This window comes from Haliotis asinina, chromosome 4 (assembly GCF_037392515.1).
Source record: "Haliotis asinina isolate JCU_RB_2024 chromosome 4, JCU_Hal_asi_v2, whole genome shotgun sequence".
Lineage (NCBI taxonomy): Eukaryota > Metazoa > Mollusca > Gastropoda > Lepetellida > Haliotidae > Haliotis > Haliotis asinina.
In genome coordinates, this window is record NC_090283.1 from 18077310 (window position 1) to 18149398 (window position 72089).

Sequence of the window (72089 nt, forward strand, 5' to 3'; positions counted from 1 at the left end):
TTATGCGATTACGACTTGAGAGCAGTTATTGAATCATCTACGTGACGTTCGTTAATATGCATTTTAACAATGATGTGAGTCACAGCCTTAATGCTAATGACTTCATTAGGAGGAAAACACCTCCGACCTGAACGCATTGTTAACGTTAGCAAGGCCATTAGTACTGTGTGGGTATTAGCACTTGCTGTTGTCTGTAAACTTTTCAACTCAGCATTGACAACTTAGTCCTTCGTAGAATTATAACCAGTCTGCCGTCTTACTAGTGTGGTTCGTTTACCCCCATAGCTGGTAACTTACTCATTTGTTTATGCTAACAGCTTAAATCCTACCTTGATTAACAAGACAATAGAAAACAAAAGGAGGCCAAAACTAATACTTTTAAATTAAAGGGAATTCCCTGTGCATCTTCACAGAGCTTACATAAGAGTAAAATAGCAACAAATACATCAATAGTTAAATAAACAATATCATGTTAAATGAAAAGAAATATTCTGCCTAATTATTTAAATACCCTATATTTCATGAAATAAAATATTTTTATGCCATAATTGATTTTAGCTTTGGAATCTGTTGACGTCGCCTTGATAAAATGTGAGTTCTCGGGATGTGGATCGCCACATCACAGCGCCGGGCCACTAGTAGCTACTTTGCCCGACATTGCTGCTATACGCAGATTGTTGTAATCTCAATAGGAATGTTACTCAGTTTCATAAGAAATAAATCAAAACAATCAGTGAAGTACGGAGAGCCGCACTGTGGCTTGATTTAAAAGAAATAAAAACAAACACTGCGTTGTCCGTGAACTGCAACATTGAATTTACAGTTACCATTGATATCAGGTTCTCTGCCGGGTTACGTTTGTCAAGCTGGGTGAAAACTTTTCTCCGCTTCTATTTTCCTTATCATTAAATGATTTAGAAAACTATCTAATGAACAAAAGTCATGAAAAAATAGGTGTTCAGATTAGAAACACACGCCGCTTTTAACAATATCCCAGCGGGGACACCAGAAACGGGCTCCACACATTGTACTTATGTAGTGAATCGAACTCGTGAGCTCGGCGTGACGAGGGAACACTTCAATCGGCTACCCCACCGCTTCAAATGCCCGGTAGCTACATGACTGGTTATAGCTCTAAAGGTAAATCCAGCCATGACTGGAGTACCACAAGGATCCGTCTCATACCCGCTGTTATTGCATTTTACTGCTGATTAGTGGATAATATTGGAATCTGAATTGTTTGACACTTGTCATCTTGACACGACTGCATAACTGTGGTATAAAAAGACAGTTCACAAATTCACTATCGTATGTGTCCACCATTGGCGTTGATGCAGGCTTGCCAACGACTACGCATAGACGAAACTAAGCGATTGAAGAAGTCAATTTAGCTACTGCCAATGACTGATCCTGGGTATGTTTACATTTTTAAAACTATCCGATAGTGAGTGAGTGTGTATAGTTTTACGTCGCTTTTAACAACATTCCAGTGGGGACATCAGAAACAGGCTCTGCTGTCTCAGGAAATCTGGCACAACATGAGCGACATGTGGACGAGCATTACCTTGCTGAAGCGTTGAGTTAAGTCTCTGTCCTTGAATGAATGGCTGGACATGAGGCCTAATAATCTCATCCCAATATCGCAGACCTGTCGGATTGCCACTGACAATGACATGCTGTGTCCGACCATGAGATGTGATTTTCCCCCATATCATAATGCTGTCACCGTCAAACTGTCGACGGTGAACAACGCATGCGTCAGTATACTGCCGGAACCGGCCTTTAGGTGTTTACCTGTTATGATGGCCGTTCCACATTGTCAGTAGTGATGCAAGCTCAAGTTACACCCTCGCTTGGGCCATCCAGGGCTGCTACGTCGAGGAGTGAGAAGTCGAACGACCGGAACTCATAACTATAACATTGCATTTAATACTGGCACACTGGCATACAATGAATAACTCATGTAGGAATGTCGAGTTTTGATTGGTCCACGTGACTCTGATACAACGCCATGTACATCCATCACGATCCGCCAGCGGGAGTATAAAAGTCGTATACTCCCGCTGCGAAAGTCATATCCTCCCGCTACGCCTCGGTGACAACGCGAGAAGTGAGAAAAGCGTGCTTCGACAAGCCTTTAGTAACGTGCGGTGCATTGAGGTCAAACGATCAGCTGGTGTCAACATGGCAGCAAGTCGATTCGATGCGTGTTGTTTTGTTTTGATTTAGTGAAAACATTCAGCTAGATAAATGCGTTACCTGATATACCCACATAGGTTTACTCGATGGCATGAAGTACGCGCACTTAAGATTGAAATTAACTTGGTTTCTTCAACATTCAGAAGCTAGAGAATAATCAACCGTTTTTAAATTTTAAATGAGATGTTTGAACTTGAGATGTGAAAAAAACAAAGCATGCAAAACGTAACGAAGTTCATTGTGCACAAAGTACACGTGCCACGTGCGACACGCCTTATACGTGTAAACCAGTGTTACTCAAGTCCATACACCAGTGAAGGTCCTTGGGTAGAATAGGCCTTCAGCAACCCATACCTGCAACAAAAGGCGACTATGCTTGTCGTGAGAGGCGACTAACGGGATCGGGTGGTCAGCCTTGCTGACTTAGTTAACACATGTCATCGGTTCCCAATTGTGCAGATCGATGTTCATGTTATTGGTCACTGGATTGTCTGGTCCAGACTCGATTATTTCCAGACCGCCGCCATATGGCTGGAATATTGCTGAGTGCGGCGTAAAACTATACTCACTCACCTGGAAATCCTGTTAATTTCAATGAAACCGACACATGAGTCTCACTTAGCAATTCAGACAATGACCTTTTGTTCAGTCGATCCACCTTCTATTGTGTGAAAATGCTTTACGCGAAAATATATATTTACGCGAAATTCCAATTCCTTGTTTCAAAGAAAATGGTTTAAGTTAAAGCGTAAAAAATCGTATTTTATGTCGAGGTTTAGGCAGCATGTCGATAACTACTAAGACGTCACAGACTGCTTCTGTTTGAAGATGTCGTGCAATGGTTTATATTTCATATAACTCACTGGTTACACCTATTATGTGCTCTTTGCGCTTATTAAGTGTAATTTTGTAACGTGCAATGTGATTGATATAACATCAAGTTCGTACAAGACCGCCAAACTTTTCTAGCGGCTGAGCCGCGTTTTGAGATTTTCGTGATTTCCGTTTGTCTGAGTACACTGCACAGCGTGTTTGCAAGGATTAGAAAAAGCGCAGAGTTCCAATGCACAAGTGATTAGATGTATCAAATAATGCTGAATAATATGTACATACCCAGTTAAAGGAATTGGTTTTAAATTTCTGGGCCCGCTTGCACAGAGCAATCTTAGTTACAATCAATCTTAGGCCCCTACAATCAACTTTACAATCACAGTACAATTGCTCTAATCCACTTGCACAAACACAATCTTAAGACAGCATGGATTTAAGATCGCAATCTTAACTAAGATCGAACTCTTCGACGTTGGAGGAAGAAATTTCTTAAACTCGACTCCTGTCTACAGTTGTCTTCAAGTGCGCATAGCATGCAGCGCAAATAAAACGTGGAACTGGTTACTACACGCAACTGACATTTCTTCCTTAATCGCACCTTGCAGATTTTTCATGAAAACAAAACAAAACAGGGCAAAAAACAAAAAACAAAAAAAGAAAACAAGCAAGAAAACCCCACAAGTCTTTGTAATGGTAACGTGGAAGATAACATATGTGGTAACTCGTACCTCGTGGGCTATTCTCTGATTTTTCTACATTCTAATATTGTTTATGAACTAAGAATGTCATACTGCAACCACAGAAATATATCGTTTTATGATGAAATATTGAAATACAAACAGGTACATTAACAAATCTGGGTTTTGCGTTACTAACCTAGTACTCATGAAAATTGAAAGATAACATAAATTATAAACAAAATGTCCTTATGATAGAACACCTAAATGTAACATGATTTGTCAATGGCTGTCAATGAATCTGTGTTTGGCATCTGGTTGGTGTTATTTGGAGTAAAATCCCAAATATATGCCACAAGCCTTAGATGTGTAAAGATATGAAAGTGTGACATGATTGTGGGAGTGTTGTGGAAAATGTATGACAGGGAAACATGAAAACGTTATTGTTCCATCTGTTTTGTATGTGTTGTTAAATACTTATCTACAGTATGTTAATTGCTTTACGCTATTTCGTTGATAATTATTTTTTCTTTTTGTTCAAAAACCCTTTTACGCAAATTTCACATGCCTCAGCAAGTGTATTTCCCTGTTTGAAGAATACATGTATTATATTTAAAATGCATAGATTAAAACTCAATTCTCACGTCAGAAAGAAACATAAATTTGTACGTTAACCAACTGTACATTATTGACACGTCTATGATTGAAAAGAAATATATGCATCCATTATTTTCCTCTAACAAATACTGTTAACTCTCAACATCGTTGTGTGTGGTGGTGGGATTGTCGATGAGGGTTAAAGCAAGTGCTTGTTTTTGTCATCAAAGCTGAATCGGTGAGTGAGTGAGTATGGTTTTACGCCGCTTTTAGCAACATTCAAGGGCCACCAGAAATGGGCTTCACATATAGTGTCCATTTGGGGAATCGAACCCGGTCCTGCTGAGTGAAGAGCGAACGCTTTAACCACTAGGCCACTTCCCCCGGTTATATGAGACGGCAAAGTGGAAATCTTATATATGTTTGCATGTTGTTTAATGTCGCACTCAGCAACATGCTAGCTAGAAATAATCGAGTTTAACCAAGCAATCCCGTGATCAATACCATGAGCATAGACCCACGCTGCTGGTATACGATGACATGTGTCAACCATGTCTGCGAGTCTGACCACTCGATCCCGTTAGGCGTCCGTTACACAAGCATTTACTGCGTGTGACCAGTTCAACTAATCTGCGTCCGTATTTACGCAGGTTCTGTTCGACCGCCCAGGAGCTACAAATCCAACTTAGAATCTGTGCTCATTAAGCTATCAGACAACGTATGGAGAAGGTGAGAGGAAGAGTTATGTCATTGTTAGCCTTCGATACCGAAAATAACTGACTACACCGAAGGGACAGAAAATAAGTAGATAGTTCACAACGTATTAAGCGTCCATTGCAAAACGTGTGGATCTCCATTGTTCATGCACCGACACTGATCCTGCTCAGATTAACAGTGATATCATCGTTAGACATTTAAGATGTATCGATTTTTTTTAGCATTACATTTTTGTATGATTAAGAGAGTTTGATTTCAATGGAGGATGGATTAGAAGGATATCAAAATATATACCGTTTTCATTTTCGGAATGAGTGAAAAAATGAATAGAATATGAAAAAAAAACCAAAAAACAAAACCAATCACCAAATGTCAGTCTGGTTTTGCCCGATGGTGTTCGGCAAATAGACATTTATTTATTTATTTATTTATTTATTTATTTATTTATTTATTTATTTATTTATTTATTTATTTATTTATTTATTTATTTATTTATAGTTTTCTTAATTTGTTTTCTTTTTAATCTGCATCTGGAATCCACTTCTACTGTCCTAGGCGCGAATTATAGTCTCGATTTTCCGGGCAAAGTGTCACAATGCATCACCAATCCCTGAGGTAATTTGAAGTAATTACGAGTTGTGCACTTTCATACCTTCAGCGCTACCCATGCTGTTTCTGACCTCGGCGATGCGAGCCCTATTGATTGTTTATATCGTTATATGAAATGTACATCGCACGCGCTTTGTCAGATAATCATTCCCGCGCTGTCGTCAGAGACAGCTAGTCGCCTCATCACTTCGCGTACCGCTCTGACTGTAAGTACTCAAAACCTTATTTGAACATTGATGTTTCATGGTGTCCTCCATTTTAAGGTTATAAGAGCCGAAAATCTTTGAAAAATGTTTGGATTAATGAAGTAGAGCATTTTATGATCAGGTTTTTACTAATATTCGCCATAAAACACATGAACTGCATGCGTATCGACCACAAATATTTTTGTGTTTATTGGGGTTTTTTTTTTGGTTTTTTTGTTTGTTTTTTTGTTGTTGTTGTTTTTGGTTGTTTTTTTTCTTGTTTTCTTTCAGATTTAAGCCGAAGTTTGCATTTTGTTGTGGATTTCTCGTAAAAAATGCAACTGAAAATGGTTAACTTCTTTGTATTTTCTGTGAACACAATTAAAGTACGTCGAACACACACCAGCTAATTCTGAGACGATGTTATTTTCCCGTTGTGTAGGTTAAATTTTGTTATTAGTTTTATGCTATCGACGATCGCCACCTGTTTTCCTTCACAACATGTTTCACAAACAAACAAGCAGAAGCTTATAATTTAATATCATGACATTTCACTAACAGATCCTACGTTAGAAGGTTCATGTACAGTTACGGTTCTTCCGTGATATCTCTCATGACTTTTTTTAGCAGGATGTGAAAGACTGGATGAACGAAGAAAAAGAGGAAAGCTTTACTTTATAAATTCAATATGATTTAATTCCTGCATGTTTTAAAGATAAAACTCCAGACAATTTTACGATTAAGATCTACCTATCATCTTCGGAATGTTAATGCAACCTAACATTATGGTTCCTTTTCCATCAAGTATTAAGATTATGGTATAATATTTCCCAAACTGAAAAAATAGGCCTTCATTACAAAATTTTGAATCACATTTAAATTATGAGCAGCCTGCAGCTCCATGATATTACTCGGAATACACAAAGTTGAGCTATATGATTCGTTAGGCATGTGCGCGCAGATGCACAGACACACACGCGTGCACACAAACGAGAACCACAAACATACACATGTCCTCTTCATACTCTAACCCGTGAAGGTCCCGGGGTGGAATAGGCCTTCAGCAACCCATGCTTGTCGTAAGAGGCGACTAACGGGATCGATTGGTCAGACTCGCTGACTTGGTTGCCACATGTCATCGGTTCCCAATTGCGCAGATCGATGCTCATGCTGTTGACCACTGGGTTGAATGGTCCAGACTCAATTATTTACAGACGGCCGCCATATAGCTGGAATATTGCTGAGTGCGGTGTAAAACTAAACTCACTCACTCACTCATATAGCTGGAATATTGCTTAAGATTTTTCTTTTTGGTGATTCCATAAATTCCCGTTTTTGGTTATAGCGTTCGCTCGTCATGCCGAAGATCCGGGTTCGATTCCCCACATGGGTACAATGTTTGAAGCCCATATGTCCCCCGAGGCGATATTGCTGGAATATTGCTAAAAGCGGCGTAAAACTAAACTCACATTCTCACTCCATTGTTTAAATCTGATCTAATCTTTGAAATGACAGAAATGAGTCATTTGGGCTTGCCATGATCTCACAATCTTCTATTCTACGATTGGTTTTGGTGCTGGAACCGTTCAACCACAATATCATTGTGACACCCACACTCTTTCTACGACGTGTAATTTGCAATTAAATGGATAAATCAGTTTTATAAAATCGACGTACATCTTGAATGGTTCGGCAAATATAACACTACTGAGTTTGTGGGGAAAAGGAGTGTGAGAAAAAAATCACATCTAAGACGAAACATTGTGTAAATGTAAGCTTGTCTTTCTGTCTAACCGCATTGGCATTAATCCCTAAATAAAGAGTGAGTGAGTATCATTTTACATCACCTTTAGCAATATCCAAGCTACGAGTACGTCAGGGTGGGTTTCACGTACTCTACCATTGTGGGGAATCGAACCCGGGTCTTCACGGATGCTTTAACCGTTAGGCTACCTCATCACCCCTGACCGCCGAGATCCGGGGTAGAATAGTCCCTCAGCAACTCATGCTTGCCCCCAAAGGCGGCTTTGGTTATAAGAGGCGACAAACGGGATCGGGTGGTCAGGATCGCTGACTTGGTTAACACATGTCATTGACCCAATAGTACAGATCGATGCTCATGCTTTTGATCACTGGATTGTCTGGTCTAGACTCATTATTTACAGGCCGCCGCCATATAGCTGGAATATTGCTGAGTTCGGCGTAAGACTAAACTGAGTCACTCGCTCACCGCCCCTAAAATTGTAGCTTATTTTGTTTTCCTCTTTATTTCAGATATTTCAAGAGACATACTGAACGTAAATGTACACTTGGAATGTTCCATGACAAGAATATCTGATGGCACTGTTCCTGCTCTTTTTCGCCTGGAAGACATTTTTGTGCGTTTCTTGTCATTTCTACATTCCCGATCTTCCTGCAAAGCGCTATGTGAAACCAGGAGACCTCAACATTGGGGCGATTTTCCCCATCTACAATTACGACAAGGTCAAACCTTGCGGCAACCAGTTACGCTCGACCGTCATTCTACAATTTATCGAAGCCTTCGTTTTCGCCATTGAACAAATAAACGACGATAACGCCATTCTACCTCAAGCAACCCTTGGCTTTGTTATTGTTGATGACTGTCTTAAAGAAACCACAACCATTGCCCAATCCTTGTCCTTTCTCCCTCAGCCAAACACATGCACGTGCAACGACACCTGTTCGTCAAATAACAGAACAGCGACACCTGCTTATGACGTCATCGGGGTCGTAGGGTCAATGAAGAGCTCGAATTCGATTGCCGCAGCAACCCTCCTCGGACCAGCCCACGTTCCACAGATAAGCTATGCGTCTTCCAGCGATGAGCTGAGTGACAAGACACTGTATCCATATTTCCTGAGAGTTGTGCCTCCAGACACGTTCCAGGTGGAAGGAATCGTAAGTTTGATTGAGAAATTTGGCTGGAGTTATGTCTCTGTGGTGTATGCAGAAGGCAGTTATGGAGAACTGGGCTTCAAAAACCTGAAGCAGAGACTGGAAGAGCGAGGAATGTGCATAGGAACGTCTCATAAAGTTGCCGAGGGTTCAGAGCCGTCGGAGTATGACAAGGTTGCTCTGGAACTGAAATCCCATGGTAAGGTTGTAGTCGTGTTCGCTGGTCCGACTCATGCCAGGCAACTGTTCTCGGCCGTGAAGCGAGCTTCAGACCTAAGGAGGTACATCTGGATTGGCAGTGACGGCTGGGCAAAGCGAATCAAGAACCTGGCTGAATTTTGGGAGGTAGGTCTCGGAGCCTTCACCTTCACTTTCTACTCCGAAGAGGTTCCTGGTTTTACAAAATGGTTTCAGGAGAAGGATCCTCTGTCGGAGAAGGATCCTTGGTTTAAGGAATTTTGGGAGAGACAGTTCGCATGTTCTTTTGATCCAGCTAATGGCAAACTCTGTGATGCGAGTATGAAGTTGTCACCATCCAACTTCAAGCCTGTGTCCACAGCCACCCCGGTAATGGACGCTGCATTAACATTTGCGCATGCAGCGCATGCGCTTCTACAAGAGTCATGTCCTGAGCGAAATGGAAGTGATGCACGGGATTGCATTACGGGTTCCGGGTTGCTGGACCAGATAAAGAAGCTGTCCTTTATGGGGAATAACGGGCGTGTGTCCTTCGACGAGAACGGGAACCTTCTCGGTAGATACATGGTGGAACAGCTCGTCAGAGAAGGAGACACGTTCACACAGAACCCAGTAGGAGTTTACGACAGTAGAAGGGGAATCCTTGAATTTCTGTTCAACAATAAGATCACCTGGGACTACGTTTACCGAGCGGCAGACACAGACATCCCCGAATCAGTCTGCAGCAAACCCTGTCTCCCTGGCGAATTCTTCATCCAAAAGGAACCACGATGTTGCTGGGAGTGCAAGAAATGCAGAGAGAACGAATACATTGTGCAAAACGGTACCAATTGTGCCCCTTGCCCACTCTACTGGTGGCCAGACGTTTCAACAAAATACAAATCATGCATTGAAATCAAACCTACGTTCCTTCTGTGGGAAGAACCCTTGTCCATCATGCTCCTCTTTTTCTCATCTCTGGGAGTAATAGCAACAACGATCGTCTTCGTCCTGTACATTCGTTTCAACTCGTCAAAGTGTATCAAAGCATCCAGCAGGGAGATGAGTTATCTGATGTTGGTTGGGTTGTTCCTTGGCTTTGTAACCGTGGCCATCCTGATATCCCCTCCATCTTGGACCAGCTGCCAGATCGGTTTTTTCTGTTTCTGCATCAGTTTCTCGTGGATCTACAGCCCCCTTCTGACAAGAACCAGTAGAATCTTCAGGATCTTCGAATCCAGTAAGAGGTCTACCAAACGACCAAAGTTAGTAAGCCCAAAGTCTCAGGTCATCATTGCTTCCGGGCTTATTTTGATTCAGGTAAGTATAAGTTGTTTAGTTCCATTGAGTGGCGGTGGAATAGCCTAGTGGTTAAAGCGTTCTTTCGTCACGCCATAGACACGGCTTTGATTCCCCACATGGGTGCAAATTTCAAACATGTTAGGAAACTATTATTTTGCAATTTCATTGCTTATAACACTCGAGTATTGTTTAAACCAGCATATTGTTAATACGAAAAGACACAGCCATGGATCACGGATCACCAAGTTGTTTTGTCGAATAAACTTTAATCAGACATAATCAAACTTTAACGACAGACATCTTTGTATGGCTTCAGTTTTTAGTGAGTGAGTGAGTTTAGTTTTACGACGTACTCAGCAATACTCCAGCTATATTGGCGGCGGTCTGTAAATAATGGAGTCTGGGGCAGACAATCCAGTGATCAACAGCATGAGCATGAATCTGCGCAATTGAGATCCGTTTTCATGGTTTATTTCACTGAATGAATTTCACTTGAGATGGTATTCGATACAGCACAAACAGGACGATTCCGAATCTTGAGTCACGAACATGCTCAATGGATTTTCACTCAGACCATTGCAGCAGGCTATTTTATCGCTCATTTAGTCGTTGTTGGGTGTTTGGCTATCCAAAAGTCCAAAGCCTGCAGCCGCTAGACTAAAGGTCGGAGGTATTAAAATATCAGCTGCGTGTGCGCTCACTAATGAATTAAACCAGCCACTCATATGATTGGGAACGTTACTTATAATAATTGCAAAATGTGGTTTCAAACACATACTTATTTGCTTTTGATAAACATCACAGGGTTTTTGTGTAGTATATCCGTGACTCTGATTAGTATATCTGTACACACAGCTAGCTTTATAGCACATCATCAGCTCACATAGTGAAATCTGTCTGTTTGCTGTATGCTTTGGTCGGTATGGCTATGACGAGCTATAAACTATAACTATAAACCATCTAAAATTAGTTGAATTGTTGTGCTCTGTATTCGTTAAACCGTCTCCGTGGTGTAGTGGTTGGAGCGTCCAACCGGCGATCAGGAGGTCGCGGTTTCGACGTTAACGTATGGGACTTGCTGGGACTTCCTGCCTGGCGCTCGGCATTAATGAGTACAAGGACTGGTCGGCTCGGAGTCAGTAAACTGTATCTAAGTGTGGTATTCATGCTTAACTAGCTTATGTTTTGGCTACAACAAGCATCCACACATACACACGTATGTACGTCGTCATATGAGCGAAATATTCTTAAGTACGACGTTAATTCACATTTCATAATTTATATGTTATCACGCTAAGCTAGCCTAGTGATTTAAGCGTCCGCGCGTCAAATGCCCGGTTCGATTCCCCGCATGGGCACAATGTGTCGAGCCTGGTTTTGGTGTTCCAAGCCGTGGTATTGCTGGAATATTGCATAGGAAGGCGTAACAACATCACACTCCATCGCTCACTGGCTTTAAATCACATTAATGCTTTTATAAACAAAATGACTTTTTTGCATCGCTCATTCATAACAACCCCTGTTTCAGGTCGCCATATGCATCGCCATCACTTTAATACACGCCCCATCCCCCAAACTTTCGATGCCTGTGCGGACTGAGAGGTACGTGGAGCAGAGCTGCGATTTCACCCTTCCGGGACTAGCCTCGTTCCTGTCCTACAACCTCGTGCTGGTTGTCGTCTGCTGTTTCTTTGCCGTAAAGACCCGGAAACTCCCGGACAACTTCAACGAGTCTCGTTTCATATCCATGTGCGTCTACACGACCTTGGTTCTGTGGTCGGCGTTTATTCCGTCATATTTCACAGCGGACAGGCAGTACCTGAAGACGGTCATGCTGTCGATTGTTCTAATCCTCAACAATATCGTCGCCCTTTGTTTTTTGTATCTACCAAAGATTTACGCCGCCATGTACCTGGAGACCAAGACGGTCTTGCCTGCCGGGAGTACAAGATTTGGCAGGCCCACAACAGTCACGAACATTTCGTCGAATACTGAAAGAAACGCCAACTTTATCCAAGTACAACCAGTTAGTACATAATCGTCTGTGTGTGTGTTTGTGGTTTAGCGCCGCGCCCAGGAGCGTTGCAAGCCATTTTTTGCGTAAACCCCATAGGTTGCAAAGCCTTATATTTAGATGGTATTGAGGACTTGCCCACACGTTTCGGCACCAGTCATGTGTAAAACCGGTGTTTGTTCTACAATGGTATCTAAGCCCTGGCGTCCACACCAGTTTTCCAGGCGATGTGGTGGCAGTCTGTTAATATTCGAGTTTCCAATCTAGTGAGTGACATCATGAGCATCGATCATTGGTATTGGGGTACGATTATGCATCAACCAAATCAACAAGCCTGATCACCTGATCAATCACCTTTAGTCGGTTCTCACGACAAACATGGGTTACTTGAAAATCGATCCTAATCCGCCTTTTCTCTGGCAGTTAAGTCACAATTGCCTAAACTTAAAAAAAAAAACAGACCTTGGTATTCTGAAAACTTTCAAGCACGAAAGTCACTGAAGAAAGCAGTGATTGTGGAGGAGAAACTAGATTATTTACAGACGGCTGTCATAAGGTAGTGAAAACGCATCTGTAGTTCATGGACATATTCTGATCATGAAATTACTTTACTGGTAAATAACTAGTCAAAATGGCCACTATCAACAATAAAAAAGCACGCATAAGTCGTTCTGTGTTTTGAGGCATGAGATAATATGATTAATAAACCACACTAATTTTAGTCAGTTGTTTTCGATGTGTTGGCATTTCAGCACTAAAACCCATATTGATCATATCTTGTGCTTGAAAACTGTCTGTGCGTGTTTATTGAGCATATCTATGTGTATTCTGAAAATGAACTCATACAGTTATTGTCATAGTTTGAAAATATCCTTTTGAATAATCTCTTACAGTTCATGTTATTCAAAAAGACAACAAAATAATTAATACAAACGTTTCGTGGTGACATTTTAAATGGATACGATGTTTATGAAAATAGTACACCTTACATTACCCTTTGCCTGTTATGTTTCAGTCATTCGGTGCTTTCATGCCCTTTGGGCTGGGACGGGTACAAAATTTGTACCTAGGTACCCCATTCCCTCTTACCTACCCGGATACCTGTTATGTTAATTCCTGACATCAAATTTCCAAGAAATGGCAATAGCATCTACAGTTCGGTGGCTATAATTTCGAGTTTTCAATACCTTAACCGTGAAAGGAGTTTTGATAAATAATTTTTTTTTTTATTTACAGAGTGATAAACTAATACGGGGGTTACTGGTGGAAATCTTTCCAGAATAACATAGTACATTGTTTATTCTATGTTTATTCATTGTTTATGATCACATGATCATAACGGGTATTGAGATGGGTACCCAGGTCCAACTCATTAGGCCCCCCACCCGTCCCGGATATCCGGGTTACCCACCCGAGCCCATTTGTGCTGAGCGGAACTGTATACGTTGTTAATTCGACCAGCTTACCATGCACTGTAAAGCCCAAGAAACAAAACCCACGCTCCTGGTGTTGAGCACGTGAAGTCCGGGTATGTGCTGTGATAGTCCACGCTGACTGCGCGTGGAACACGAGTTCCACGTACAGTGGTCGTTTGTGCATTAACGAATACACGAGGAACAGCGAAATCACGTGCACTGCTTCACAGTTCAACTTAAATGGAATCTTCCGCCCAAGATCCGGGTTCGAATTTGTCTCATGTTTATCGTAAGAGCCGACAGACGTGATCAAGTTCGCTGACTGTGTTGCCACACGTTGTCCAATCCCAGTTGCGTAGATCATCGTCCATGACATTGATCACTGGATTGTCCAGTCCAGACTCAGTTTGCACTCTTTTGGTAATTCGTCATTGCGACGCTGTGATTCTATTTCTAGTGGCGAATATTTTGGGGGTTTTTTTTTTGCTTTTGCTTACTTGTAGATTGCATTTCTTGTACAGATCCACACGTTATTGATTATGTACTAACAATCTGAATTTTCTCCTTGCTTTTACTTGTACTCATTGGTTGTTGAAAATCCATTGTTCAAGAAGAATGCGAGGGTTGCTTTCAGCAAGAATGAACTGGGAATATTCAAACTCGATAGTGTTCAGTTCATATTCCCTGTTTAAACAACATTTCATGTGTAAAGTATTTAAAAGAATCAAATGTAAGGCAATCAACAGAAGTGGTACAGGCAATGGGGGTATGATGACAGGTCTCCGTAGTGATATTTTCGCGAATTACAAGCCTTATCTATTTGAAAATATATCGCTTGAAGGTTATTTGTATTTTCGTGAACTTTGCATAAAAACTAGCAAAAACTAAAAAAAGAGTAGCGAGCCTCTAGTGATATTTTCATACTGCGTGTGGCTCGTAATTCACGAAAATATCGCTAATGAAGACCTGTCATTCTGTCCCTATTCCCTACACTACTAGAGTATGGTAGTTTCGATGTGGTTATTAGGATCTAAGGTATTATTAATGAAATCACGCCAAACTTCTGAGAACCAATCCTTGATTATGTCTGACAGAGCTAATTGGATGGTGAATATCACATGCTTCTCATCCGTCCATAGTGTGAAGACGTATTCCATACATCCTGTACCACAGTTCACAAATTCTGTTTACTAATGTCAACCGAAAATGTCCAGCTTCTACGGATTGTTGCTGCCTTTGAAAGTGAGGATTGTATAAACGTTAACATACTTGTACCACTGACCCATGATACATGTTGTTCGTGTACCACCCTTTGATCAACAGTTCAGAAAATAAAGAATGGACATCTTCAAACAGTTAGAAATCGCTGTTGCGTTCCTGAGTCTGCATGTCTCTGAAATGACATGCTCTGCCTCATAGATGAACCGAAATGCCCTGCTTCATAACTGAAATACTCAGACCGAGAACTGCAATGCTCTGTAGCATCTACGATAACACTTCTATTCAAACTAGAACATATTTATCAAGGACACTTCTGGGACTATCCTTGGCTCGCTTCTCTGGGACGTTGTGCACACTTGCGTCTCTTTGCTACGATGGAAACTTTGATCGTGTCCCGATCCCAGCGTCCTTGTTCTTCAAGGTGTGTCCGCACTACCCCTGGGCCTCTGGGTGTTTTACCTTTGTGTGAACTACATCACTTAGGGTTCGTCTACGTTTTCAAGCTGACACAAGGTGATCAAAGTGGAATGCTGTTAAACATTCCGTTAAATCAACCATACTCACTCACTCATTAACTCACTCACTCAAAATCATTTTACCTCATCACTGGCTAAATTTTGTTCGCGAAGGCTCATACCGCTATCACTTTCTTGGAAAGGTGACACATTAACTTACTGTCATTAAGTAACAGTTGTGATTTGACACAGCTGCAAAATATGGATCCCAGGATAGATACGTCAGAAAGACGGCCGCGAACTTTTGCCAACTTTCCGAGAGCGGCTGTCTCGATCTATGTTCACACCGTAGGATTCTGTTCCAGAGTATCCTTGAAATCTCTCGTCAGAATTCTAGACACATTTTGTGACCGCCAAATAAAATCTATATATGTGTGTGTGTGGATGGCCTTAATTGTAATTAATTGGCATTATGCCTCACGAGCTATGTTAGCTCACGAGCTATGTTAGCTCATTCCGCAGACGCCCCCATTGGTTCTTTTGGTAGGTCAGGGCACTTCCCGAGACCTCAGGACGTTAACTTCATACGTTTTCGAATGGTCGCACGGTTTTCATGTCACGGTAAGGAACCCTTGCAAGAATAGAGAATTTTCTATCTAACCACCCTTAAATTTGCCAACTAAATTTACTACGATAGCTGTGATAGCCAAGTGTACATTGTTGCACATTTGGTGCAACCATATTTGGTGGTCGCACAAAATAGAACAAAATAGAACCAGAACAGGAAATGGCCTCAATCGTGGTTCGAGATTGAAAGACAAATCTATAACCATTCCATAAATACCCTTTACAGACTGCTTAAAACTACTAGAGCTAAGTACTCAAATGAAAAAATATTGCAGAGGCTTGGCAATCCAAAGACCTTGTTCTATCACAAATGTTCTGTTACAGATTCACTCACTACTTTTGTCTCCCAGAATCTGGTACACGACAAGAGTACACGTGATTGAAAGTGCCTCATAAAATATTTGTTTTACATTTAACGCCAGGGATTCAAAATAAACATGGGATCTCTTAAAGGGAAAAAGAGACATGGAATTGAAATAGAACAATAACTGGACGTCATAAAGCAGTTGGATTATGTAACTACCTGTTTTAATCTTACATGTTTTTGTTGTTTGTTTTTTTTAAAAAAACAAAAAACAAAACAGTCTGATCAATGGAAAGAACAAAAAGGAATCGGTCATGTTTATTCGCTAGAAAACCTCGACTCAGCCGTTGATCAAGAAAGTGAGGTCATTCGCTGGTTTCACGCTGTCTGGAGCCAGATGGCGCTTCACCAACTTGCACTCCCTGGCTTCCGGGTCGTCGGCGCACAGGAGATGGACGATTGCTCTGAATTTGGAACAAGACGTAGTTGTATAATTATAACAAATAACTGGTCGACAATATGTTTATCAAGTGGCCGAGATCCACTACTCGGCGCGTGTCCAATATTCGGTGACTGTTTAGCTAGTAAGTGAATCAACATGTATGTTTTTCGACCATAGTTTAGATTTTGACCTTGACCTTTGTGTTTTTTATCCGCCTGATAATGTCCCTCATACTACACAGAATACGTATTCCTCTCTGAAACTGATCAGCCTGAGCCTCTGAACGTAAGATTTATTTATTTATTTATTTATTTATTTATTTATTTATTTTTTGCAATGTAAGATTTTAATATTATCAAACTATCAAACCCAGTCACTCTGTCATCATAAATTCCACAATTCGCTGGAAGAGTTCTGTCCCTTTTGCGCTCCAGGAGCCTATACTACCGAGACTCTTCAGGCCAGTACTGCATCTTTCGACTTGCCATGGACAATCAATGGTTGGTTAACACAACTATTCAGAAAGGGATTTTTCAAAATGGTGGAAGTTCGAATCCCCGTTCATCCCGAGTACATTTCCTGGTTTATCAGCACATACCTCTGTCTGTGCATCACTATTGTGGACAAGTAAATAATGAGTTAGTTTCAGGACGCTTTGTCAATAATCCAGTAATATCACGGCGGGAGACACAAGAAATGGGCTTCACACATTATACCCATGTGGGGACTCGAACCCATGTCTTCTTAATAACGAGCAAACGCTTTAACCACTTGGCTGCCCCATTGTCCAAATATATATAAATGTGTAAAGGAACGTTGGTCTCAATGCTAAAATAAACTGCGGGGAAAAGGAAGTATATCCTTGAATTTGGATTTCAATTATATCATTATATATCATTATGGACATTTATATCAAATCATAACGAGACTGAAAATAATGCCTGTATCAATGCCATGCACCCTGACAAACACGTACGTCACAGGTCAGATAGTTATTTCGTTCCATTTTCTGCCAAATTCGCAATGCGTTCTATCATTTTTGACATACGTTTTGTTACAAGTATTATGTATTTATTACTAATTTCACCCTCAAATCCAACACAACGTTTACTATCAACACACATGTAAACTTTAGTTATGTGTCTTCCTTTGATTTAAACATTTGTTTACATTGATTGAGTTGCGCTGGTGCGACCGCCCCGAGGAAGCAGTGAAAGAACACATTAATGTGTCATTAAGCGAACAACTCCGTTTTCGATGGTTTAGAGTAGGTTTTTTTATTATTTTTTTTTTTCCTCTTTTTGTGATCGAACTATACCTGATTCAATACATCTGTCTATTACTGTCTGAAACACGTAAATACACGCAACAAATATTGAACTCATGTTGCACTTTCAAAATATTACATGTTGTTTTGTGCCATTAATATGACAGAGTTCATTTCCACAACATATTCCACACAAATTTTGATTTCAAAATATGAAAGTATTATCTTAACCAAAATGAAAATGTTGTTTAGTTTTGCATTTTAAATTATCACCCATTGTTGTTTTTCTTCCCGGCTTAGAAATGGTTTTATATTTTGAGTGGAACCGTATGTTTAGGAAACAGTGTCTTGTTAATCATCTCAAAGTGTCGTATGTACGGAGTGTATGCTGCAGCCTCAAAGAGGAATCATTTCCCATAAATTTTTTAAAGAAATGATAGAAGTTTCAATCCCCCGAACAAGACTAAAGACCCAACCTTTTCTAAAAGGTCTTTTCGTCCTGACATCAGCGCATTGAGTACGCATCATGCATGGACATATGCGCGTTATATGATATTAGTAGTAGTGCTTGTAGTAGTGAAGCTTATAATTTCCGGTTTAATCTACGGTCGTTCCGTTCTCTGGGGCGATGACATTGATACAGACAGGTGATATATCAGGGTCGGAGATATGCAGATATTAGTGCTGTAATATATACTGTTGGTGTGGTTCCAACCCCCGGGCTACCACGATCATTATCATTACAACCTCCACCACTACCATCATCATCATCATCATCATCATCATCATCACCACCTCCACCACAATCATCACCACCTCCACATTCATCATATTCATCACCACCTCCACAATCATCATCACCATCTCCACATTCATCATATTCATCACCACCTCCACAATCATCATCATCATCATCATCATCATCATCATCATCATCATCATCTTCTTCATCATCATCATCACCACCTCCACCACAATCATCACCACCTCCACATTCATCATATTCATCACCACCTCCACAATCATCATCACCATCTCCACATTCATCATATTCATCACCACCTCCACAATCATCATCATCATCATCATCATCATCATCATCTTCTTCATCATCATCATCATCACCTCCACCTCAATCATCACCACCTCCACATTCATCATATTCATCACCACCTCCACAATCATCACCATCATCATCATCATCATCATCTTCTTCTTCATCATCATCATCATCATCATCATCATCATCATCTTCTTCTTCATCATCATCATCATCATCACCACCACCACCACAATCATCATCACCATCTCCACCATTACTACAACCAACAACACGACCATCATCATCACCAACACCAACATCACCACCAACATCATCAGCAACATTAGGAACATCACCATCATCGTCATTATGATTGTTCTTTGGCTCATCAGTAATACTCACGGGGGATCGTCGATGCATTTAAACTGCAAGTTCCGGTTTCTTATATCACCTAGAAGGTCAACTATCGATCCATTAGTGCACGTCTCTCTGTCACAGAAGAATACAGACAATCAATATTTGTGAAACATCATCTGTGATGCACTGGAAACAGCAACTATGGCGGCTGAGTGAGTGAGTGAGTGAGTGAGTGAGCCCCTTATATCAACGTTCAAAAACATCATTGCAAGGGACCAACAAATTGGCTTTTAGTATTGCACCCGTTTGAACGGTGACTTTTGTGAGAGACATCTTCTACATTAGATTCAAAGGACTTAAATGTCTCATTATGAGCATCGTGATCCTATCCCCTTTGGTGTTTAATGCATCAAGCAAACATTCGGTGTACTCCACCTTATCAAAACCAAACCCCAATCCCACCCTAAGCCCCAAAAGGCCATTTTTGCGCGTCAGATGTAGAACAAACCGAACATTGTATTGGTAGTTGATAAATGTGTAAGATTAGATTTTACTTAACTCGCTCAAGTGACAAGGTTGCTTATCCTAAAAGAGGATGAGATAAAAGTGGGTGGCAGCACCTTTGAAACATGTGCCAGTATCACGCCGCGAATCACAAAGAGGGGGCTTCACATATTGAAGGGAATCAAACGTCTTCGGCGTGACAAGCGAACACTTTAAACAGTAGGCTAGCCTGCCGCCCGTGTAACGAACGATGGGTTGCAAGCCCATTTCCTGATGTAAATATGAGTGTTGCGTTCATCAACACATTTTGGTCATTCCATAAACACTTACCATCTCTCATGAAGCCTATAATATTACAAGAAACCATCAATGCGGCAGTCAGGTCTTGAAATCAACGATCGATTGCTAGTTTTAAGATAATATGTCTTGATGTAACAAATATGACCCTAAAACTCGTCAAACAGTGACTGGTTGTGTTTTCTGTAATTAACACAAAATATATAGCTGGTTTTGTATAAATTTATATTCGACTCGTGAAGGCCCGGATAAAGACTTCAGCAACTCCTGCTTGCCGTAAGAGCCGAATAACGAGATCGGCGGTGACTTAGTTGACACAATGTCATCGATTCCAAATTGTGCAGAACGATGTTCATGCTGTTGATCAGTGGATTGTCTGGTTCAGACTCGATTACAAACAGACCGCCACCATATAGCTGGAATATTGCAGAGTGCGACGTAAAACTAAACTCACTCCATCAGTCAGGTAAATACATTTTCCCAAATTCATAAAAACAGATATTATGTTATATATTATGACCGTCCACACGTCAGCGGTAACTATCGATCAGACTAGGAAATATCTTACAAACTACAGGTGAGCATTAACACACCGAAAATGTCGCAATTACTAATCACGTTGTCATAACAACCAGATCCTTGTTCGTCATTATAGTCACAACTTAGGTGTTCGCGGTCGCATCAAAGAAACTCATAACGCGGGATCTCACACGCGGTCAACAGATAGTTATGGATAAATATGAAAAGTGACTACTGATTAAAAGAACACTTAATATCCCGTGGACGCTGCATTTGACAAATTACTGATGAAGTCACGTGGCATGGAAATCCGTCTTTAGACCGAATCTCGTTTGCCTTAAGGATGTTTTTGATCGTAAAATGAAGACGGTCTCCTCGTTAGTAAGATTCAGACACCTTCGTCATATTAGTGGAGACGAAATCTGTGACTGAAATGATGTATGCGCGTGTGTGTGAGGGGGCGAAGGGATCTGGGGGCGTGCGTTCGCGTGTGATTTGGTGAAAGAATGTAATATAATATGAAACAACCCAGGGGGTTTGGAGAGAGAGAGAAAGAGAGAGAGAGAGAGAGAGAGAGAGAGAGAGAGAGAGAGACAGACAGAGAGGCATTCGATCAGCATTTTTCTGCGACCCACGTGGCGACTTACGGGAACATTGAAATATCAGGCAACTGCAGACTGCCACTCCCCGCACAAGCACACACACGTATAACTCACCTGGCCGGACCACCGAGGGCATGTGTCACTAACACTACCACTTGGACACTGTCGTCAAGATTCGGCAACTCGTGTTTAGCGAAGAAGCTGGAAGTACGACGATTGCTTTAGCAAGCAGATACAAAACAATCACCCACCTAAAGAGTAAGGATGCTCGTTATGTTCATTTTTTTCTCTTTAATAAGTCCAGTATTATTACATTCACTGCGAAAAGGTGACTTTATCAGGTGAACAGATTAACAACTTACCTCTGTCTGCTGTATGCTGGTTTGCCGTCACGTGACCCGTCAAGCACAAGTGTGACCACGCCCTTTGCAGATTTGGCAAACTTTAAAGAGATATAATATGTTACATAGTTGCACATTGACGAGAAGATCGGCAATATTACAGCTAAATATCATGAACATCGATCTGCGCATTGGGAACCGATGAATTGTTACTGTATTCTTTGCACGTATTTAGTGATTTTTTGTAACGAACAATGTGATTTGATATAGCAAAAAAGGTTGAACAAGACCGTCAAACTTTCCTTGAGGCCGAGCCTCCTTCTGAGATTACCACGATTACCAGATTCCTGTTTGTTAGAGCAGACAGAACACGCTAGATGGCGTGTTTCCAAGGATTAGAAGGTGCGTAGTATTACGATATGCAAGTGATTAGATGTATCAAATATTTCTGATTAATATTTATATATCCATTTGGCTGGTTATTGTACCAAACTGCTCAATAGGACGGGTCCCAATAAACAGGAAACGAGACTGTTGTGTAAACATTGTCCGGTTTGTCGCCTCTTGTAGACATGACCTGTGCAGCGCATGTCTTGAAACAGTCCCGATTTCAAAGATATTCCTTATTGTAGGCACAATTAATAAGGCAGAATGCTGCCAATGTGTCTGTAAACGTAGAATCACTCATTTTCAGCTTAATATAGCAATACTCACTGTTGCGGATGCGGAGGCCCAGAATGACTCACTGGCCTCCAGAGGACAATCTGTCCACGAGGGGCACCGACTTGAGTTCATTCCACTGGGATCGGACGCTGACCCACACCACACGATGCTGTTAGCCAGGTACCCGATTAGAGTGTCCTCGAGGGTCACGTATCGGCCACTGTCCTGGGCATACTCGTGGGCAATGACGTAGGTCCCTGACCAGAACATCGCCTTAAAATGCAAACAGTGTCAATGGAGATAGACCTTATTTTTTCGGTTGGTTTGTTGTTTTAAGCCGCACTAAGCCATGTTTCAGCTATATGGCGCTGGTCTGCAAATAACCCAGTCTCGACCAGACAATCCAGTGATGACCATCCATCTACGCAACTGGGTTACGATGACATGTGTCAGCCACGTCAGCGAGTCGGACCACCCGATCGAGTTAGTCGCCTCTTACGAAGAAGACCAATTCAAACCCGGATATTCGCAAGTACCTTAACCTTTGAGGACCCGTGAAGGTCCAGGGTAGAATAGGCCTTAAGCAACCCATGCTTGTCATAAAAGGCGACTATGCATGTCGTAAGAGGCGACTAACGGGATCAGGTGGTCAGGCTCGCTGACTTGGTTGACACATGTCATCGGTTCCCAATTGCTTCAGACGTGTATCAGGTTACTTTAACAGAATTATTAATTCTTAATAGAATAAGTAAACAGGACATCAATGAGTGCACACACTGATTCTAGCGCCGCTTTTGTACAATATTTTATTTAGATTTATTATGACATGTAAGTTTCAGGTACCAGGAAGTCTTGAGGGATGCAATATACGACTTCAGTGGCATCTAACCAAGATCCATATCATGACGAGCCGAAATAAGGTGAGTGCCAGGTTGGATAACACAGGGTGCAACCTATTTACGCTTTTGGTATGACTGACTACAACTTCCCAGTGTCACCTTGATCAGGACAAATCTCTTATGTACATGTCAGTTAGGCTACATGTAATCTCACGAGAAGGGCGTTTGGATAGTTTGCCTGCAAGCCTTTTTAAACTGCAGTGTATAATAATGGGGAGAATTGTCACGCAAAGGAAACACCAATATTGTATGGAAGCCCCATATAACCGGTGAAGATGAAAGGGTTTACCTTGTTTACGGGCAAGTCTTGTCTAGCCATGTCCATGAATTCCTGGTAGTTCTGCATGGAGAGGGAGCAAGGGGCTTGGAAGGAGAAGGATTTAAAGAATGCATTCCACAGGGCTTCACAGTCCACGTCGACGTTCGTCCTGGAAATAAAAGGTGGAACTACATATTAGAGTATGAGTGAGATTAGTTTTACACCGGTTTTAGCAGTATTCCAGAAATGGGCTTCACGTATTGTAAGCTTGTGGGGAATCGAACCAGGACTGAGCGAACGATTCATCCACTAGGCTAACAACCGCGTCTCTAATATCATAAGTGAGTGAATGATCAATATCAAGGCAGTGCACACCAGAAATAGGCTTCTCACATTTCACCCATGCCCAGAACCGAACCCGGTCTTGGGCGTGACGAGCGAGCGCGTCAGCCATTAGGCTACCCCACCTCAACTCATGAGAAGCAAGGCCTCACGGAGTGTGATGTTAATGACCCACACACCAACATCCTAGCTATGTGACGGCGGTATGTGGATAAATCTGGACTAGACAAACCAGTGGTTGATATAATGAGCCTCAATCATTGTTTCCGGGGTACGTTGACACTCAATTTTAAACTTTGACCGAGCCTGCGACCATTTAGTCGCCTCGAACGACCAGTACAGGTTCTTTTTGACATATCTGAGATATCTTTGGGTCTGCATGAGCAAATACATCAGATATACCAATCCAATATTTGTTGGTAATAAATAGATGAATTTAGATAATAGCAAAGGCGCTTGTGCCTGAGAAAAACATTTTGAAATATTGTCTTAGTGATGACCCCCAACTCAAAATGCATCACAGTATAAAAACATAATGGCGTTCTTTGAATCATTTCAAGTCGGATGTTCTCTCAAATTTATATGTTTTTCTTTTAAATTTTCCCAAAGAAGCCTGTGTGATAGCCCATCGGGTAGATACCTTACCACAATAAAACACTATTAATTCCTACATTGGAATACTTTGATTGACTTGAATAACCCCGTAAGTAATTAAACATGTTTTCGTGAATTGCTACAAAGTTACAGTTACCTGTTTGGAACCGTTTATTTATGTGTGAAAGGTCCACATGTTGCATCTCCAGTGAACATACCATTTCGTAACAGACTGTACAGAAAATCTCAAAATATTATCACTTTTCAAAACGTTTAATTCATGCACCTCATGTGTTTCGATACCACGAAAGGGAAATTTATTCATTCAAGCTTAAAATGACACATTGTCCTGCATCCTGTTAGGGATTATATTAGTTCAAAGTTTTATGAGACAGGAAAACTTTTTGAAGACGGGAACAGGTACAAACAAATCCAAATCGTTGAAGAATCAGTGGAAAACACACACCTTCTATCTAAAAAATACACTCAGAAAATCTGTACATCCAAATTGACGACCGTGAGCCCTTCGGTATTAGGTTTAATATATAATAATCTCTACTTGAGCAGACATGTTTTCATCGTACATGAGACATTTTGAGTTTAAGTCTGACAAATTAAGATTAATTTGATAATAACGTTGTATGTTCTCATTGGACCTTCACGTCATTAGCGTTACAATAAAATGCATTTACGAGTGTGTGGGTATGTGTGCGTTGGTGGGGGTGGTGTGTGTGTGTCTTTGGTGTGCGCAGTTTACATTTCTGATTGTTTAGATTTTGAAATAAAGACATTTAACCCGGAAATACTAATATCAACAACAATAAAACAAAATCTGCTGTTCAGAGGTGTGAATGGGCAACGAGGCCGGGTATGGTCCTTCCTATGTATGGTATAACTAAAACACGCGCCCGAGAACACATATTTTCGGATCCTTCAATTGTCAGTCCTTAATTTCGGATCTCAGCGTGTAACCGCGGTGCGTGCGGGTTTCACAGTGACACCGCGTGGCCGGGGCGACCCTCAGTCCGATATGATATTTCGGATCAACGTTCTGACACTTGCGTACTTGATGTTCGCTATTAAGGCCGACACGAGCTCACATGGCGTAACGTGACAATGCAAGCCATCGGGTGATGCAGCCACAACTATGAAACCACCAGCTACCGTTAAACGCTCGCCAGTTGACGCGGTCCCCGTTAATCCAGTTAAGTTTCGGATCTTTAAGACTATGGGCCATCCTGACAGTACAAATTCGGATCGGCAAACCTCGGTACGCCTTGAACTGACCATACGATCTGTAAGCTTATTCATCCTTTGCCTATTTCAAAATCAGACCAAACCGGAGTTAAATGTGCATAATGTCTCGGTTCCCCATTGAATTTTATTTTATTTTATTTTATTTTATTTTATATGAGGACACGTGAATATATGCTATACATATGTATAGATACACTAATTTTCAGCACTAAATAAAATGTGTTTAGTGTGTGTTGCACTGTCTAAGGTGAGATTCGATGTTTTACTGTGCGAATGATGTTTGTATCAAAAAGTGAAAAATCACGATCTGCGATATATAACTTTATAATCGCCCCTTGCCTAGTATGATGACGTCATGCAGCATCCCACTGCACTCTAATTCACGTTGCCTCAAATAAATCACGTTTTGTAACTATGGTTCAATTAATATAGGTAGAAGAACTACGGTATAGTCTACAGTTTGGTGACTTCACTTTTATTTGCCTTATCTTTTGTCTCACTCAGCAATTTTCTAACTATATGACTACTTTCAGTAAATAATCGAGTCTGGATCAGACAATCAAGGTTTACTTCATGGGCATCCAACTGTTGTATTCTCCTTGTCAGAAAAAAAGACTCTCCATTTTTGCTTATGTGTACTGGTCTGTCTTTTACTGTCATATAAGTTTATTTAGTGTCATTTATTATCTAAATTCTTTACAATTATTTTAAGCAAACGGTGTCTCCAAAACATTGCCGCTTTGGGCAATAAAGGCTGTAGCAAAATGGACAAAACGTGGTATATCTTTAAATGTGACGAGACCACGACAGATTTTTATGTTGCTCCGTTAATTTCGTCATGACATATATATCTCTCGGATAGTTTCTTGCCATTTTGTTAATCAGATGTAATTGTAAGGAAAGACTGTTCAGCAGGCGATGATTGATTGTTTTGTTGTTTTCAGCCGCACTCAACAATTTTTAAGCTATATGACGGCGGTCAGCAAATAATCGAGTCTGGACCAGGCATTCCAGTGATCAACAGCAGGAGCATCTATCTACGCAACTAGGAACCGATGACATGTGTCAATCAAGTCAGCGAGACCTACCATTCGATCCCGTTAGTCGTCTTTTACGACAAGCGTGGGTTACTAAAGTTCCATTGTAGCGTTAACAGTGGTAATCTTGACTTTTATATACAAGTATATGTCACTATATGTATAGTTTCCATCTACAACTGAAAAATATATATAGTTTTATATAATATATGTTATCATTTGTGCAGTTTTATAATCATTATTGAGAAGCTCTTCCATCGTATCCACATTGTGATGTTCATTATGCCAATCGCTTGATTTTCTGGTTCAGACTCGATTATTTAAAAATGCAATCGTGTTGGTGGGATATACAACAATAAACAAACAACAAACAAACAAATTTAAACAATATACACTGGAAATATTCACTTCTGCTTCCTTGGAAACGAAAATATAGGAAATTATTATGAAAAATTAAAGATACAACTGTCTCTTGCATAACATGTCTATAAAGTTTCACAGTACACGTCTTTCGACTTACTTCACAGCACTGAATGTAGTGCCATTTCAACACTATTTAATACCTTTTTGTTTAATACCATTATTGGAAAACTCCAGGATTATTTCTTGAATAGTCACTGAAGCGTACATAGAATATCTTTAGTCGGAATTTGTAAAGATTTAACGTGTAAGGATACATTCCTTAGGCTCATCGTTGCATTGGAAATTAATTAAAGTTAAGAGTAACTTGAGACATCCTACATAGAAGCCTGCAAGCAGCATGTGACATTTTACGTCTTTTACGCACATTAATAAACAATGTCTGTAACAAAAGATGTAACAAATGTTATATTTCCGATACGACTTCCACAGAGTACAGTTTGTAGGACGCTTTGGAGGTTGAGTGCCATCGGAGATTCGAACCAACGCTCTCAGATGCACCCAATCGACAGTACCCAGTGAGCGATCTCACCCACTCAGCCCCAGCGAGTTCCACAAAGCGTATAGTATTCCCAGAAATTATTGAGAATCATGTTGCGTCATGTAACTCATTACGTTTATTAACATCTGGCGTTTTACTTACATAAACATGTTAAAACATCATCCTTTTACAGTCTCAGTCTTGTTTTAGTACTTTGTTAGACCTCCTCGCTCAACAATGCATGCCTGAATACGCCTAGGCACGCTACCCATCAAAGATTGTAGGTAATCGTGTGATAGGGTATCCCAATATTGGACCACTTCGGCCTTCATATCTTCAATATTTCTCAGTCCCTTTTGGTTTATTCTGTCCTTCATGACTCCCCACACATTCTCAATTGGGTTTAGGTCTGGGCCAGTCTAAAACTTGAACATTTTCGCCCGACAACCACTGTTTTGAGTAGCGCGCAGTGTGTTTGGGTCATTATCATGCTGGAAAATCCAATCATCTTCATACAATGTTTGTGCTGTCGGAAGAAGGTGACCATTTAGAATGTCAACGTATCTTTCTTTTGTCAAGTTTCCCGTGAAAACACACAATGGCGTCACTCCGCGAGCCGATATGCCACCCCACATGTGAAACTTCGGGCTATGTTTTGGTCGCTAGTAGATAGGTTTGACAGTATCTTTGGTCCAAATTTTCACACAATTAGGGAAAAGCCAAACAGAACTTTCATCCGAAAAGAAAAAATTATCCCAATCTTGATTTTCATGAGCCCGACACCAGTTTAAACGTTTTTCCTTTTGTGCATCTTTCATCAACGGCGAGGGAATTCCACGTTTTTTCACCCAATTAAGTCTCTGTAAATCCTGCCTAACTGTTTCATTGCATACCTGAGGACTTCCTCTGCTAATCATTTCATTTCTGATGTTCTCAACACTTTTCAATTTGCCCCTACTCACAATCTGCCCAAGTCTTCGGCGATCCACAACACTGAATTTCCAAGGCCGACCTGCCCCTGCTTTGTGCTCTATCCCGGTTCCTGTTTGAATATTCTTCAAAGTTCTGTAAACTGTAGACAGAGGAATACCATGTCTACAAGCTAACACTTTAGCATCAGCCTCACCCCTTTCAAAATCATCTAGAATGAGCTTTCTTTTCTCTCTTGCTGTAAATTCTGCCATGTCAACACAGGAAGCCGTCTGCTCAGACAAGGGAGATAACTCTTGACGTAATGAGCTGCCTTCTAAGCCTTCAAGGGTTGTCTCCCTTATTTAGTATCCTTAGTGCGTAGTGAAAGCCCTTTTTCCAATCTTAGCATCATTAGAAAAAAAACAAAGATTTTCTCAATAATTTCTGGGAACACTGTATGTGTGAAAAGTTTAGTCAAGATCACGTGCTTTGTGTACACCTCTGACAAGCGTAACCTCGCACGGCCGAAAGTATGAATGAACAACTGAAAAATAAAATGCACATACAGACAGACAGACAGACAGACAGACAGACAGACACACACACACACACACACACATACATACATACACCCCTTATATAACCACCGTCATTTCCAATATGCAAACAATATAACCAGTTAATTATACACAATCCGGTGCAGGCGTCTAAGCAATAACATTACGTTTCCTTGATTTTTACTTTAAAATAAACTTGAAAACGCTCTTAGTAATTAAGAGACTTGGACACTTACATCGTCATCAACGTTTTGTATTTAATGAGGTTGTAGTCCCAACATCGGCCGACAAATATTTCCGACAGGTGAGGCGTCGTTCCAGGGTTGTCACTGATGACGTCATGCATAAATGACGTCATCACAAGGAGTGACAACAATGTTGTGATCGTCCTCATTTTCTGTCAGATGATTGGACCTAAAATAAAGAAATAACCAAACATATGTTGCAAATAAGGGAACGATAGACGCAGGGATATGGCTGTTTAATATTACTTCAAAAATTACTTCAGGTGAAAAATATGGATGTGCATCAAAGGGATGTTGTGTCACTTTATCCCATGTTCTTATTCCCATGTCAAGAAAATACATTATATCCACTGTTAGTAGTATATATCGTTGTACATTATACCCACGACCTGTAGTGGTATATCGGGAATGTTTGTACTGAACATATGATATTCACTATCAGTGGTGATATGTCGGGGAGTTTTTTACTGGATGTATTTTATTCACCATTAGTAGTGATATAGCGGGGAGGCTTTTGTACTGAATGTATTTTATTCACCATCAGTAGTGATATATCGGGTAGGTTTGTACTGGATATGTTATATTTACAATTAGTGGTGATATATCTGGGAGTGTTTAGACTTGATATTTATCTCCACCACTTTGGAGATTTATGTGCCTCCGATCTTTTATAATCCGGTATGCCTACATCGGCTAATACCCACCACTGAAACTCAATAATCGTGACCCATACACGCATAAATCATTTATAACTTTGACGCACGCACACACACACACACACACACACACACACACACACACACACACACACACACACACACACACACACACATGACAAGTGGTAAATAATCTCAGCTCTGAGCAACCCAGCGCTTAATATATGCAATCACTGGATTGTCTGACCCAAATTTAATTATTTCCAGTCACATAAACACCAAATCACACATACACAATGGCCAATCAAAACAAAAAACGCAAAAAAATCGTTTTAAGCCTAAACCAGTGAACACATTTTCAATGAATATCAAGCTTGTTCATGTTTCCACACAAGATAGGTAAAAGGCCACAGTACAGCGTTATCGGTAGTTGTGGGTTATATACAACCTCCCTCCACTCTCGCATCTTTCACCCATCTTCGATTCAACCCTTTACTGCAGCACCTTCCGCCATAAAAAATATTACATACAAAAGTTTAAATCAACCTGAAGATTTATAATCTTCTGAAAAGTTGAATTAAACATGGACAATTTACCGTTATTTTCGAGTCGTCTACTCACCCGACTCCGTGAACTGTTGCTCAAGGCAGGTGTGTTGAAATAACATTATCTGTTGTGTGTTTACCTGTTATAACTTGGCAGATATTAATCAACCTGCTTGACAAGACAATCAGCTGTGTAAGTAAGGTGTGTACACATTAAAATATCACATTGCGGTCTGCGTGTACTTGGGAGTTTGTGTGAGCGGGCGAGTGGCCTCAATCCGATAATCTTACTTATGTTGAAATAACGTAGGTGGTACCTGTCCATATCAGTGATGTTAATCTGGAAAAAGTGCAAGATTGCAATATGAACTTGTAATTGGATTAAATAATACAGATCGTAAATATGAGATGAGATTAACATCATCATCCTCTACCCCATATCCCCCCTTTATATATATATATATATATATATATAGAGAGAGAGAGAGAGAGAGAGAGAGAGAGAGAGAGGGGGGGGGAACTAGGAGACAGCGGAAAGTGAGACAGAGACACCCACACACAGAAACACACACACACACAGAGAGAGAGAGAGAGAGAGAGAGTTATAGAGAGTGTCTGTGTGTACGTGACTTTTGAACTATTTAATGAAAGGCTACTAATGGGATCGGGTTGTCTGACTGACTCACTGGTTGACAAATATCATCGCATCCCAACTGCCTAAGTCAATGCTCATGCTATTTATCACTGAATCGTGTGGTCCAGATTCGATGAGCAGAACTGACCTCCGCCATATTGCCGGACCTTGGCTGAGTATAGCGTTAAACCAGTAGCCAAGTATCTATAGTTTCAGACAGGGTAGAAACGAGTGCATTAGGATATTTGTGTATTTTGTATGAGACTGCCTTGGTAATGAACCCCGACGTCTGTTCTCCGGGCATATATGCTCTCTCCACAAGGCCACAGAGATGATCACTGCCATCAGAGAGCGCAGCGTTAGCGAGGCTGGACATTCTGTCACCCAGCACACGGATCCTTGCATTACTATGGGGCGTGACTGTTTCTGTTTCTAAAAAGCAAATTGTCCTCGCACATAGGAAGGAGAGATAGTGTAAGACGATTACTCTTCGATTTAAGATAACAACGGGTTTCTTAAAAGTTAAAAATCATTTTCGACACGTGCTACAGAAACAGAACAAATATTATTGGTCGCGTATGTTGGAGGTCCGGAAAAGTTATATTTTTTCATACATTTTCCCCGCCAACAAACACACGCGAAGCTAACGAGACGAGCACGAAACAGAAAAATCGTCTCAGTTGTCACGTGCAGGCATAAAGTGAATATCTGGAATCGTTTAAATTTCGAAGGTCAAACTCGTACTGGGAGAAATATTCAAGAATTCATAAGGATCCGGGTTAGAATTGATCCTCACCAACTCGTGTTGTCGTACGAGGAGATTATTGGCCAGGCTCGCTGACTGGGTAGTCATCTATTCCCATTTGTACATATCGATGCTCATGCTATCGATCACTGGATTATCTGGTCCAGACTCAATTATATACAGTCCGCGGCAATATAACTGAAATAATTGCTGTGTGCGGCGTAAACTTCAACTCACTCATCAGCAGATTGTTTGTAGTAATTGTACTGACAGTTTTCTGAAAGGACAGGTCATGCCGGCTGAGATTGAAAGTGTAAACAATCAAGGAACAAAGTTGACCACATCAGAGTGTTTGACATCTTCAGAGATACACCACACTTAAATTGCCATCCGCCGCACTTTGAACACCGTGATACGATCTCGCGTTGCTGTGTTGTAGGAGGAGAACACGTGCTGTCAACTACGTTGTGAGGGTTTGAGCTATCTCGGCCGTCGACGATAGTGTCAGCAGAAATAATCAGGCCAGGAGGACACTAAAATACCTAATGTCACAGTCTTCTCTCGTGGAAAGGTCATATGAAATACATCTATGCTTGTGGGGTTGTACATAGTTTCTTGGGGGTGGTGGGGTAGTGTATTGGTTAAAGCGTTAACGCGTCACGCCGAAGACCCAGGTTCTATACCCCACATGGGAACAATGTGTGAAGCAAATTTCTGGTGTCTCCCCGCCGTGATACTGCTGGAATATTTGCGTAAAATCATACTCACTTGCTCCAATATGAGCCTTTACCTTGGCTATGCTACTTTTTGAAATTAAAACAAATTTTATAACTCCAAAATGACATGTTGCATTGGCACACGTATTACTCTCCTCCTCGGCAGTTACTTCACCAATGAATCTAAAATGTTACATACAATGAGGATAGCCCATTTTGTTCAAGTGGTTTCAAAGCGTTTCTTCGACTTGGCTACCAAAACACCATTATCCACGTGTTCATGGTCACTACTCCGCGAGGGACACAAGAAATGAGTTTCACATACTGTATCCATGGGGGGAGTTGAACCTTTGACGAGCGAGACGAACGAACGGCTTAACCACAGCGAAGCGGAACCAGCATACCTCTGAACGAGTATGAACTTGTATTCATGACCTGTTTGGCCAAGACAATCCTGTGACTGACATCAGAGCAAGAATCCACCTCAGGGTACAGTGCCCTGTAATCAAGCAGCTCCTGAACACCCAGTTGTTATCTCCAGTGATCAGCAAAGGTTGTTGAAGACGAATTCTACCCAGGAATACCCACATCGCTGACAATACAAAAATGGAACCTGTCTGTCTGTCATCATTCCCCTATGGTAATGATGATATGAATCCAAATGCATATCACCGTTCGAACCCGTGATCTGGGTTAGAATTGATCTTCAGTAACCGATACTTCTCGTATGATGCTACTAGAGGCGACTTAAGGAATCGGGTTGTCAGACTCACCAACTTGATTAACACATCATCGAATCCCATTTTCGTATGTTGATGCTCATGCTGTTGATCACTGGATTGTCTGGTCCAGACTCGATTATTTACAAACTGCTGCCATAGAGCTGGAATATTTCTGAGTGCAGCTTAAAAGGAAACTCTTACAGAGTATCGATGATGGTGAGTATGTGTGTGCCTTCACCCGCTGCAGCACCTGAAGCAGCAGGAGCACCTGATGCAGCAGGGTTATTATTATACCTCAACTCACACTTGACCTTTTACATCCTTGGCTCTCATGAACAGCCAGAATGGACTTGGTGGCCCACATGCTTGATGCACAAATCAACAGTTGCCTCGATGATCAATGTTCATGATGTCAAACAGCAGACTGGCCAGTCCAGACTGAACTACACTCAGCTAGATGACTTCCAGTTGTTGCATTGAGGACAAATATAAATACAAAGTTACCATAACCTTTCAGGTCGTATTGGGTAGACCACTCTTTTAAGAGTTCAGGTTGGAACAAAAGAGCAAATGTGTACATAAGTGTATGTATAAAACAAGTTCTTTGTGTACCCAATTTGAGAAATTACCAAAAAAGAGGCAAAAACACTCCTCTAAATTGTACGTTCCTGATTCTGCTGGAAACTGTGAACTCAACCATGGTCTTGGTTGCAAAACATGACACAAACAAGTTTGTTCTCTGGTCTTTTATTCCGAGAATATTGCACTCAAGTACATGTGAGTTACGTTGCAGCTCTGCGGGTAGGCTACTCGCAGACAGAGGCACAACATAACGGATAGTGCTGCATGCTGTACAGACTCGGGAAGAAGCAGAAGGCCTGTCGTGACAGTCTTGTCTCAGGTCATGGTCATCCAGGAGGGAAATACTTAAGAACAACTGAACGTGATGTTCTCTGAATGATGGATTACTTCTGCTGAGCAACATTCCAACTTAACACCACTGTAAATTTCAGATTGCCTTAGCCATGTCTTCAAAAACCGGCATACCTAATCTGCAATGTCCAAAGTTGCCATGTTCTCTCTTCTGTTGTTTTCGCCCATCAGGACTAATATTTCCATGCCTAAAGAGGTCAAAGCTATCCACAACTACCCCTTTAATCAAAAAAGCACATTTAATTTCAGTTTTGAAGGGTATGTGATATGGGTCAGGGTCAAGGACAAAAGTCAAGGACAGCCAATGACCATGACCTTCACAAGATGAAAGACACAGGATCTCGACTGTCAAGGACACTGCTTGCATTAAATTCAGGTGACAGATATATACATGACTGTCATGATATACAAGCGCAGCTGCCACACTACATGTACAAAGCGTCTACGTAGATCCATTTACAACTGCTACTCACTTAGCAAAGTCACAATGCATGTATATTGAAGAAATAAGTATCCATGTACATTATAAACATTTATCCCACACTAAATATGCAAATATAATGCAGCGAAAAAACGTAAAGTCTTGAAATCAGTTGCCCGACCAGTAGGTATAGACCTAGAATGACAGAACATTTGAGTTGCATACAGTTTTTGAGAATAAGCTATTCAGAACTCGAATTGTCTTTTATCACTCAGATTGCAGCGTACGATGATCTGAAGATAAGTATAATATCTAAGGACCAACATGAAGGCATTGCAGTTTATATATACATATCCAGGTAGTACATTTGATACACACCACCTAACTAGCTAGCTACAATAAACAGTTTCAGAGTATGTTGTGTGCAAAAAATTGAGTTATTCACAGAATATTAAACATATATATATAAACAGGGTGCATCGTTACGGCTGAAATGCTGCATCTCTTTGTATTTCATCACATCCATAGCCTCTTCTGTCGTTCAGCAACTGGTACTTCTAATATGCCTAGATTAACTATCTGAGGATACTTAACACCTAGTATATATATTACACTAAAGGTCTATTATATTGGTATAAAAATAAATGCTGAAGCCACAATACATGTTTCTTAAAGTTATAAATCTTTTTACTACTTTCTTCTAAACATCATTCAAAGGTGTATTCTAAAACAATGTTTGAAATACCTCATAGCTGAGGTATTGAGAAGTTGCAACATGAATTGTCATGGAAGAATACGTTTGTTAAAAATGAATTCCATGCTTCACTCTAAAGGAAAGATAAGCAAAATGAGTGAGTGATGTTGGTACATTTTTAAAAATGCATTTCAGCTACATCCTTTCCTGTCTGTGGTAGGAAAGCCTAAATTAATGCATATAATAAGTTATCACTTTGGTTTGACCCACGAACGCCTAACCCTTCGATGACAAACCAAATATCACGATCAGGGAGAATCTAGCATTGAAATCCACTGGCATCTGATCCTGGCACATCTAAGGAAGGTAACTACACACAAAATTGAGGCACCTTCCATAACAGTGCCACAACATAACCCTTAGGCTTGAATAACAAAGCCTCCATTGTTCATTCAAAAGAGACAAAATAGTATTATCGAAGCACCACAGTTCTAACCACACGTCAACAGTCCTTGTAAATGAAGAGATGAAAATACTGTACATACCTATTAGCAAGATGAATGACAGAATGACAGTTGAAACACACAGGATACATATAACACTGGAATCACTAAGAACAATGTCAATACACACAGGTTCAGGTTAAAGCTTGGAGACAAAGGGAGATAACTGGGTTATATGCAGCACATTGATAGCATCTAGGAAGTCACAACCAGTAAAGTTACAATCTTAATTTCAAGAAACAGAAGTCGTTAAATTACAAGTTGGGTTAAAAATTCTTATCTCTGATAACCAAAACTAATCATATATTAAGATGTGGATTCAAAGTATTCCTATCAAATGCAACAATACTGATGATTGCTTTGAAATGAACACATAAGCAGATACATAGAAATCAACAGGCAGAACATTTTTGTTCAGTGAACTGACCACTCACCTCGACTTGAGTCATACGGTTTCTAAACCACTTTTAGCAATATTCCAGCAATATCATGGTGGGGGACAACAGAAATAGGCTTCCCAAATTGTATCAATGGTGGAATTGAACTGGGCTCCTTGGCGTGACTAGCGAATGCATAAACCACTAGGCTACCCCCAACCATGACATGAGCTGGACAAACAAAGTGGACAAAGTGTTCAAAAACAATGTTTTCTACACACATTACTGCCACAGGATCATATTTTTCACTTAAGACTGAGCATTAAGACACCATTAATTTTTCTCGCCAAATATCCACTATTCCAAATTTTTGGTTCAATGTACATGTATATTTTCTTAGACAAAAGCTATTCCATGTGATTTCATAACCATGACGTTGTCTTTTCAACATTTCTAACAGTTTGATAAGAAAATAAAGAACTTACTTACAAAACATTTTATAAGAAGAAACACTGTTTCTACCACTGAAATTCTAGTTTAGATAAATTGGATTATGAAATGATTGTCTTTTACCAAATTATGTTTATATCAGACAAGGTTAACTACATGTGCAAAAACCAGTTGGTAAGAAAATAGCATCTTTTAATACAGCAAGCTTGGGGCATAATCTGGCAGATGTCACTTTTCTGGTATGTGATCTTTGGCTGAAATAATGCTTCCATAATACATGAGACATATATTTCTGTATCGGTAAGGTAAGACGGTGACTATGGTTTAACAATGCTTTTAGCAATATTCCAGCAATATAACCAAGGGGTACACCAGAATCAGGTGTTGCATATAGTACCCACGTAAGGAATCGAACCCGGGTCTTCACCATGATCATTTCTACAACTACCCCACCTCCCCCTTATCAGTACAAGACCATACAGCTGCTAAACTGAATTACTTACTACTTGAATAACGATCAGTGTGTTTTCGAGTGTCGGATATTGTAAAATGTGTTATTAGTCCTTCAAGTCCACTACTTAAAATACCTGCTACAAATATGCCTAGACAGCTATTCCTTTTGAACTAGTTCTGAAATTGTGTTCTTCAGGAAGAAACCAAGAAATCTGACACCAATATGCGTATTATCTCGTATCATATCATTACCAATGTATAGTCGAACCCTGTTTACTTGGAACCCACATATCCTGAAACCTCGCCTTCCGGACGATTTTTATGTGAAATGAAACTTACGTTCATCATTACGTATCAAGATACAAGTGTACAATGACCTAGAAGTACTGCTTCACCACTAAGCAGCAAGAATAAGACTATAACACAAATACAATTGTAAGGGCATCTGAAACGAAATACTGAATGGAGAAAACATATATTACATTAGATAAAACACATTTACATGCTTAAGGCTTGCGGTCATTTACGAAATAAAAATTACATGTATGTTCTTGCTGAAAGCCAGTGTCTTGAAGGAAACGTTTTCATTCAAATGACTCAACATGGGACTCTCGCAATTTTGTATAATTTGAAACATTGTTTTCAAAAATTTGGACACTGGATAAACAAAATATCTATTTTATGCGAAAAAGGTCACACTGAACATTTTCAGTATTTTGAAGTAAGTAGACTGCTTTATATAATTTGTAAGGGTTTTTGGAATTAGTATAATCCATTTCAAAAATGTTTTATGTTGTGTGTTTATGTGAGCATGAAACACTCCGAAATTCTACTGAGGTAGTTAAAGCAAAGCTGGGTTGAGGCAATCGAGAATCTGGTTGCCAAGCAACGATTTAAATAAAAACTAACAAAAACAAGATTGAGCCAACGGAGTTAAAAATTCTAAAGACTTGAACCTCTACTAGAACTCATTACACACAAACATCAATGTTATGTCATACTTATCTAGCATGTGTGACATCAACATAATTTGTGTACTTGAGCAACAAAGTTTAAAGTGAAAGCAGGCTCATAACCATCACCTTGAAACCTTCGACACTAATCACTGACCAGGAAGTGTTAGACACTGACCACTGACCAGGAAGTGTTAGACACTGACCTTGATATTCAGACAGGGAACTGGGAAATTATCAACAATTATTTATTTCTACATTGTAGGAAACCTTTGGAAAAATATACTGACTGCTTGACATAATCAGCGTACTGACAAGGTGTTTTCAATAAAAAAACAAAAACATGCTTTTCCTTATTTTTGAAACAATGACTAGAAAAATACTCTTTACCAAAATTCCCTGCTGTAAGAAGAATACTTAACGGTAAGTCATCCTGAAGCACAAAGGACCTGGCGACACTAACATCTGCCATGGCTCCGCTCCGACAAAGTGAGTACTGTTTTACCTCTCTATTAGCAATATTCCAGCAATATCACGGCTGAGGTTGCCAGAAATGGGTCTCACATTGTACCCAGGTCATGACAGAGCATGTAATCAAAGTATTTTTCATATGTACTGCACAGTGGGTACTCTGCATCAAGTACACTCTGTTGTGAGGATATTCTACACTGAGAATATTCTCAGAATGTTCAGCACAGATGCATTCTGCAGTAAGAATATTCTGCAGAGAGGACACACTGCAATAAGGATTTACAGTAGGGATGTTCTGCAATAGGGATATTCTGCACAGATATTCTGCCGAAGACAGCAAATTCTCTGATTTCTGGTGTAAAAAAAAAAAAAAAAAAAAAAAAAAAAAAAATTTGTTAAAAAATAAATCACCTGACAAGTAAGCAATTGTCAAAGTGCATCCATTGAGTCACTGATGAAGGTATATTTCAAGCTAAACAAACTAACCCCCAAATATGCTGGACCTGCAGTAAGCAACTGTAAAAAGATATTGGTAGAAATGCCATGATTAGCCATTTTATATTCACAACTAGTGATATCACATGCACAAAAAGTATACAGATGGATTAGTGTGCAAAATTATGAAAAATATGATGACAAAATAACAAATACATATTACAAGGTTACCAAACAGGTTTCCAATTAAAAACTACAGGATTGTCCAAAGGATGTTATCAGTGTTATACACCAGCAACATTCAATGCTAATGCTGTATCAATTAAATGAATTTGAACTAAATGATGAGCGATGTGAAATTAATGATTAACTGTCACAGAAATGGTTGCATGTTTTAAATTACCCTGCTAAAGATGGACAAGAAGGCAAAGCATTAAATTTTCTTTATCGTCCCACTAATAATGAACAACTGAAATGGTAATATTATCCATGCATACACAGAGAAATATATAAACAACACAAGTGCCATTTGTAAATGCCACACATATTGCTAATTATAATGCTTGGCTACAAGAGCTAAAGAAACATTGGGTGAGTATTGTAACAAAGTGAAATTATTTGACTCTGGTTGATTTAACTGACAAATTAACTTAAACATGCAACTGTTGAATGAAATAAAACAAACAGAAAAAGGAAAAAAAAAAAAATTGGTGCTTTCAACAGCATTTCAGAACATCATATGTTGTAAGTTATATAGGAAAAAAAGATTTAATTCATGTAAATTGGTCACCGTCCATATTACTTAAACTTGTGATCACATAATCACATAACCAGGAAAGGTGGACATTTATACCCACAACCTGCAGATCATTACACAACAAAGGGAGATAACTCGAAACAGACCTTAATATGAGACACAAGATCTCAAATCTATAAATAACTGATCCGAACAAAATAAAACGAGACAGGAACCAAAGAAAAGCACCAAAGACAATTAAAAAAAAAACAAATTGCACAAAATATTGGCACAAACAAAAGTAAATGACTAGACGAGCAAAAGCAAAACAGAGTATTATGCAAATAATACAACAAAAAAGGGCAATGGGACTGTGATTAAAGCTATCTTTGATGCAGAAAGCATGAAGTGCTTGAAAAATGCCACTCACTAACTGTAGAACATTCTCAGCCTCAAGCCATACTGGAAAATATCATTTAAATTTCACCCAGCAGCATGATGGAAGAGACGGAAGTGTTCTTAGCCTGTCACATTAGTTGAAAATAAAACTGGCAAAAATAAAATTAAAAAAAAAATTAGACTAATTCATTGATTGTAGATAGAAGAAAGTTACTTGATTACCACACGATCATACAATGGTTGAGGGTCTAAATACTGACAAAATGTTCTGGACTAAGTTTGAATTAACAGAATGTGTAGTCGTGACTCATGGCAATAATATTGATAGTAATGCTGCAAAGATGATTACAAATTTCCATCATGAACAGCTATAAGAAACTTTACTGTTTGCAGTATATCCAGAGGCAACAGGAAGGAACTGAGTAAGTGAGTGAGTGAGTTTAGTTTTACACAGCTTCTAGCAATATTCCAGCAAATATCCAAGGCAGAGGACTGTTTGTAGCTAAACACATTGTTTGCTGATGTATGGTTCAGTGTATTGGTTCACAAGTTGCCTGATCACCTTGATAAATCCCAAAAATTCCAACTAAATTATATATGTCCAAGTTAAAACAATACTTGTACTCTTATCAATGTTAAGCATTGTCATTCAGGAGTTACAAGATTAGTACTACGCACATTAGACCAGGAAAAGGTTCACAAATATCACTGAAGCGTGTAAGGATTCACAAGCATCCAATAACATATAGCTATACATGACCAGCAGAATGCTGCCATTTTTTGAGTTGCTTCCTTCATAGGGCAGTATGTCAAGAGTTGCATCCCTTGACTCCATCAAGAGTTGCTTCCCTTGACTGGATCAAGATTTGCTTCTCTTAACCACATCAAGAGTTACTTTGTCACCATCAGGAGCTGCTTTCCTTGACTACAACAAAAGTTGCCTCCCTTGAACATATCAAGAGTTGCTTCCCTCGATTACATATTCGCCACCAGATGCTGCCCTTGAATGTATATGCAACAAGAGTTGCTTCCTTTGATGGCACATACACCAAGAGTTTCTTCCCTTTACTGCTAGTCAGGAATACAATATTGAAAAAATATTTCCATGATCACATTTGAAGCCTAAGGTACTTTAATTGGTTACGTTAACCACATACGATTAAAAAATTGCAAAATTATATGACTCCATCTGACAGACAAGCAGAGATCTGTGTGCCTACCGTGATACATGACCAGTATATAGAATTAAGACTTAGCTTTACATTTTGACATAAAGTAAAACACACTGGGTCCTGATCCACAAAACGTTTGCTGGGCTATGGCATTCATAAGCCTGTGAAAAACTATGACAGGTTGTAACATTGAGAACGCTTTGCAGATTGCGACCCTGTTTCTTAAGCTTCAACATGAAAACATAGGCAAGCAAGTGAAACAGTCTATGAGGAATGAAAATAAGAAACCTGTCAGCATGTTTAGACATGTGTCCAACAGCTACCATCACAATCATCAGGTTGATGTGTTGATTGACCTACACTGTCTACTTCATAAACATTTGAAACATTTTTGTTATAAAATCAACCGATTACAATATTTTCTGTTCATAATGCAAATATTTCTAACTGAAGTTTGCACATTCTCCTGAAATGTCAACTAATACAACATGCTGCATTAATAAGAACAGATTTGTTTTCTGAGACAAATGTTAATTTTCAATAAACAATACCGTCCGACATCTGTTAATATTTGAGACACAAACACAATGGGAATACAAGGTAAGACACATTACTTGTGTATATTTAAACAGTAAAATATTCATATATATTCCTTGTGTAATCCAAACCTTATTTGTATTTGCTGAACCTAATCCAAAATGACAGATCATGTGGTAAAGGAAAGTGTTCATATTCAGTTGAGAACATTCTGTGTTAAAGAAAACAGAGTCTAAAATAAATTACAAGTGTTCCAAATGTTTCCATTTGACAGTCGCAGCGCCAGCCATATGCACAGCACATACACCATTAACATATACATTATGATATGTCCAGCAGGAGTGACCATGTTTGTTGTGGAATTGAGTACAGCTGTACCTAAACTGAACCTGGTATGGAGCTTGACGCCAGTAACATTGTCACGTTTCTAATCATCATCATCATCATCATCATCATCATCATCATCATCATCCAGCACATAAAAAAGGCTACAAGTACTTTTGACTGAATGGTTCTAACTCTGTTACAAGTAAAAAAGTAGTCTTTCCAGCTCAGACCTGAAACTATGATACTTAATAAGCACTGCCCCCTCGCGACCAGTGAACACCTTATAATGTACATTCACTGTCAGGTCATGATTTGAAAATGCACGTGATACATGACAACGTGTGACAGATATATCAATGATTCCAAACTTGCCTAAAGTATATTATAAAAATAGTCAATTGGAACCAAATTTGGACGTTTCATGTTCTTTACTTCCAAAATTATGATGCCATAAGATAATGCTGAGGATAAAAGTTCCTTCATCGACACTGGTCCAGTTATAAGTGAAATAAAACATGCCTTTTAAGCCAAAACAAACACTATGACAAACAGTGTTGAATGGGAAAAGCTTAATTACAACTGGGAGCTTTTACTGACTTGCAGCAAACTGTCAAATATTGAGAGAAAGACAGTAAATTATTGCAAACTTTCAGTATGATATAAGGTTAGGTGGACTCCATTTTACAAGTTAAAAAACAGCTCCTCTAAAGAGGCCTCCTCCTGACTACAATCTAACTTAAGTCAAATATCTCGTACACAGGTCAACTTCACTGACAACTTGTATATACTAGCTTTTTCAGAAATCACTTCCACACCAATCAGCTTGCATGCATACAACTATTGTCCATGATCTCACAATACAACACGATGCTTGTATCAGGGATACATTTGGTCTTTTTTAAAAAGTTATCAGTTACCGAAATGCCATTGTTATTTATATTTAGAAATGGTAGTCCATGAGGAGTTTAAACTGAACTTAAAGACTGAACTCTATTCGACATCGTACGTATAGTGGAACACCACTGTTGCTAAAACTTCAGTGAATCATTACAGCCATTCTAGTAATAGGTTACTATTACACCCACCAACAAAAACACTCTAGTATATTCAGTCTTAGATGTGCATGCGTAACCATGGTAACAGAACTGTACAACAATTCCAGAATAAACAAGATCCTCATATACAGACCTTCCAGCACTATTGTAACATTGCATGCAAAAATAATAAAATCTTCCAAAACAAATACTTAAAATTGGATACTACATTCTGTACAAAAGTGTTACAGTAGTAAAGGTAATGGGGGTCCTGGAAAGAGTAGTTGTATAATTAGTACTAGATGTGGGTGTACCCTGGATTTCCCTGCAAATTTGCAGGCGATTTTGCTCTACGGTCCAGAACTCCCATTACCTATACTACTGTTACCGAACTAAATGTTCTCCAAGCACGCAATACTGCCATTCTCAATAATCTGAAAATAGTGCTGTTTTATGTTTTAGTAACATAAAGGATGCCTTGCAACTAAATATCAACAGAAATGCCAAGGAATCGTATAATTATAGCCTCATTCAGCACATACAATGCTGAACAGAATCGTTTTCTTGTAGTACAAAACACGCCATTTGTCCTCATCAGAGGACTAATGAGTCCATTTGGCAAAAGTTTGTAGTAAAAGGTTTTACATATTTAGTTGCGTCGTGCTTGAGTTGGCCATCACAGTAATGTACACTTATGGTTTCTTTTCCTCACAGGCTGTGGCTGCAACACTGCTCGCACCGCCTCGTCAAACACCTGCGAATGTGACAAGATTTCCTGATCTCAACTGTACAATTCTCATATATACAAATATCTAGTGTAAATCTTACTACTGGAATGTGACAAGATTTCCTGATCTCAACTGTACAGTTCTCATATATACAAATATCTAGTGTAAATCTTACTACTGGAATGTGACAAGATTTCCTGATCTCAACTGTACAGTTCTCATATATACAAATATCTAGTGTAAATCTTACTACTGGAATGTGACAAGATTTCCTGATCTCAACTGTACAGTTCTCATATATACAAATATCTAGTGTAAATCTTACTACTGGAATGACTAGTATGTCAAAATATGTCACAGGAGTGATCACTGCTTGTCATACATTTCACTGATCAACAATATGTGTAACGAAAGTCAGCCAACTCTCAACCACCTGTTCCATCTATTGTGAGAGTGGTCAGTCTAGTTTTACTCCATTTTTAGCAATATTCCAGCTATATCACATCAGGATACCAGAAATAGGTGTCACATTGTACACCTGTGGGAATCAAACCCAGTCGCATGCTTTACCCTCTAGGCTACTCCACCATCCCAAGGGGTAATGTAATATTCCCTCAATATCAGGCTGGGGCACACCAGGAATGGGCTTCACACATTGTACCCATGTGGGGAATCAAACCTGGGTCATCGGTGTGATGAGTAAACACTTTAACAAATCAGCTACTCCATGGCCCATTTCATCTAGCCACTTAGAAGACTAGCTAGCCTCAAATTCATGCTAGTCCGCCATCCAAAGACAACAAAAAAAGTGCTCAGTAAAATAGTATACATCCAACTATGGAAATCCTTATTAACTCAAATCTAGTCAAAATCCAGTGATTATTATTTACTATTATGAACAACATTACACATTATCAGTTGGCCATCAAACTGATTGACAAATCTTTACCATTCGATCCTCCAAGTCACATCAAACAACCACCTCAGCTTTGCCAAGTAACGCCACATTCAGCAATATTTCAGCTATATGCAGTCTGTAAATAACCGACTGGACCAGACAAACCAGTGACAAGCATCACAGGCATCGATCTAAATGGGAACAGATGTGTGAAACAAGACAGTGAGTCTGACCAAGCGAACCTGTTACCCGCCTCTAACAACAACCATGGGATGCTGAAGAACATTTCAAACCCGGATCTTCACAGGTAATGCATTAGCAAGCTGAGGTACACTGAGTCAATTCTTTACCTGTTTGAGTCCTCTCTGTGTGAGTGCTGAGCACTCCATGTATTTGACTGCTCTCACTTTGTTGACTAACTTCATCCCTTGTTCTCGCTTGATGGGTGCAAGACCCTGAGCAACTAATTGGCCAATGGTTTCTTTATTTTCTCGTAAATCTATCTTTGTACCTGAAAATGAAAGAAAACAAATTAACATGATAATAATTGAAGAAAGTCGTCTAAATGTGTGCGGGAAATGTGTACTCAGCTGATCGTTACTTCCGGCTCTGTATACGAGACAATTCCACATGGTAGTCTTAATGCCCTGTAAAAGACAAACTAGAACTGAAAAGGTAAATAACTATGTCTAGTGACGTTTAATTGCAAATTTGACATCTTTACTGAAAAAGACATCTTCTCTTGTTTGATCATGCAAAGTGATACAATGTTTTCTTTCTCCTTGAAAAAAGTTTAACTAAGGCATAACCCTAAGATATGCCACCCCACCCCTACAGACTGCATACTTAACTATGGTAATATACGGTAATATACAATAACTAAATGACGGTGACCTGTAGATGATCCCGTAGGACTCAATAATAGACATGAAACAATACACAATGGTATTTTGTCTTCGGTTCGGTATGCAATCCAAACATTTGGTATTTTTGGTTTTGGTGCCGTCATTTCTATCTATTCATAAAAGGACGGTTTTGTTCATTCACAACAACAAAGGTTATGGGTTCTTTTTTCCATGTTATTCAACAATGAAAGGGTTGGCTCATATACTGAACCAAAACAGACTGAAACAACGGCTTTGTACCACAATACATACTGTGCTGTGATAAGAGCATATCTTTTCACCCCTACTTGATATCCCAGTGGCTCACACCATGACCATGAAGCTATGCCGTTTGACAAGCATCAAGGGGTCAGTGAGTAAAATACTTTAGTTTTATGTCACACACAGCAACATTCCTATATGACGGCAGTCTGTAAATAATCGAGTCTGGACCAGACAATCCAGTGATCAACAGCATGAGCATCAATCCTCACAATCAGGAACCTATGACGTGTCAACCAAGTCTGCAAGCCTGACCACCTGATACCGTTAGTCACCTCTTACGACAAGCATAGTCGCCTTTTGTAGCAAGCATGGGTTGCAATATCAATGAAGTCAGGAAGAGACAAAAGTCATAGCATGGGTAGTTGATTACTAACGCTAAACCTGAAAGTAGTGAGTGAGTTTAGTTTTACGCCACACTTAGTAATATTCCAGCTATATGGCGGTGGTCTGTAAATAATCGAGTCTGGACCAGACAATCCAGTGATCAACAGCATGAGCATCGACATGCGCAAGTGGGAAACCGCTGACATTTGTCAACAAATCAGCGAGCCTGATCCCATTAGTCGCCTCTAACGACAAACATAGTCGCCTTTTACTGCAAGCATGGGTTGGTGAAGGACTAATCTGCCCCAGACCTTCTTGTGCCAAACCTGAAATTAAATCACAATGGCTAACACATTAATTTGATGATATATTATGCTCACAAAGCAAGTTTCATATTCAATGTGATACTGAATCTGACATGTGAGCAGTGTATCCTGGAAACAGCAAAGGGAGGTAAGTCTTACCAACAAGTATAACCGGGGCATCAGGGCAGTGGTGCTTGATCTCAGGATTCCATTTTGTTGTGACATTTTCAAAGGAAGAGGGACTCACAACACTAAAGCATATCAGGAATACGTCAGTCTGCAACAAAAGGAAACCATTGTTTAATCAAAGGGGAAGAAGATCCAGGTTGAATACCCTACATCTTTACATGGGTACAGGGTATGACACCCATTTCTGGTGTCCACTGACCAAGGTTTTACAAAACCTTCCAAGGACTTTGAAAAATGGGAGTCATAGGGACCCACAAAAATTATTTTTGAGAGTCATTTTAAATACTTGGGAGTCATATTTATTACTTCTTTGTGTGAATATAAAAGCATGAGTTCTGCAAGGATTTTATTGTCTTGTGTTGAGTGAAGCTCATTTCTGTTGTCCCGATATGATATGGCACAGCATAATGTTAAGACTGGCATTAAAAAAATGAGCGTTACATATAACTACAGTTCTGTCAAAACTAGAAAAAAAATGATTTTTCACGTTTATCACTACAATTTATGTAGTTGATATACAAAAATGTGAAATATCTGTAAAAATAAGTTCGGCCTAACTTCAGTTCTAATTGTTGGTAGATAGGAAAGGTGAAAAAAGGTCTTTAATGAGGAAAGATTAGTGCACAAATGAGCAATGCAGATTTTTCCAGAGTCCAAAGCGACTTATTTGGAACAGACCATGGCTTTATGCAAATTAATCAGCCATGATGTTGTATTGCAAAGGACACTTTTTAAAAGCCCAGTCTGAAATTAGACTTTGTTACAAATGATAGCTAACACAAAAAGTAATAACTTTCTTGCTCAAACTCTTAAGGATGTAGCTCCCATGGAGTCTCACTATCACAACAAAAAGAAACAGGTAGGAGGGGTTGTCTCAAAAGCATAACTTTGACGGGTGAAGCAGATGATGCTTGGGGTCAGCCTGGAGGATATCAGAGATAAGATTTGATAATCCCATTAGGGAATTAATGAAGGGAAGTACACGGCATGTTCTATCATATGTAACAATATCCTGTCCTGTCGATCTTTGGGTGGCCATGACACCTATATATTTTGAAGCATTTAGTATGATGCTTTTCTATGGGTATCTAGTGTCATACTCTTTCACAAATGTTAACATAAGATTCAGGAAAGAAAGACACATAAGATGTCAATCAATAGATGAGACATATTCAACACACAAGAAAAAGCACAAAATAACTTTGAGATGACCCCTTGCACCAGTAGACAGCACATGCATTTCATGGTAGGTGAGTTTAGAGTCCATCTTCACACCTAGCTTACCGACCTAATTGCCATCTAAAGTCTGATCTATTGTTTTCAGCAGCTACTCGCATTTTTCTTAAGTACTGCCCGATTTTACAAGTAAACATGCTTTTCTGGATATATCCTCTTTCGCCTCCCATTGAATGCCCAGTTAGGCCAAAGTGAGTTATTTCGACATATCCTAATTTCATTTGTGTAATTTTGAGGGATAAAGAGTAACAGTCTAAAAACAGCTTTTTTTTCCCTATTTTGAACAGAAGTTCATCTTCGATATCTCCATAGTATACAATCCAATAAGTCTCCACTATACCCGGGATGCATCTACGGCTAAGCCCGATAAATTTATTACCTCCCTTGGCTGACTTTTTAATCCAGCCAGGTGTATGTATACGCTGGGAAATTGAGCAAACCAATCACAACTCACTTTCACTTTTTAAATATCTAACTGATTAAACTTGACTACACAAACCGTGTACAGGTCCTCTGAAAGAGGCAGAAGGTGTTCTTGCATATATATTTTTTTAAGTTGTCCGACCTATCAATGTGTCTGCAGATTTCCCCCAAATTTGAGTCACATTGCAAACAAACCTTCGCAGCTGCAACCGCTATCTTTGTTGATACTGGCAAGTTCAGTTGTAACGGCGGCCTAGCCGACTGGCTACTGTGAGAATGCGGAGCCAGCAAAGGGAGATAATAAAATCTTCGGGCCGAGATGCATCCAGGGTATAGTGGAGATTCATCAGAACATATACCGTGGAGATGACACAAGTTTAGCTATACTCTAACCAAAGGATGCTCAAGACCAATCTCTTCGTAAAGACTAATAAATGAATTAGTTATCTTGTAGCGTTATGAATTCATCTATGAATTCATTCATACCAGTACCAATTGCAGTCCCAACTTTTATAATAGAATTTCTAGAGCCACACTTAAGGTAAATATCATAAAGTTATCTATTTGTTTGAGCAGGGGCATAATTGCCTCATATATAGCCTGATTCTGACTGCATTGGTGGAGAACCTAATGCCCCCTCCAGCTCCAAGTCATCTTTGACTTCAAATCAACATGGTTCAGAGTTCAGTTACCTCCTTATCACTATCAGGTGTTTGTCAATCAAATCTTGTGCTGATGTTACCAAATTTCTTCCAGATAACAAAGTGTTATCTTATCTTTGCAGGACAAGGGATGAACTCGTTACACTTGTCAAAGCTTGAGAAATCCTTCTCGCCTCATACTGATAGCATTTGAAGAGCAAGTATGCAGTGTGCAAAACAGACACTGGCCTGTGGGCTTGGGGGCGAGAGATTTGTCCTCATTGCTTCAGGTTTTTTAAATTTCAACACGCCTTTACGACCAGCATATTTTTTTCAGCTTTAAAGACGGTATTATTATTGCAAAGATGGCAAATGAATGATAACACTGACAGCACTTTCTAAACAGGATCCAGCTTCAAAGTACATGACTGTCAATCAGTAATGACCAGGATCTTGTGGGCTCTTCTAAACAGGATCCAGCTTCAAAGTACACGACTGTCAATCAGTCATGACCAGGATCTTGTGGGCTCGACGGAGAGCCAGTTAGGTAACCAGTTGACACGCACTCTATGCAGTGCAGTAGATACTTGCTGCAGATACCTATACTGGATGAAGGTCAATTCAACCTAGGCCATCATGGGTCCTTTCTTTGGTACACTAAACTAGGATGAGAACAAAAGACAAAGCTAACCTGTGGGTAGGAGAGAGGGCGGAGTCTGTCGTAGTCTTCCTGTCCCGCTGTATCCCACAATCCCAAGCTCACTGGAACACTGTCAACCATCATGTTGGCTGTATAGTTGTCAAATCTGAAGCAGATTATAATATAATAATGAGTGATGAATGGTTAATGATGCTGCTGCTGCTGCTGCTGCTGCTGCTGCTGCTGCTGCTGCTGCTGCTGATATCATTAATGAAGCATCTTCATGCTCAAGTGAATGCTGACGTATATCAGGTAACGAATGAATGAATGAATGATACAAACATACAAACACATGATCACTGTCATTACATGGGCAATGAATCAGCAATGATCAGTGTACACTGGTGTTCATTCGAAGCATATTTTCGTTCACAAGAATTATAAAGATTTGATTTGATAGCTTGAACAATGCTGAAGGCTGCCATTACAGGAAAAGGAAATAGAGCGATACAGCCTATGTTGTCTACAGTATCCCCAAATCATTATCATCAAGTGTTCTACTGGCACACCACTGACTCCTGCAAGCAAACCAGATGGTTCCATAATCTAGAAACAATCCAACCCATAGGGTTCTAGATAATGGTTGAACAAAAGTGTTGCCGGATGGACGGATGGACATATACCCCTGACCTTCATGTCTGGGTATTACAAGCAAACGAGTGAGCGAGTGAGTGTATACTTACACTGTGGGAACATATTCTCCAGGGAAGCTATCTGTGGTGTACGAGATGAGCATGCACGTCTTGCCCACTGTTCCGTCACCCACTACCACGCACTTGATCGGTCGGCCTTGAGCCATAATCACTATCTACTGTATGCAGATCTGACGGTCAGCTAAGTAGAGTCTGGGTACTCTGGAAAAAAACAAAAATCAATTTAAAAAATATAAATCCACTTTACCATCAATCAGTACACTCTATAACACTTTGGTTAATCTAGGGTAAGATTCAACTGCACATTTGGAAAATCAAACCCAGTCTTTTCAAGAATTCTATTTGTAATTAGCAATTATAAGAGTGATTGAGTTTAGTATTACACCATATTTAGCAATATTCCAGCAATATTACAGTGTGGACACCAGAAATGGACTGTACACATCGTAATTATGTGGGAATCTGACCGAACAAAAGGAATGGAGCGTGACAAGCAAGCACTTTCACCCCTAAGCGACCACACCAACCCAGCAACCCGTTGTAGTAGAATCGAGTACTTAAGAGATTTCAAACATAGAGTGTTTCTACTTGAATTTTGGTGTTATTTGTGGTCACCATTCATTGTAAATTAAGGCAGACACCATTGTCAAAACATGTCAATTTTGCTCTTTTGCAAAATATGTTGAAAATACATAATCTGGCAATTTGCCACTTTTTTATTCATTATCTAAAAATTTGCATTCTTTAAGCTCTATTTGTAAAATGTATCAATATTTGCTTAATTTAAAAATTCATGGCAACCCTAGTGTACAATACCCTATCTCAGGATTTTTTGCGTACACTAATTGAAACAGAGCTAAAGTCAAGGCGTGTATTTGCATATTTTACTCAATAAAAAAACAATTTACTCGATTAATTACAAATCTGGGAGTACAAAAATGCATAAGAATCACCCAATAGGTCTATTACACCTTCCGTAATTTACTCAGTTAACTAAATCGGCTTGCATTTGATTCATTGTTGGGCTCAAACTCTACAACAGCATTAGCAAATTTTAGGCGATGCCTATATGAATTATACATATACTGTTATAGCTGTAGCTAATGCTCGAAGTTCACTACAATAGTCACATGACTTCTATGTTGAGCATTTAAAAATGACTGAAAACTATTTTGCAATGTAACAATTAATAACAATTTTTAGACAATTGAGAAACATTTATATATATGTAGGAGCGTTAATTACCCAATGAGGATAAGAAACTCCATACAGTAAAAATACTCAATTCCTTAAACTAGTGGGAGTATACAAAATTCTAGCTACTCCTAAAAAATTGCTATTATGCATACATAAACAGATATGGGAGTAAATACCCATTTGCTTGAAAAAATATCTGTAGCTCTGTTGGAAGGTGAAAAAATTACACAGAGGTTACATTAAAACACAGCCATGATAGCGGTGAACCTTGAGCCAATAAGCATGATGAGTATTTATGCTTAAAGGTCACATGCAACGTAAAACACAACTTTGCAGATTGTGGTACCTCTCGGTATGCACTTACCGAAACAAATCATAAAAAATGCCAATTCAACCTATAAAGTTGAAAAAAACAACGCGATGAAAAATAAAGCCCGCGAAATCGGAGTTCAAATGTTTCACTAAATTCCCCCCAGCGCTGGGGGGAAAACTGGTTTCAACAGCTGTGCTGCGCTGCGTCCATAACGCATGCGCAGTGAATAGGTTCGCGGAGCTTGAAGCAGTATGCACGCCCAGCGTCTCAGGTCGTGAGCGTACTATCGCGATTCAAAAGTGCAATATTTTGTACTTGGGCTTACTTCCCACGAAACGAAGCACTCGGGAGACTGAACCCATGTATTTGACACACAAACTATCACTACTATACAGAGAATTTAAAAGCCTGCATTATTGTTGACGCAATGCCACTGGGCCCTAGGTTCAGATAATCTAAGCTTGTAATTTGCCGTTGTTTAAAACTACTTAGTTTACTCTTTGCCAGCTGACTGCTCATGGCTCACTGAATACCTTACCTGCTCTACCTTGTTTTTTTTATCGTTATTAAACAATCAGAGTCGATGTCTTGATGAAAGTTCCATACTGAAGTTGACTCCCCTAAACTTGTCCATGACTTCTGCTCATGACACCAGGGAGTCATCATGACTCCTAAATTGTCATGTATAAGGCAAACAATTACCAGCACATGCACCAATCTATGCAATTCAGATACAATGATTTGTAACAACCAGGTAAGCGAGCATGACCACTCATCACGTTAGTCACCTCTTATGACAACTGAAGACCAACTGTAACCCTGATCTTCACAGGTAAATTATAGAACTAGAAGAAGTTGAGCAATGTCACACTGAAAACTTTCTGTCTGGACATAATCAGTGTGATCCTCTTTTGACAACAGGTATAAGGAGTTCACTTAGGGTTTGATCAAGATTTCAAACTATGGTTCTTTACTCGGCAAATCTTGAACAGTTTGTGACTATGTTGAAAATATGACTTATAATATTCCCAAGAATAATTTGGGAAATAATTTTTAGTGATATCAGGTTGTGCCCTTGGGACAAATTGGCACACTTATACAAATATTTATTCATGAATACAGTACTCAAGCTTGCTGATGCATTATTCAAAATATCCAATCATATAATAATATCCAGTAATAGTCTTCCTCACAAACCTGGTAAACCACTGCTTGTTTTGTGTATACTACATTCTGAAAAAATTGCTTTGAAAACTAACAGCTGAGTTAATATTCAAAGGAAAAACATACCTCCTCTGTATTTGATTGCAGTGACTGCAAACAACGAACAGAATTCAAGAAGGGATCATGTTTGATTCATTGTTAACACTCAAGTCCTGACATGTCTATTCAATAGTCACTGAGTATGGTTTTACACCGCTTTTAGCAACATTCCAGCAGCATCACAGTTGGGACACCAGAAATGGGCTTCACATATTGTACCCACGTGGGGAGCTAAACCCAGTCTTTGGTGTGACAAGTGAATGTTTGAACCACAATGCTACTCCACTGCTATTGAACAACATAACCAAGTATATTTCTTTATGGCTCTTTAGCCGGCTCTTTGTTTTTGACTCATAAGCCCGATAGGTGTTAATTTCAAGTTGCATGTGGTCAATAATTGAAGTTGTGCATTGCATATTGTCATTAGCAGACAGGCAGACATATAGGTGTCTATAAACCAGACATTGTGTTTTCTCTGTGACAAGAGTCTGCTTATCACAATTGACATATTTTTTATGTAAAGAGCAGATTGTTTAGTTGTTTGTGTACACAACCAAGATTAGACTACTGCTCACGACCTCATACTTCAGACAGCCATACTAAGCTCTGTAAAGCTATTCACTGCGCATGCGTAATGAGAGCAGCGCAGCATAGCTTTGGAAACCACTCTTCCCCCAACCCTAGGGAAAATTAGTGAATCGTTTGAACTCTGATTTTGCTGGCTTTTTCTCATCACCCTTTTTTTAACTTTGTAGGTTGAATTGGCATTTTTGATGATTTGGTTTGGTAAGTGCATACCGGAAGGTATCAGAATCTACAAAATTGTATCTTATGTTGCATGTGACCTTCAAACTATAAATGGGAGAGTTCAAATGATTTAGCATGACCAAGATAATTATTGTATTATGCTAAATAGGTGTGAATATCATGATGTACATATTCACATCAATTCATGTGGAAATCTCTGCTCGTCCTCAGACCATGTGTGGTCTGACCAAGGTTTAGTTGTGGGCAAGTTATTTAATAAAATCATTATAGGCATGAAAATATTTACAGATGCAAACTGATTTAAAAACGTCATGCATATATTTGGACAATACACTTAAGAAACATACATAGTGTTCTCCTTAGGTACATTTAGAAGGGCGCAGCGCCCTGCCCTCTGACTTTTGTGCCCTGCCCTTTTTTTTGCGCCCTACTCTTTTTCGCCTCAATCGCAGTCGTTTACTGTGACTAGTGAGTATTTTCCAGATTTGAAATGCTTTTTTCAAATTTTAATCTTAAAATACAAACTGAGAAGAGTAAAAACGAACTTAAGAATTGAAATTATAAGACAATTTGACTTCTTATACATTTTGTTGTTATTTTTTCAATAATCCTCACCAACATGCCCTTTAAGGTTATGAAGTGCCCTTTTCCATGAATTTACCCTGCCCTTTCTGAACCCTAGGGGGAACACTAATCCATCATAAGAATGGACTAACTTTAACTGTGAGTACCTATCATCCGTGAAACTGAAAGCTGGAACATATTAGAAATCTATACATGAAAACACTAATTGTGATTTTGCAGCTCTACCTGCTGTTACCACCAGTATGCTTTTCATAGTAAACGAAAGATTGGTAACAAAAAAAGCCTTTCTTGCATTGATCATTATAGCCTTAATAAGGGAAATTATTGTGCAGTTCTGCTCATGACACAGAGCTGTGCGACAACAGTAAGTTAACCACACCTTAACCACATGATGATTATCTCCACCTATTTAACGCAAGAAATATTACCATTGATAGCTCAGATCAATGCTTGGATAATAATGAAATACTATGCATAGTTTAGACATAATACAGTGAAATCCGTTAATGGTTCTACAACTTGAGAACTGATACACATATGAACCTGTTTTCGTCTCTGGTGAATTTACAAAACACACCCTACACGAAAACAAAGACCACGAAGCCTACATGTTATGGCAAGGAAATCAACTCTCCGGGCTTGATTTCATTTCAACCACATCTCGCAGAATGGTAGCTAAGATCGAATTTGATAAACATGGCAAAAATATTAAAACAGGACGGACACATGGAAACTTTACATCACACGTATCTGACAGTTGAAATGAGAACGTCTGACTCAGAGTGGTTGATCGAGGTATCACTGATACACAAAGACGGTATGAGCTCAAATGGATGACTCATGCACGCAGCCTAGCCGATTACAGCATCGAAATTGTGTCTTACCCTTCAGATATGTATGTGATTCAATCAAAATGTTTCCAAATGACCATAATATCATAGAAACATTTCTCGAAACAATGTCATTTCTGTCCACACTTTCTAGATCGCCGCCATATTTAATGAGCATTGGGAGTCTAAAAATAACATCCAATCAAAATCGTCGTTTCATCTTCCCTAGGTGGTCTCCCTTACATTCCAATGCCGAGATAATCCAACTGATAGGAGAAGCGTATCACTTTCGCTGAAACAACATCACGAGACGCTCATCGACAGAAAGATAAACTGAAAATATGACTCCATTCCCAAGAGCGGGGTTTCTTCTTGATTATGTCGATGAAATGACGATTTCGGCTGTTGCCAATAAATCTTTCTAACGCATAATGGACGCTTTGCAACCGTGAAAGCAACTGATACGGGCGTGGCATGAATGTAGATTTGCCTAACCTTTATCAAAGTATCAGTAATGGAACTGAAAAATTATGCCAGGTGCCTTTGTTTTTTCAAGAGCTCAGTTGCACACGCTAAGCGACTAGGAACATATTCCGACTAGTAATGAAACTACCGATACCCTAGCTACATAGGGGTATGTTCTTATATCAGAGACCATCTATTATTACGCGGTCTCTGCTTATATGTACTGATTAAGATGAAAACATGTTTGGTAATGTTGAAACATTACTAACCACAACAAATAATGTAACAGCTGCCAAATTAGTCATGATTAGACAAGCACTGGAATTTTAATGCTGATATCATTTAGATATAAATATTCCATAATCATTAAAACAAATGGAAACTGTCACATGACACGGGTGCGAATAGTGTTGTTAGTTTTTGAATATTGCCAGCGAACGATTTACATGTGCCACGATAAGTGCATGTGTGTAAATGATGCTACAAGTCAATCTCGCGAGACCCACATACGGAAGTGCCGTCACTCCCACTTCCCGTGTAGATAAACTAACTGCGTACGTGAAGCGAAACGGAGTGTTTGCTGTCTTGTCATAAGAGTAGAAGACCGACTCCCAGTCTGAAGGCTTTGGTCTTCAGCATTACACACGCATGCTCCATAGCGTCGAAATAGCAGTACCTCCAACCAAATTCGTATATGATATTTGCGGTATCGATACAAATGTTCTTGGTGTATATTATAATATAAAGTACTATACATAAAATAAGCTATCCCCTGCTATCCTAGCGTGAGTGAATATTAACATATAAAACATTACGTCGCTTTTAGCGCTATTCCAGTAATATCAGGCGTCATACCAGGAATACGTTTTACACATTGTACAGATGTGAGGAATGGAACCCAATCTTCGGCGTGCCTGCAAACACTTCAACCGCTAGGATGCCCCACCGACCATTTTCATAACGAATCCCGCAAATAAACGACGACAAGCTACATATTAATGATCATGACTTCATGATGACGATGATGATTATGATGATGATGATAATAATAATTTTAATGATGATCACGATGGTTAATAAATGGAACAAAGAAGCTACCTTGAATGCATTTATATTTCATGCTGAACTTTGACAAATTTGTCACTACATTTGCGCTGTCAATGGTCCTTTTCAAAGGGGGTCAGCTTTGTTCTAATTGACGTATCTAGCTAATTTCTAGGAGCAGTTGCAAGTTACATATTCCTACAGGTGAAATGATCTCGAGATCCATTATCTCGAATGTACAGATATGTCGGGCCTATTCTCCAGTCCATCACAACGGGATTACAACATTAATGCATATTCTTTTGACCTTCATCTCGAATTCTAGCTAAGAGTACATGTATCTCTCTCGAGCTTTGAACTTGGTCCAAAGTTTCCATTAACTTTGTATCTTTTTCTTCATGGTATCATTTACCACATCACCGGTTTTGAGAGTCTTATTTGATTGATTGATTGATGCTCATGATCACTGGATTATCTAATCTAGACTCAGTCATTTTTGGAAAGCGGCCATATAGCTGGGTTGTTGTTGACTGCGGTATTAGCAACAAACAAACAATAGATAAGTAAAAGTTTTGAAAGGTTATGAAAATCAGTAACGGATTACATGTGTCAGAATAGTAAAAGGCGTCCGTAAAATCAGCGCGTAAAGGGAGACAACTCCCTTTAACTATATTATATAAAATATGTACAAGGAGACGATGTAGTGGAGTAAGCCGAGTAGATCCGAGTGGTACGGCGGGCTTGCCGAACACACCCGAGAGGTACGGTGGGCTTGCCGACTGAGAGGTCGAGGCTTTAACGCACACTGCCTTTTGACAAATCCGCTAGAAGATAAACGTAATTAATCAATCAATGTGTTATCGGTTCATCCTTTGATCGATGTTTGTTTTTGTAACTCAGCTGATAAACCCTCTTGCATCACTTACATGCACATATTACATAACATACAATGCATTTGCCATTACATACCGTAATTTATAATGTTGAGTATTGACTCCGGACAGGAGAAATGCCAAATGGGAACCTTTTTGAGTAACCGAAGTGGTGTTACTACTAATTATACCTGTTATAAATTCATTAACTGACCATCCAGAGAATGATGACAAATAACACGTGTAGGTTTACACCATCAAACGCGAGTTGCAGCAAGGAAGATCAATCTCTATCTCGCATGCAGCCTGAAGACACTTATGGACCGAAACTGTTTTGAGGATACCAACGGAACTTCGTTACATAAGGAATAAATACAGGCATTTGCTGTGTACATGGGTAAATAGGTGTAATACGTTTGTTGTTGTTTTTACGTTAGAAATTTTTCAGATTTCTCTACCAATGGCAAAGTCATCACGAGTGAGTGAGTGAGTTAATATTTAACGTTAGATCGGCAATATCTCACCCATATAGTGACGAGAACATTTAATACTGAAATGAAGTATGTGGATGCTATAAAAACCAGTCAACGAGGGACAGTAAAACAACTAGAATATCACAAATTGGATTAAAACTAGTGTGGAAAGTTAAAAGACAATACAACATAAAATCAGGCTATAAATTGCCAACAACTGAAGGTAGATCACCATACTATAAGGACCATGGGGACTTACAGTACCTTTGCTGCCTGCATGGACCCAAGTTGGATTTACATCATCCCCTCAGCCGTCAGCAATTTAGTCACATCTAGCCACAAATTAAAAATACACATATACTACGATTAAAAACAGTGGAAGTCTAAATGTACATGGAATGTTTTGGGACTTACGTACCCTCTCAGAAGGACAATAATTTTATGGTGCTTCAACCCCGTTTGAGGGTACAGCCACTAACAATGCAAGTTACTAATCTAAACGACCATTAATTAAAATGCAACTGTCTACAGAACATAATAATGAAAATTCACTTATGAAATCAATTAATTTTAAAAATCCAAGAATTAATTGAGAACTTACAATGTTAAAAAGGTTCTTCATTATTTTTACATTGAAATATTTATCCCTTATGATGGAGAATTCAACACAGTCAAGCAGGATATGCTTGACCGTGGTTCTCTCATCACAAGGGATGAAAACGGAGGATCCTCACCCTTTAAAAGGTATTCATGAATATATCTCGTATGGCCGGTACGACATCGCCGCATGATGACCTCTTCAAATCTGGACTGACAGCCCAAGTAGGTGTAACCAATATACGGCTTTCTTTCATGTAATTTATTTATACCTACTTGAGTGTCCCACTTTTTTGCATCAGATCACGTATATAAGTTCCAATGCTCGCTTTGTAATCAGAGTATGGGATAAGAAGTGGTGTCACAGATTTGTTGAGTGCTGCCTTGGCAGCAAGATCGGTCATTGCGTTACCAGAAATGCCCACATGGCTTGGTTACCAACGAAAGACAATGTCGTATTGGCCAGTAGCAAGATTATTAAACAATTCAATATTGTCAGTTAAAAGTGGATGTTTACATGATACATTTTTAATAGCCTGAAGACAAGAAAGAGCGTCTGAATAGATTATATATTGTTTACGTTTAGGGTGTCTTTGAATATATTTAAGAGCTGTTAATATGGCATTAGCTTCTGCTGTAAAAATAGAACTATTATCTGGTAATCTAGAAGATATTGTTCTGGAGCCAATGACAGTGGCACAAGCCACTGCGCCACCGTCCTTGGACCCATCTGTAAATAGGGATTTATAATTGCTATATTTATGTTTCAATTGATTATATTCTTGTTTATACTGTAATTCATTGGTTTCTGATTTTTTAAATGTTGGTAATGTTAGGTCAACTTGTGGCCTAACCATCTGCCAAGGAGGAGAAGAAAGAAGACGGGAGGGAGCTATGTTTTCCAGCTCAATGTCGGCCGAAGAAAGAAATGGTTTAATTCTATGTCCTAGAGGTGGGACAAGAGAAGATTTTTTGTTGTATAAATCCTCATAAAGGGGATTGAAAACACACAAATTATCTCTTTTTCCGATGCCAAAAAAACTAGTAAGGAGGTCTGATCTTCCAGCAAGTTATGCTACAGTAGCAAAAATATCATCGGGGTGTAGCTCTAAAACAACATCAATTGAATCGTGTAAAACTTTTGATAATCTGTTTATCTTTATACTAAAAAGTGTGACTGACATAATACTGCCTCGTGGAACACCCTGATCCTGATTGTAATGATCACTCAGGGTAGAACCCACGAGGACTTAAAATTGTCTGTTATTTACAAATTTGACTATGACCTCGTAAATCGAAATCATGTAAATCTCTTAAAATGCCATATTTCCAGGTTGTGTCATATGCTTTTTCTAGATAAAAAAAGATAGACACTGCAAGTTGTTTATTAATCAGTGCGTTTTTAACAAATGATTCCAAACGCACTAAGTGATCGACAGTACTTCTATTTTTACGGAAACCACATTGTATATCTGTTATGAGATTATTTGTTTCCAAGTACCAAACAAGTCGATTATTTATCATACGTTCCATGGTCTTGCAAACACAGCTAGTTACTGAAATCGGACGATAATTGGATGGATCCGTATGATCACGTCCAGGTTTAGGTATTGGTACTACTATGGCGTCACGCCATGAGGGAGGAAAGTTACCCGATGTCCAAATATCATCAATAATATTTAGAAGAGAGTCTAGGCAGGATTCTGGTAAATGCTTCAGGAGTTGATAATGTATGTTATCAGCTCCTGTAGCAGTGTCATGAGCTTTATCAAGAGCAGTATGGAGTTAATGAATAGAAAACGTTTCATTATAATCTTCCCCATTATCAGAATTAAAATTAATAGTTTTCTTTTCTTGTTGGTTTTGATATTGCTGAAATTTAGGTATATAATTCGAAGAGAAAGAATGTTTAGCGAGAGTTTCGCCCAGTTTATTTGCAATATCTGATTTATCCGTAAGTAATTGATCTCCATGTTTAAGATGATAGACAGTAGATTTAGTACCTTTACCTTTAATATTCTGGACCATGTTCCATACCTTGGACATGGGTGTCCGAGAATTTATTTTAGATATACATAATTTTGCCAGGATTTGCGTTTGTTCTGTTTAAAACTACGCCGTGATTTAGCATTTAAAATTTTGAATTTATTTAAATTATGCACCATATGATGGCGACGGAAATAATGTTCTGCTATTTTCCTTGCCATCCTAGCTTGTTTGCAGTCATCGTTGAACCATGGTTTCCGAATATGTGGACCTGCAGAGGACTTTTGTATACACTCATCAGCTATGGAGTTCAATTCCTCAGAAAAACAATTAATAGCATCAGGAACGTCAACAAAACCTTCGGGTTTAAGTTTTTCAGCACACAGTGTTTCATATAAAGCCCAGTTAGTCTTTTTAAAATTCCACCTTGGTGATGGTGGAACATCAGATATAGTTACAGCTTTTAATATACATGTAGTTAGAAAATGGTCACTTCCACAGAGGTCATCGTGGACTGACCACTCGAATTCATTTAGTAGTTCTGAATTTGTGAGTGAGAAGTAGAGAGCAGAATACGTCCCTGTACCTGGGTGTAAGTAAGTGCTAGAACCATCATTATAAATACACAAATCATTGTTTGAACAAAAGTCCTCCAACAATTTACCTTTAGTGTTTGTAGTTATACTACCCCAGAGTGGGTTGTGCCCATTTAAATCTCCCATTCTAATACAGGGCATCGGGAGTTGGTCATATAGAGCTTGAAGATCAGTTTTGGCAAACGTCGAAGACGGTGAAATAAAGAGAGAGCATAGCGTAAATGGTACATGTAACGTAATTCTCACTGTAACAGCCTGCATATTAGTATTAAGTGAAACAGGGCTTTGAATAACGTTTTGTCTGAATAGAATGGATGATCCTCCAGTGGCCCTATCACCCGGAGGTGCAAAACAATGAAATGCATTAAACTGACAAAGGTCAAATGTATCTGTTTGTTTTAAATATGTCTCTTGGAGACATATCGCTGAAGGTGTAAAATCTTGGACTAATAGCTGTAATTCATGTAAATTAGTCCTCAATCCTCTGAAGTTCCACTGTACAATTTTATTGGAATAAACTATTTTTTTGGGGGGGAGTTATTGGGGATCTACCCCGCAGTCTTTTGGAGGGAGACAAGGTATGTGCCCTAGAATGGACGTTTTCAGAAACGACCATGTCTTCAAGAGACCCATATTTCTTGAATTGAATTTTGTTTTGTGACCCGTTAGGAGCTCTGTCACTTTGTTGTTTTGAAGCATCAAGCTTTGACTTCGGTTTACTTTTCACCGTTTGTTGACTATCAGCTGTCGATTGAGACTTTGAGTGTGACTGAGATGATGATTTGTGATCAGAAGAAGACTTTGAGGTACTAGGAAGTGATTCCTCAGTCTGTGATGATATAGCAGGGTACAAAAGCTGTGGAGAATCGCAATTTACCCAAGTCAAACTAGTTTGGCAGCCTGTGGTTGATGTTGTTTTAGAGCTACACCCCCATGATGTTTTTGCTACTGTAGCATAACTTTCTGGAAGATCAGATCTCTTTACTAGTTTCTTGGCCTCGGAAAAAAGAGATATTTTGAGTAAATTCTATTTTATTGATCTCCAAGTCCTCTTTCCAAATTGGATACTGTTTAGAAAATGAAGAATGGTCACCTGATCAATTGGTGCATTTGTTATAATCAGTGTCACAATCTTCTGTTGTGTGTGTCTTCTCACCACAGTGAGCACACACAACAGACAATGTGCAAGTATTCACACCGTGTCCATATTTCTGGCATTTAAAACACCTTAGCAGGTTGGGGATGTAGGTATCAACTGGAATGTTACAGTAGCCTGCCTTCACTGATTTGGGAGCATTAGGACATGAAAAAGTAAACAGATACGTGTTCGTTTTGATAGTTTCATTGTTTTACCGGCGTAGAGTACACCTTGATCCTTCATTTCAGATCCCATATCAAGTTCCGACATATCATCAAACAATCGTTCTCGATCTCTAACGATACCTTTGCTTGAGTTCAAGGTTTTGTGAGCAGAGACCGTGACCGGAATACCCACGAAAGATTTGATGTTCAGCAAATTAGTCGCTTGCTGTTGTTTCCTGCACTCTACTAGCAGGGCACCTGAATGTAAGCGTCTTATGTTCTTCACATCCCCTGCAATACCTTCAATACCCTTGGATACAGCAAAGGGGTTCAGTTTTAACGGTGTCTTGTCAGGAGTCTCAATCGCAATTAAACGTGGCCAATATTCAATCGATGCAGACGGTCTCTGGTCAGTATCAACAGGGTCAATATCAAGTGAACACCTTGAACACGAGTAAAGGTATTGTGAGAGATCGTGATCGATTGTTTGATGATATGTGATATAGTGTCAGAAATGAAGGATCAAGGTGTCATCCGAGCTCCCCATCCACCACGGAGTATCACAAGGACAATGCTAAAGCAAGCGGGCCTCCAGCTTGCAGCACCAAGGATACCCGGATGATATACTCCAGCAGAAGAATTATAAATAATTAATCTACCAGATTGGCCCATGAGACATCGCCTTCTGGCATAAGACTCTAGGCAAAGTGCATATGATCATAATTCTCAATACAAAAAGTTACAGATTAACAATAGTGCCAAGACCAAAATTCAAAACAATTCCAAATCAGATTTGCGCAATGACACATATGTAGTCCATGCACAGGGCTTGGCATGACCAGCCGATTGGTTGAATCGGGCCAATTCAACCACCTGTCTAGGTGAAGTAATGGCCAAAGTGGTGTGTTGGGCAAATGGAACGCAGTTAAAAACCCATCTGCCACCAGGATTCCGTCCTCCACCGACACGGGACGCAACCCACGGCAAACAGGTTGCCCAATTTAGTCGTCTCTTACGACAAGCAATGGGGTGCTTTGGTCACATTCAGTCCCGGGTCCACACGGGAGAAGATGCCATTATGCACTTAGCGTTACCCAGCACCCACCACGAGGAGGTGGCTCTTCACGGGTGCCTTTTGTTTACGAATTCAAATAAATCAACTGTGTGTTTTTATTATCATAAATAATAAACCAAGGTAGCTACCATAGCTAACAAACTCAACACTCAAAACTACCTAAATATGAAGCCTTGCAATATTTCGGACTGAAATAAATGGCTTGCTACGTGCCTGTAGACATCATATTTTCATGATTTAACATGATTAAATATCGAGCTTAAAAACACAAAAATAGGATCAAATTGGATCAGTCACAATACCATCCAAGCATCCGAAACTACACTGCTGGGATATTTTGTTGCAATCAGACAAGGAATACCATGGATATTTTTAAATAATGGCATATGATGGGCATCCGGCCTCAAGACTGTTTAGCAAGAAATTCTGCTAATATGGACAGGAGCCCAATCCCTTTGTCCGTCACGGTCGAGGGAGCGGGCGCTGACCAATTTGCAGTTTGGTTTCGTAATTAGACCGTTGGCGAGAAACATTATTCGCTCCGCATCAGTGCCCCTTTAACTAAATTACTTAGAATGGCGAACATCATACAATTCGTTGCCAGGTGTGCTATCTTGGGTGACCAGTGAGAGGTTTATCAGGTTTTCACCAATGTGAAAGACGTGAAACGATGTGTTACGTTTTTGCAAATTAGACTGTTGTAAGACACACGACACAGAGCAAGATTATTTATCTGCTGCAGATGAATGGAATACGATTTCTTTTCTGTGGATATTGATGGATACATTCCCAAACAAGGTAGTAGCCTGACATTGTTGCTATAACATTAGTCTGTTTTACATTCATTATTTGCATTTTGTTTTAATTTATTTGTTGTAGCATTCAGCAGAATCTATACGACAGACAACACACACTAGATCGCGTATGTGTGTGAAATAGGATCCACATTGGCAATCCATACAATAAATCCGTATAAATGGTGCTGTCACGTTAGAAATTTACCATAAGTATAAGCAGACCTTGTGTTCTTTTATCTATTTTCAAAATCATACAAGTATGGCAATAAACTAATTAGGGCTATGAGACAAAATATAGAGACGTACATTGGCTTCTTTATTTTTCCTTCCTAATAGTTTTTTACCATTTCTACCACTGGCAGATGATTAACCTTCAAAGTGTTTCATTTGTTTTCATAATACATTTGTAATGAAGTAAAATGACTTCACCTTAGTTGATCTGTCTATAATTAAACTCTCATTTGCGCATAGGGACTGCGCAGCAGAAGTCACGAACCAGTCACGAATTCTGAGATATCATCCGGGTACTCACGGGAGGAAAACAATAACAAAAGTTTACACAAGTCCACGGAAATTGCTCTGCATCAGTGCCCCTTTAATTAAAACAAACCCTGTAAAGAAACATAAATGTCGAACCGAATCAGCGAGTCTGATCAAATTTAAGCTGGATCTTCACAGTTATGTATTCTATCCTTACAGAATTAAATTAGATCCTAATATACAACTGACTTTACTGCTGCTTTGTCTGACTTACCATGATGTAATTTACATGAAGCCGTTTATCCAGGGGAGTGAGAGATTTTATAATTTAATGTCGCATCGGCAACATTTCAGCAATATGGGGACCAAACCACGTTTGCACAATTTCACATTAAGACAAATAAATAAATAAATAAATAAATAAATTTGGCACTGAGTTGCCATAAATGTGCAATAGTCTTGAACGCAAAGTTAAATGCCTGATGATCTCACATCAATATACACATGTATAGGGGAATAAAACAACAACCAACGCCCCTATAAAACAGTGAGTTGCACCCAACGATTGTAATGAAAAAGTCTGGGAGTGGTGGGCTAACTGTCGAAAGTGCCAGACTAGTGATCCAGCGAGGTGTACAGATCCTTTCGTGATTGTCACAACCTTTTGTGTACAGTACATATGTGCACTTAAAAGAACCCATGAATCCGTTGGTATATGACCAAATGATGGCCACAAGAATGCCTGCATACACCTAGTCGCTGGAACAGCAACGTGCGAAGTACTGTAACCATATGTAACCAACTGTGAATGGGTACCTTGTAAGGACGAGAAAGCTACATCAAAACGGTCCGCCTAGTAGGCAGCAAGAGTTGTATGATCCCCAGGGAGTTGAGATTGATAAAACAATGTGCCGTAGAGATTGACATTTGATCGAGGGAAAACAAAGCGCATCTGGAGATTGGCGTTATACAAATAGTATAATAATAAATATAATAACATTAAGGGGAATGTGAGCTTACATCGCTTTTAGCAATATTCTAGCAGTGCCAATGCCAGGGACACCAGAAATTGGCTTCAACATATTGTACCCAACTACGGTATCGAACCCGGGTAAACTAGGTCCAACCACCCATATTAACTTATGAAAATGCGTAGTTGACATTATCCAATCGCTCGTTATGACCGACTTTGATAGATACATTATTCACAGTACGTATATAGTTTGTAACAGTACGAGTTTCACCAAAGTACGCGGTTGCAAAGACCAATGCGTCACTTGATTATCTGCTCCAGACTCGAGCATTACAGGCTGCCGTTCTGTAGCTGGAATATTTCTGAAATCGACATTAAGAAACAACAAACAAGTAACAAAAAAAAGCAAGATTACGTCAGAAACATAAACGTGATATTGGCAAGACGATTGCGATAAAATATATTCAATGAACGAGAAATCAACAGTAAAACGTAAATAATTACAAAAGCCTAATATTTTGAAAATGCGGATCTGCTTGCAACCGCTGTCATTATCTACTACCGCATTGCATGTCCCACAGGGAGGTCCGTCCCTTTCTGAGCAACCAACGACATGAGATGAACTCTTCACAACACATTTTTTGTGTGTGTCTGTTAAGCCTGTAATCCACGCTAATGCTACAATGAGTGACATCAAAACAGAGCCGTGACGCTATTTGCCTTGCAACGTCTTGTTCAATTCGACGTCAGTGTTGACATTCTTGTTTAAACACTGGTCTTATCTGTGCCACTCTATTGCCGCCATATTTCAACCACCGTACTCTCCAGTTTCCTCTTTATAGGGTAAGTCTTTGCTTTGTCTTTTGAACAATTCATTCTACTTTGACTGACTTACAACTATATTTAAATTTATTTATTTTCGATTTGTCGTTCTGGAACATGACAAGAAGTATTTTGCAACTTCTGTTACCTTATGTGATTTTAGCTTACTCTGCTAACAGTGCAAACTGTTTTATTAACAAAAGATTTCTCTCTGTACATAACTACGTTTTTGTTTATAGACATAACGTCTTGTTGGTGATTTCAATCCACTGTTATAAAGCGAGAATGAACGCAATACGGAGAGGTTTTCGATTCGTCGACACAATGATATTAAAATGATATTTAGTTCAATTTTTAACTTGATTTCGTGCTTCAAGTTTGGTTCGATTTATTCAGGTTTTTATTGTTTGCGGTGATTCGTAAAACATTAGACTTACGTTATTTTAATGACTGGAGTTAATCATATGATATGGTCAGTTGATCAGAAGACAGATCAAGTAAATATGATCTTCATAAGCTTCTGAAATAATTTATTGAAACAAATAAAGCGACAAAATAATTTTCATGTCCATGATACAGTTATCTGACATGGATACAATCAAATATACTCAGCGAAACAAATAAAGCGACAAAATCCTTTTCATGTCCATGATACAGTTATCTGACATGGATACAATCATATATACTCAGTGAAACAAATAAAGCGACAAAATCCTTTTCATGTCCATGATACAGTTATCTGACATGGATACAATCAAATATACTCAGCGAAACAAATAAAGCGACAAAATCCTTTTCATGTCCATGATACAGTTATCTGACATGGATACAATCATATATACTCAGTGAAACAAATAAAGCGACAAAATCCTTTTCATGTCCATGATACAGTTATCTGACATGGATACAATCATATATACTCAGCGAAACAAATAAAGCGACAAAATCCTTTTCATGTCCATGATACAGTTATCTGACATGGATACAATCATTTATACTCAGCGAAACAAATAAAGCGACAAAATCCTTTTCATGTCCATGATACAGTTATCTGACATGGATACAATCATATATACTAAGTGAAACAAATAAAGCGACAAAATCCTTTTCATGTCCATGATACAGTTATCTGACATGGATACAATCATATATACTCAGCGAAACAAATAAAGCGACAAAATCCTTTTCATGTCCATGATACAGTTATCTGACATGGATACAATCATATATACTCAGAGAAACAAATAAAGCGACAAAATCCTTTTCATGTCCATGATACAGTTATCTGACATGGATACAATCATTTATACTCAGCGAAACAAATAAAGCGACAAAATCCTTTTCATGTCCATGATACAGTTATCTGACATGGATACAATCATATATACTAAGTGAAACAAATAAAGCGACAAAATCCTTTTCATGTCCATGATACAGTTATCTGACATGGATACAATCATATATACTCAGCGAAACAAATAAAGCGACAAAATCCTTTTCATGTCCATGATACAGTTATCTGACATGGATACAATCATATATACTCAGTGAAACAAATAAAGCGACAAAATCCTTTTCATGTCCATGATACAGTTATCTGACATGGATACAATCAAATATACTCAGCGAAACAAATAAAGCGACAAAATCCTTTTCATGTCCATGATACAGTTATCTGACATGGATACAATCATATATACTCAGTGAAACAAATAAAGCGACAAAATCCTTTTCATGTCCATGATACAGTTATCTGACATGGATACAATCATATATACTCAGCGAAACAAATAAAGCGACAAAATCCTTTTCATGTCCATGATACAGTTATCTGACATGGATACAATCATTTATACTCAGCGAAACAAATAAAGCGACAAAATCCTTTTCATGTCCATGATACAGTTATCTGACATGGATACAATCATATATACTAAGTGAAACAAATAAAGCGACAAAATCCTTTTCATGTCCATGATACAGTTATCTGACATGGATACAATCATATATACTCAGCGAAACAAATAAAGCGACAAAATCCTTTTCATGTCCATGATACAGTTATCTGACATGGATACAATCATATATACTCAGAGAAACAGAGAAACAAATAAAGCAATGCAAGAAAATTCAAGCGTTCAGATTACATTTCCAGTGTCCAGCTTTGAATAGGGCTGTTGGAGGAAATCTGAAAGTAAAGGAAAAAAGCCATGTGAAGTAGAGTTTCATTATCTGTTTCCCCAAGCATATGACAGTCATTCATACAATGCGACTTACGCCTTCCTTAGTACGGTGACTAACTTTCTTTTCACAAATATCCTTACAAATACGTCGTGATCTTTTTGAGAAAATAGGAGATACATGTGCCTTGCTTAATCTTCATTAACAGGGGGTGGCCTCCAAAGCAGAGTGTAAATAATTCAGTATTCAACAGTTTAGACCTTTTAGATGTATACATTGGTATATACCAAACAATAATTTCATGAGTCAGACGCTATTATATACAACAATATGCACGCACAAATTAACAATAAAACTCGCTAAAACTGAAGTGTTTATAGTTAACCTATTTTGTCACGTAAGAGACTTCTGTGTGTATTTAGATCTCTCTGTATGTTGGAAAAGTTCAAATATTTCGAAACATATTGTTATTGTGCGATTGATTATAGGCATGAAACAAAACTGAGGTTCTATTTGTAACCCTGTTCTTTGGTTTGAGATTTCGAGCTCAGGTGGTTGTGAACCAGGAGCAAAGACAGTCAAGTCTTCGTGGATCGTCTAGTGGTTTATCTAGTTTTGCATCAACGGTTATGATATAGTGATACTATTCAGGTGTTTTGCAAACGTACTGTAAGCAATCCTGAATATTCGGGAGCGCATCGACCTCTGACCGACTACCTTAGCCCCGCAAACCGTCACACCGTACCTCACTTTTCCCCCTAGTTTTATCCCCAGTCCTCCTTACATCAAAGTCCAAAATCCATCAACCCATAATTGACAGGTTCGCTGGGCTGTCCTTTAGATGTCCACCTCTATACCTACTTTTTAAGTCAAGACTTATAGAAATGAAGAGAAACAAAATTTGACTCGAGGGCAAGGTCATTTGGTCCTATTAATTCCTCACTACACTACCCTCTGTCTGTTATAAAACTTGGCCACTTGTATTCCCTTCTGTCCATTTTGACGTTCTTTATCTTTTCTGATCTAGACATAAACCCAAGGCTTGTGATATTGTCCGATGTCAGCCAAGTTCGCACAGCCAATTAATTACCTAAATCCCTTGCTATCTGCACTCCCGGTCCTCGCGTAGAAATTCCATTTATATTTAAATACACAGTTCATGTACGCTTCCTAACTCATATAAATCATAATGTACAAAGATTATTTTAATTAGCATTTAAATAAACTATAAAACATCCTTATAAACCGAGAGTGTAGCACCCGGTTACGTATTCATATCGTTGAAAATCTTTTCTAGTGTGTAGCAGAGTAACCCAAGTGGCCCAAACTGCATTCTTTTCAGTTGATGTTATCCACTCTTTAAAAATATGCTGTTTCCCCTTAAACTGTCGAATAGTATTAGTCAGTCCCTGTGTCCCCTTTGCCTAGCCAACTGTAATAATCATAGAGCCGTGCCCTGTAGAATTCCCCCTGTTCAGCCATCTTGGTTTGGCTCAATATATACTCTGCGGGTTACTTACCTTTAACTTCTGGAAGATCCAAAACACCGCGGGGTGTCAGATCTCAATTCAGTCTCGTTCCTGTGCGCTTTTGTCAGAAGTATTCTGAGTCACGGCACCAAAAACCGCAAGCGAGCACCCCTTCTTGTAGTAGGGTAACCAAAACAGTAAAAAGCCATAGCCTCGGGTAGTAACAACAGGAATCAAATGGAATGGCAGAGGATTCCAATGATGCGCATTCGGCGTTTGATTTCCAGCATGAGGAGGAGGGTTACAGCAGTCGTCCGTGCGAGGGGAGGATACACCAAATACTGATGTCACCATTAATGTTGGCTTAGGATTGAACAGTGAACGTTTTGGAGAACTTTGGGTACGTTGGAACACAGACATTGTCTGTGTGACCATAGTTTTGTACATGATAACTGATAACGCTTTTAGTGCTCCCATATGACCGTCAATAAATTACAGCCGAAAGTAGCAGCAGTGTTGGTAGTTGATGGATTGACACTTTAGATGGTTCAGTTAACGAAATTATAACCATGTGTTTGATTTCCATATCATGAATGACCAGTGTGTTGTTGTAAATACAATCTTATAGCATGAAATTGGGTAGTGCTTAATTAATGGTCATGTGTATATTTACGATATATACAACAAGTCCAGATAACTATGGTGGCTGATTTGGGCCATCGCTTTCTCGCCTTAAATGTTCGAGGCGAGAAAGCGAGAAAGCGATAGCACAAGACGAGAAACTACGAATGGTGATTAAGCTCCAGATTGTAGTCATTCATGAGCAGACAGGACTGAATTGTGGGTAATATCGCTTTCGCTTCCATGCTCAATCGCTTTCTCGCACAATGATATCGCTTTCTCGTCTTGTGTTATCACTTTCTCGTCTTGTGTTATCGCTTTCTCGTCTCGTGCTCTCGCTTTCTCGTCTCATGTTATCGCTTTCTCATCTCGCGTTATCGCTTTCTCATCTCGCGTTATCGCTTTCTCGTCTCGTGTTATCGCTTTCTCGTTTTGTAATATCGCTTTCTCGCTTCCAAAACTTAAGGCGAGAAAGCGATGGCCCAAATAAGCCACCATAGATAACAGGACTGGATGACTTTTGTGACTCGTGGTGAGTCGTCGAGACAAGACTGCCTTGACCCTGAATACCGGGTGTATATATGCTGCATTTCACTCACAGCCGTCTCACTGAGCAGTTCCGTGTATTCCTATTGTTCTCACGCTAAAGAATTTGAGTGTCTCCACTGACAGAAGTTCTGTCGACAAATTACTGGCTGGTCTGAGTTCCAGTATACCACATGATATATTAAACACAGCAGTCTTGTCGCAGTCTGGGTACAACAGCAAGACGTTTACCCAGCAAGGTGATCTTTTGTTCCATCAGCCATGTATTTTTATGGAGAGGTCAGCATATCAGTATCATAAGAAGATGTTTGTCCAAGCTCTGTTCGACCGTTGGTCATATCACCCATGTAAACAGGGGATTTTACCACCTAT

General features: G+C 39.3%; 3 protein-coding genes and 1 long non-coding RNA gene across 5 annotated transcripts; 1 reads left to right on the plus strand and 3 right to left on the minus strand.

Annotated features, from left to right (window-relative positions):
- The first annotated feature begins 8152 nt into the window (after positions 1–8152).
- On the plus strand, positions 8153–12248 carry LOC137280817 (metabotropic glutamate receptor 4-like). Its single transcript, XM_067812019.1, has 2 exons — positions 8153–10228; positions 11739–12248. Exons 1-2 carry the CDS (start codon positions 8153–8155, stop codon positions 12246–12248), a joined length of 2586 nt encoding a protein of 861 aa, XP_067668120.1.
- Positions 12249–16526: 4278 nt separating this feature from the next.
- On the minus strand, positions 16527–30636 carry LOC137282307 (ADP-ribosyl cyclase/cyclic ADP-ribose hydrolase-like). 2 transcript variants are annotated; one of them, XM_067814047.1, is made up of 8 exons: positions 30561–30636; positions 29275–29452; positions 23469–23607; positions 22332–22553; positions 21639–21718; positions 21391–21477; positions 19400–19486; positions 16527–16710 (listed from the first exon to the last, which is right to left on the minus strand). In XM_067814047.1, exons 2-8 carry the CDS (start codon positions 29430–29432, stop codon positions 16587–16589), a joined length of 897 nt encoding a protein of 298 aa, XP_067670148.1. In that variant the 5' UTR covers positions 29433–29452; positions 30561–30636; the 3' UTR covers positions 16527–16586. The 2 variants fall into 2 exon arrangements, with proteins under 2 accessions (XP_067670148.1, XP_067670149.1); XM_067814048.1 differs by having other exon boundaries at positions 16551–16710; positions 30536–30601.
- A 3396-nt stretch (positions 30637–34032) lies between these two features.
- Positions 34033–37550, minus strand: LOC137281338 (uncharacterized). Its single transcript, XR_010956731.1, has 2 exons — positions 37496–37550; positions 34033–37437 (listed from the first exon to the last, which is right to left on the minus strand). It is a non-coding gene; the product is annotated as an uncharacterized lncRNA (long non-coding RNA).
- A 6232-nt stretch (positions 37551–43782) lies between these two features.
- Positions 43783–55587, minus strand: LOC137282308 (ras-related C3 botulinum toxin substrate 2-like). Its single transcript, XM_067814049.1, has 6 exons — positions 55473–55587; positions 50493–50663; positions 49801–49915; positions 46780–46897; positions 45173–45333; positions 43783–43950 (listed from the first exon to the last, which is right to left on the minus strand). The coding sequence occupies exons 2-6, from the start codon at positions 50606–50608 to the stop codon at positions 43873–43875; spliced, it is 588 nt and encodes a 195-aa protein (XP_067670150.1). The 5' UTR covers positions 50609–50663; positions 55473–55587; the 3' UTR covers positions 43783–43872.
- Positions 55588–72089: the final 16502 nt, after the last annotated feature.

Bases quoted from the DNA above. Each gene is read 5' to 3' on its own strand.
- LOC137280817 (XM_067812019.1), top strand. From the start codon at position 8,153: ATGGCACTGTTCCTGCTCTTTTTCGCCTGGAAGACATTTTTGTGCGTT. The intron at 10,229-11,738 runs GTAAGTATAAGT...CCCCTGTTTCAG, and splicing joins CCGGGCTTATTTTGATTCAG to GTCGCCATATGCATCGCCAT.
- LOC137282307 (XM_067814047.1), bottom strand. From the start codon at position 29,432: ATGAGGACGATCACAACATTGTTGTCACTCCTTGTGATGACGTCATTT. The intron at 23,608-29,274 runs GTAAGTGTCCAA...TTTTATTTCCAG, and splicing joins TACAAAACGTTGATGACGAT to GACGAACGTCGACGTGGACT. The intron at 21,478-21,638 runs GTAAGTTGTTAA...TCGTACTTCCAG, and splicing joins CCAGCATACAGCAGACAGAG to CTTCTTCGCTAAACACGAGT.
- LOC137282308 (XM_067814049.1), bottom strand. From the start codon at position 50,608: ATGGCTCAAGGCCGACCGATCAAGTGCGTGGTAGTGGGTGACGGAACA. The intron at 46,898-49,800 runs GTTAGCTTTGTC...CTTTTGTTGCAG, and splicing joins GCCCTCTCTCCTACCCACAG to ACTGACGTATTCCTGATATG. The intron at 43,951-45,172 runs GTAAAGAATTGA...TCACATTCGCAG, and splicing joins CACAGAGAGGACTCAAACAG to GTGTTTGACGAGGCGGTGCG.